Here is a 72,089-nt window from a genome sequence, read left to right as displayed (position 1 = left end):
TGTTTTTTAGGAAATTGATTAACCAACAGTGACACCTGGGAGTTCAAGAGCCTACCACGGGCAGCCTGCCAGCCGGCACGACCATGGCCGAAATTTGTACAAAATCTGAAAACCCATAGAGCCATGGTGGTCATGCTAGTAGGCACGATCGTGGCAAGGGAGTCTACTTAGCATAGAGCCTGCCAAAGGCAACCATGCCAATGGGCATGACCATGTGGAACGAACCTTATATTGAGAATCGACCGCCACAACTCTAAACCCTAGCCATGTCACCAGCCACCATGCCTGTGTGTGTAGAAGAGCACCCAAATGACTGTCTACCACCTCCAAATCGTGTATTTGAGCCTCTTCTTTCCCTAAACCTCTATATCTCCTTCCTTCCCATGAGTGAAACTTTAAAAAAAAAAAAACTCTTCTTGGAATCCTAATTTCATCTTTTGAGGGCTTTCCAATTCTTCCATCAATTGAAGCAAGGATGAAAAGGGTAAAGTGAGGAGAAGCATCTACTTCCAACGGAAAGGAAAAGGCACACGATAAGGGTAACAATCCTGTTGGAATTATTTTCCTTGTAAAAATCATAAAGCATGTTTTGATCTTCTTTCGAAGCGTAAGATTATACCTACAAGATATTTAGATGAACAAGTTTTGGAAGTCTTAGTGATTAAGGATGATATATCTTGGTTAATTAGTAAGGTGAGTTGGAACAAATTGTTGAGTATTTGTTGTTCCACTTATGCTAGGACAACCATTGAGTTCTTAAGTTCCTTGGAAGCTAAAATCTTGACAGGGAAAAATTATAAGGAGAAGAGGATCACTTTTCGAATGTTCAATGATAACTATGAATGGAGTTTGAAACAATTCAATTATTGTTTCAGAGCTCTTTCTAGAGGGGAGAGAAGATTGCATAGGGATTTTGAAGCCACGACTGTTTGAAGGGAAATGACCGGATTGAGTCATTATGATCCTTCAACAGCTAAGGCTTTCCAACTTCAAAATCCCATATTTTGTTATCTCCATAGGGTCATGGAAAACATAATTTTTGAAAGAGAAGATAGTGAAAGGGTTGTAAGACTTAATGAACTTTTATACTTTTGGTGCATATTGCATGGAGGGAGTATTAATTTTGGCTCCCACTTTGTTAGGCACCTTATCAAGACCAGGAAAGCCTCTTTTGGGATAATAATGGATTGGTAGGTTGATTATCCACGTTGCTAAACACCTTCGGTATTATTTGAGTGGGTTGGAGATCATAAGAGAAATTCGAGAATTGATATAGGGATGTGTTTAGCCACTAAGATGCTTATTCACGATGAAGATTCATTTACTTTTGTGATGAAAGATCACTCACCCTTTAGATTGCCAAAAGTCAAATACACCATTATCACGAACCCTAAGAACTGGAGGTTAGAGCAGTCCCACCAATCCCTCAATATAATGAGCCATATTTGCCTCCCTTGGAGATATCCCATGCGCCAGTAGTCTATCATGACAAGGAGAGATCTCTTATAGATATAGAGAAGAGCCATTAGTAATTATGGATGAGCTACCCCCCTTGAACACCGAATCGACTGGACCATCTTTTACTTAATTTGAACTCCCTATAGGATCCTCTATATATGATTTTTTTTTATTTCCATTGTACTCCTAACAGTATACATGCATAGAAGGTTGTTATAAGGCAGTATCTGAAGCAATAAGAAGGGCAATGGAGTAGTGAATTAGATGGCCTAACGAGACACTTCCAAAGGGTCGAGATGCAGTGTGATAAGGCAGAACTATACTTTCAAACTACGGCAGGATGAAGACAAGAAGAGACAACCTTTAGGCAAGATCAGAGATACATTTGGGATGAGATGAGGCCATTCATATATGAACAATGGTCACAATGGGAAAGGAAAGTGTTAGTGCAGTTTGCACTAATTATTAAATTTAGATTTTGGTGTATGACAAAGGTTAAAGTTAGCCTTGTGATTTAACCTTTTTACCAAGTATGTAGGACTGAAAGACTTGATGAGATCTGACACTAGGATGAAGTATAGTTAGAAACTAGCAAGAAGATCAGATCGGTTGATATCTGGCAAGAAGTCAAGTTAGGTCAGTGGACTTAACAACTAGTTGAAGTCCAAATGGGGCATCTGGTAAGAATACCTGGTGGGTCAAGAGTTGAGTAAGTCGGTAAATGATAAGTGAGGTAAGCACTGGAGGTGAGTGATCCAATGAGGATGAGCCCTAATGAAGCTGTAGGCAGGTCCAACTTATCCATTTTGAAAGTCTAAATTGAGATCATGACTAAATCATGGTATTGATAAGATAGGATCTAAGTCATAAATTGATCTTATTTTTAATGTGCTGACTTTATTTACAAAATATTTTTTATTCTTTGGACTAACGTGTTGTGTAGGAAATTGAAGCTATAAGTTGGCTGGAAAAAGGATTTCCAAGCGCCCAGGAAGGGTCTAGGCGCTCGGAGGTCTGGGCACTTGGAGTGGGTCAAGGCATCTGGATTGGGCCATACCCAACCATGCCTGTAGTTTAGTGTTGGGGTTATAAGGTTACAAACATAGTCCCATATTAAAAATACATAAGAAAGATCATGGGTTTATAAGAGAAAAGATATCTCAATTGGAATGAGGCCTTTTCGATAGAGCCCAAGAGAAAAATCATGAGGACTTAGACCCAAAGTGGACAATATTATACCATTGTGAAGATATCTAAATTTTTTTCGATCTAACAATTGGTATCAGAGCCTGGACTGCCAGAAGGTTTAACCGTCGACTGTGCACAAGAATTATGATATGATTTAGCCATGTGGGTACAATATTGACCTCAAAAAAGAAAGTGAGGGCTCCTATGTTCATATCAAGAGGACCAGACACCGGGCAGGAAGTCCTAGTTGTGACTAGGCAAAGAAGTCCTAGTAGGTCAGGTGGACCGAGGGCCAGGAAGACCTGGTGGGTCGAGGATCATACGTGGAAAGCATGTGGTCCTTTGTTTGAGGGGGGATTGTTGGGGTTACAAGGTTGCAAACATAGTCCCACATTGAAAATATATGGGAAAGATCATGAGTTTATAAGAGAAAAAATATCTCCATTGGAATGAGGTCTTTTGGATAGAGCCCAAGAGAAAAACCATGAGGGCTTAGGCCCAAAATGGACAATATCATACCATTGTGGAGATATCTAAATTCTTTTTGATCCAACATTTAGTTAGTGCACTTTGATTAGTCAACATACATCATAGTCCAAATTCCCAAGGTTGGTCCAAGCGCCCAGGATTGGATAGAGGCAAGACGTCGAGGTACAGCCATGTCAGCATTCCAGGTGACTAGGAGTGGTCCAGGCGCTTAGAGTTAGATAACTTAGCATCAAAACATGATCGGATAGGCTCCAATAGAGGTGTCCGAGGATGGTCCAGGCGATTTAAAAGGCCTATAAAAAGAAGCTTTGACGAGCAGTATCAGGATTACATTTGCTCTGACTTTCTTACTCAATCATTGCTCCAAGAGGATCTCTATGACGCCAAAAAGATGTTCTGACAACCAATGCTCAAGCTACTACTCTTCTTGTTGTCAGTATATTTTACTTACTTGCACTTTAATTTTCTATATCATTGTAATTATTCAAGCTTATAGTGGATTACCCAATGAAAATAATTAGTAAGTGCGAGCCTTGGAGTAAGAGTTGTCAAAGGCTCTTAACCAAGTAAAAAAAAACTTGTGTTAGCCGTGTTTTTTTTGTGTAATTATTTTTCGCTGCTTTCTCTCATATTTTTATGAAAAAAAAATAACTTGTACTATTCATCCCCTTTAGCAATTTACGATCCTACAGGAAGAAGAACATTAGGGAGTAGAGGAGGTTATAGCCTCTCATATGGAGCATATGCATCTATGGCATCGTCATCTCAACTCCCGAGTTTTCGATAATGACAAGATGCCTCTCGTTCCTCATTTCCCTTCTCAACCTCCACTTTAATTGGCTATATTAGAGGAATACCTCATTTTCAGGATTAGTTTCTCTTTCTTTTGTAAGTATTGTTGGTTGAGCCTACTTTTAATGTTTTTGTTATATCTCGTTAGTTTGATAGTTGATGTTAGCATGCACCATTTTATGTTCTAGTCATGTTTTTTTCTTTTCTAATTTTAATTTGAAGCACACATGCATAGCTCTATCCTCTAACACAAATTATAATGTGTTTAGTCTTGATAATACCATGTGAATACACTCCCTTACTTTTAGTAATTCATAATCTCCTATCCTGTAGTAAGATTATAAAAGTGTTGTTGAATTGATAATGATTCACCAAATACCTACTTGATAGTTTGATCATTTCACTTCACTTATAGTTTGTTTCTAAAAAGCTGATTTAGTACGACATAGTCATGATTCATCATGTTGGACTAGTACCTTGATGATTGCAGGTGATTCTCTCTTGATATTTTAGTTATTGGATTATGCTCGAATTTGTGACAACCCATTTGAAAAAATCAAAATCCCAAAAGAGAGAGAGAGAGAGAGAGAGAGAGAGAGAGAGAGAGAGGAAAAAAAGAGTTTGTTCAAGTGTTATAAAAAAACTTGATGTGGTCTAATCGTTGAGTAATAAAAGATCGAATCCATAGGGATTGATGGTTAAGTACTAGTTTACTAAACAAATGTAATTGTCTAGACTAATCATGAGGTTGGGTTGTATAAAAGTAAGAAATATAAGGAGAAAGGGTCAGAGAATATGGTTAAAAAAAGGGTATTGAGTGAGATGAGAGATGAGGAAGGAGAATGATATGAGAGAATTCAAGGAGGAAAAGTGATCCTAGGATTTTGGTTTCACCACTATAATTATAAATACCTAATATATATTTGATTTCCTATCCTCAATGGTTGTTTATGTTGGTAGACTATCGTATTGTATTCGATGTGAACTTCTGGGACTACACCGATGTATTCATTCTAATTCTTCATCTACTTTTAAGAGTGACAGAACAGAGGGGTTTCTTTCTTTAGGAGATCCTTGTCAAGTGATCCCACAACTCCTGAGTTACATTCTCTTATTGTGTGCGATTAATTGGAACTGATCTATTAAGATTTATGATAGTCTATTACTCCTTATGGTATACCAGTCTACTTTTGTGGTTGACTCTCCCCGTCCAAGATTTCTACAGGTCAGAGGATTGGGTTCTCTTTTTGGTTCATCCATGCATATCATGAGATACAAATCTTATGATTTTGACAGCAAAATCATGTATACATAGTAAGCCCAGACCACAAACACACACAATATTATATAAGAAATATTCAAACCCAATAGATTCAACAAGTAGTGTATACATATCAAAAGAGCTAATTCCTAACCTTATAATCAAGAGTCTGCTCTATAAAAATCAGAGTTATAACTAGAGATCATCATTAAAACAAGTTCAATCAAGAAAAATTCAGAAAAGAGAAGAAAATCTAAGTCTCAATGTGTCGGATTGTCTCTCGATGCTCTCCAAACTAAATTATAGGCTTAAAGGGGTCAAAACCACTCGTATCCACTCTTTGAAGTCTTCTTGGGGCTCATGGGTAGATCCCAATTGAGATCCCCTCCTATGGATCTAAATCAAGATTTTATAGGTAGTTTTCATACACCTGACACAGTTGTACCCACTAGCACGACTTATCATGGTAGGCGCTGCAAATGTTATCTGGGAATCCGCCATGGTTGTGTCTGCTGGCACAACCTACCGTGGTAGGCATTGTGGCAGAAATCTAGAACTCCGACACTACCGTACCTATCGACACACCTATCCGTGGTAGGTTCTGTGGATAATCTGGAATGGTGCATAGTTGTGCTAGATGGTCACGACCATGCCCATGGTTGTGGTAGTTGGGATGCCCTCAAGAATGATTCTTTGAACTCCATATTTGTAAATCCTTGCTCCCTATCAAATAAAATAGAAAAGAGCGGCTCTCTGAACTTGGAAAGTATCAAAATGAAGCATGAATAGATGAAAACATGAGATATATGCACATAAAATAAGATAAGATGTATGTCAAACTACAATAAAAATCCTATATGAAATGCACACATCAAAATCCCCTCGACCAATCTATGCTTGTCCTCAAGCAAACATCAATATCAAGAATGTATATGAAAAATTATCTCCCAACTTTAATAAGTTCATCTAGTCCTATCAAGTAGTATTATCATTAAGCAAAGATATTCGATTAATTTCACCAAACCTAGTAAGAAAGTTTAAGTTCTCAATACATAATTTGCTCCTAAAGTTTTCAAGTTCACTCTAAGTCAAGTCGTCATTCTATTGTATTCCCAAGGTTTTCAATGTTAGGCACTTACCTGCCATATGCGAGGTTCATCCCCTCTTCTCAGTATAAAATCTCAAAGGTATATTCAGTATTGAGAGAAATTGATAAGTGTTCCCTAATAATCTAACTTAGTCTCAAAGGGTCATCTTATCACTTCCACGATGACTAATTTTTATCTCTCTTTTTCTTGTTTTTCGCAAAGTGATTACAAAATACAACACTTGAATAAACTATTTTTTTCTTTCTTTTGGGATTCTCATTTTTCCAAATGATTTGACACAAATTTGAGCATAATCCAGTAACTAAAATGTTAGAAGAGAATCCCCTATGATTACCAAGGTACTAGTTTAACAGGATGAATCATGACTATGTCGTACTAAATCGACTCTTTGGAAAAAAAAATCATAAGTGAAGTGAAATGGTCACACTATCAAGTAGACATTTGGTGAACCATTATTAATTCAACAACGATTTTATAATCTTACTACAAGATAGGAGATTATGAATTATCAAAAGTAAGAGAGTGTATTCACATGGTATTATGAAAACTTAACACATCAAAATTTTACTTTGAGGGCATAGTTATGCATGTGTGTGTCAAATTAAAATTAGAAAAGAAAAACATAAACAGAACATAAAATAGTGCATGCTAACATCAACTATCAAACTAACGTGATAAAACAAAAACACTAAAAATAGGCTCAACCAACAATATTTACAAAAGAAAGAGAAACTAATTTTGAAAATGAGGCGCTCCTCCAATATAGCCAATTAACATGGAGGTCGAGGAGGGGAATGAGAAAGGGGAGGCATCTTGTCATTGTCGAAAACTTGGGAGCTGAGGTGACGATGCCATAAATACATATGATCCATTTGAGAGGTTAATCTCCTCTACTTCTCGGTGGTCTCCTCCCCTTTCCCATTGTTGTCATTGTCCATACATGAATTGTCTCATCTCATCCAAAATCTACCTTTGATCTTGCCTAAAGGCTGTCTCTTCTTGTCTTCATCTTGCCTTAGCTTGAAAGTACAATTATGCCTCATCATAATGCATCTCGGCCCTTGGAAGTATCTCATTAGGTCATCTAATCCACTACTCCAGTGTCCTCCTTGTTGCTCCAAATAATGTCTTATGGCAACCTGCTCTGCATGTATAATATTAAGACTAGAATGGAAGTCAAATAAATTATATACAGAAGATTCAAATAAATTATATACAGAAGATCCTATAGTGTATTCAAATTGAGTAAAAGATAGTCCAACCGATTCTGTATTAAAGGGGGGGTAGCTCATCCCTAATTAACGATGACTCTTCTCTATCTATAGGAGATCTCTCTCTGTCAGAATGGACTATTGGTGCATGGGGCATCTTAGAGGGAGGCAAATGTGGCTCATTAGATTGAGGCATTGGTGGGACTAGCTCTAACCTCCAGTTCTCGAGTTGGTGATAGTGGTGCATTCGACAATCTAAAGGGTGTGTGATCTTTCATCACAAAAGTAAATGAATCTCCAGCATGAATAAACATCTTAGTGGCTAAACACACCCCTATATTAATACTTGAACTTCTCTCTATGCTTTTCAACCCAAACAAATCATACTCGAGGCATTAAGAAGTTCATATTTGCATATACAAATTATAGTTAAGCCCATAATCTAACAAAAAATAGAGGATCATACTTTCTTCAACTTTATTACCATGCAACTTTATATGATGTTGATTAAAGTAATTAATATTTAAAGGAGTAATAAAATGAATCACTCTAATTTGGAAAGATTTATTTATTTTGGTTTTTAAATGTTTCTTTTATAAGTATGATAGCAAACATGGGAAAATGGTTCGTGTGACAGCAAGCACACTGAGCAAGTATTGGTAAGAAGATTGTTACACCTTACATACCTGCTCTTTGAGTTATCAATGCTAACAAAGTTGTTACACTTTACTTAGCCGCTCTTCTAAATAAATTATAGACACTCTCATTATAGCACATAGCCTCTCTCCTGGCGAAACATATTCGTTACCCAGGAAATATCCAATCTCCCAGTGGCACACAACCATTATTTAGGAGATATTCATGTCTTGCTATTTACCCAGATTAAATAATCTTCATTTACAACAATATAAACATCTTTAATCCCTCATAATGACTATTATGTCAAGAGCATGTTCTATATTCAATATTCACAATCATTTCTTTACATAACAAAAATGGGGCGACCAGTGAATAACATTAAAAGATGCAAATATATTTAATCTTCCTTTCTAGCTTGAATTTATTCATTTTAATCAGTTGCTTTCCTAGTTATGCTCCATAGACCAAATCATCCATAGCCAATAGGAAATATGGTAAAGTAGCAGACACTGATTATAACTTTAAATAGACAGCTAAATAGTCACTGAGGGTAAATTAAGATTAACTTATAATCTCAAGGGTCTCACATAGTAGAGAAGTAGAGATCCATTCTCCTACTACCCTTCTTGTCACTATAGCGCATGTGGTATGAATCACATGTTACGATGTTATTCTCTTTACTAAAAAAAGCGCATGTTTTTCTTAAATTTTAACATCGTACATATTTCGATCTAGACATACCTAATGTCTAATCATGAATTCAACATATGAATTCCAATCTGGCCTTTAAACAAATTCAGTAAATGGTGGGTACATTTACTCCGATCATTACATAAATGATCTCATCATAATACAATTATCAAGGAAACCTTAACTTATAGGTATGTCTCTATTCACAGCTACATAAGTTGTCCTATAAGTAATGGTCTTACCTCTATTTATGCTTACAAATAGAGATGATTGTCCATGTGAGTGGACTAATCTCAATATACCGATATGTTTATCGAGACTTTAATCCAAAATGTAATAATATATACACTGAATAGATCATGACATTTTACAACGTGTTATATTTTACGAAGTCACAAAGACTTCCCATATCCTTGAAATAACTCTTTAGTCAATGGCTTAGTAAAATGATTTGCAAGCATAGTACGTATAGGGATATACTCAAGAATTATCATTTTCTTGTTCACAATATCTCTTACAAAATTATGCTTAATTCTATATGCTTGCCTTTGTTGTGATATTTGGGATCCTCAACTTGACCGTTACAGTACACTGTAATAGGACTCTCACTGTCCTCAGCAATCTTCAAATACTTTAGGAACCTTTTCAACCAGATAGATTATTGCACAACTGATGCGCAAGCCACACAGCTTCCATTGTTGACAAGGCTACATAAGCCTAGCCAATAGTTTCTATTGTCGACAAGGCTACACAAGCCAAGCCACACAACTTCCATTGTCAACACGACTACATAAACCTGCTTCTTGCTATTTCATGAGATGACGCCACCATTCAGCAAGAAGATATAGCCAGATGTGGATTTTCTATCATTAAAGTCTTCTGTCCAATCTACATCTGTGTAACCACTTAGACTCACCTTAGATCCTTAAAAACATATACATATTCTATTGTATTTCTGAGGTATTTTAATATCCTCTTCACCATTTTTCAGTGTCTCGATCTTGGGTTTAACTGGAAACGACTAACTAAGCCAACACCATAGCTTATATTAAGATGAGTACACAACATAGTGTACATCAAACTACCAATAGAACTGGCATATGGTATTACCTTCATTTTGGCTATTTCTTTAGGAGTCTTGGGATATAATGTTGTAATCTGACATATTGAAGTGTTGTAGCATCTTATCGATATAAACCTCTTGAGACAATACCAAAAGTCTTTTTGATCAATCTTTCATGATCTTCATTCCTAAGATGTACTCAACTTCTCTTCAAAAATAATACTTTTCATTTGGATATATCCTTTTGCAACTAGTCAAGTTTTGTATTGATTAATTGATCGATCTGCTTTCCTCTTAATTTTGAGAATCAACTTATTCCCAATAGCCCTTCGGCCCAGATGAAGATCAACTATAATCCTAAATTGATTCTTTCTCATCGACTCCATCTCTTTAACCATTGCAACTTTTCATTTTTTTCTCTAATTCTACATCCCAATGCTTCCTATTGAGGTTCATCATCGTCAATTGGAAGTGTTATCAATGCCTCATTCTTAATATTAAACCTCTTCTTAGGTTTGATTTTATGAACACTTCTTCGTAAGTTAAACTATTGAGAAGTCAACTCATGACTCTGCATATCATCCCACTCGGTTGACTAGACTCAGACATCCCTTTTGACACCTCTCTTATTGATAATATCTCATCCTCCTCAAATAGAGGAACTTTTTTATCAATATCACCTCTGATTAGGAACTCTATTTCGAGAAAAGTCGCATCTCTTGAATTTATTTTGGAGATGGTTTCATCTAATTACTCACCTATGAAAACAGAACCTTTGGAGATCTCATGATATCTAATAAAGATACATTTTTTACCCTTAGGTCCTAGTTTTTCATACTTGTGAGAACTCTCATAAACATAAGCAGCTGACCCCTAGAGTCTTAGATTACTTAAATCCAATTTTCTGCCTGTCCAACGTTCATATGGATAGATGGAACTGACTTTGAAAGCACTTTGTTAAGTATATAGGCTGCAGTTAATAATGCATCTCCACAATAAGAGATTGGAAAATTAGCCTACGTCATCATAGACCTAACTATTTTAAGAAGAGTCATATTTCTTCTTTTAGCTATCCCATTTTGCTGTGGAGTTTCAAGGATTGTTAGCTGTCTAATAATCCCTCTATCATTACATATTGTCTTGAACATATCAGACAAATATTCTCCTCCATGGTCAGTGCATAAAGTCTTAACTTTACATCCCGTTTGATTTTCAACTTCGTTCATATAACGAATGAAGTAATCCAATGCTTCAAATTTGTGAAAATCAAATGCACATGACCGAACCAAGAGAAATCATCAATAAATGCAATGAAATAGGAAGTTCCATGTCTAGCCTTCACATTCATTGGACCACAAATATTCAAATGAATTATTTGCAATGGTGATTCAGATCTAATTGCCTTACCAAATAGTTTTCTAGTTGCTTTTCCAGCAAGACAATGCTTACATATAGACAAGTGAATCTTAGCCTGAGTGCCCAATAGACCCTCTCTAGCCAAATCGATTCATACATTCTTATTCTATATGTCCTAATCTAGCATGTCAAACATCATCAGTTATATCTGCATTACTAGTTAGGTCAATGTTCGAAAAACAACCTTCAATTGCACAATTGACATCTGATTCTACTTCAAGAATCATAAAATCATTTGTTAAAAAATCATATCTGATTAACATTGAGTCAATCTTAAGTTCAACACATTGGCTGTAAAAATTAATACAGTACTCTAAATCAAGAAGACATGTAATGCAAACAAGATTTTGTCGAATTTCAGGAGCATACAGGACATCATGTAGAAATAAAATACTACCACCACGAAAGTTAAGTTTGCAAGTGTTGATTCCTTTAACTTCAACTCTTGCATTGTTTCTTACATAAATCCATTTGTTTCCAGCTGGTACCCAATGGTATTCAACAAATGTAACTCATTCCCAAGTTCCATGGTTGGTTTCTCCTAAATTTATAATTCACAAAGGATAAGAATCAACTAGCAACACTGAACTAGCAACAAAATGCTCAGGAAAAGAAGACACACATAGATTTACCTTTTTTGGCTCAGTACACTCTTGAGAGAAATGATCTTTCTTTCCATAATTAAAAAAAATCAACTTATTTTTAGATTTCTTTCCAATCTTCTTTCCAATCTTCTTGATTGGGCTCTGTTCCATAGTAGCAACTTCTTTCTTCTTTCCCTTCCCTTTCTTATACCATTTCTTTTTCATGGATCCAGATGATCCAATAGAATCGACAGCCACATAGGCTTGTCCAGAAATTCTTACGGATTCAACTCTCTTCGCCTCCAATTCTACATGTCATGAAATGCCAATGAAAGTCTTAATACTCTCATTGTGAGTTAGGGTATGCTTTATGGTCTCCCAAAAGTCTGGAAGAGAATGAATAACCACTTGAACCTATTGTCCATCGGTCAACTCATGATCAGCAGTTTTAAGCTCCCGAATCATATTCGACATCTCCCTAAGGTGTTGAACCATTGAAACATTCAGACGCTTCTTGTAGCTATCAAACCTAATTGTCATCTGTTGAAGCTTCCTCAGACTTACTCCACTGTATTTTTCTTTAAGGGTTATCCAAACTTCATGAGCTGAAAGATAGGACTCATACTCAAAAGCTAGATCATCTACCATTGAACTAATCAATATGCTCTTTGTAGTGGAGTATTTTTTTTCTTCCATGCCTTATAGACATCAAGATCTTGTCTGTGCTACGCAGTGGGACCATTTATAGGTTCTACCATAACATGATTTATAGACTCTAGAACTTCTTGTTCCTCAAGTATATTTTGTAGCTTGAGCTGCCAGATTTTGTAGTTATCCTCATATAATTTCTCTGTTATTGAGTTTAGCTATAATGTTCTTATTTGCCATGATCTAACATAAATAAATATATTATTTAGTATTCAGTGTAATTCACATGCATGCAATTTATGATTGACTTATTGTTAATTTGAGTTGATTTACAAAACAAGTGATAATTACGTTTCCACTCATTATTTTTATGGTCCAAGCAAATCAACATTGATCAATACTATTACACACATCCCAATTAATGAACTTAATCATAATTCTATCATGATTTTTTTAATTAAATAAACTAATTATTTAATAAAATAAACTAATCATTTTTCATGACATCGTGTAGAGCAATCAGCATATGACTGAACATATCATTAACATAAATATGTTGTAGTTTGTTAACATATAACAAACTGACATGAACTAAATGGACTAATACTATTCATATATAATGACAGTAACAATAACAGAACTCTAATTAACTAGATAGGCTACTATCACTCCCATTAGGGCAGACACTAGTGCAGTGGCCAACATTATCCCTTTCAACCTGGACTCATTTGGGGTAATCTCAGGTGGGACAACTTTAGGATTCTCCATCATATCCCTAATTGGATCCTCTTCTGGATCCTTCTCAATCATTTATGGGTCCTCTTCGAACTCTTTAGGATCCTCTTTAGTCATATGGTGAAACAGTTCTTCACATAATTCTAAATATGTGGCATGTCCTTGATGATGCCCCCAAATATAGTCTGCTATCATCCTAAGATTCTTTGACAATAAACGTATCAAAGCCCAGATCCTATAACTGTCTAGGACTAGAAACTCTTCTCGCTCAAGTTTCCAAAATGGATCATCAAGTTGTCCAATGTGTTCGTCAACTTCATAAGTAGAGTTATACTCTATCTCCTGAATTTCCTCCCTGAGCTGATTTCGTTGCACTTCCGATGAGTCAATGTGGTAATCATCCGTGTCATCTGAAAAATTGAAATTAAATAAATCAGTACAAAACTGACTTAATTCAATTTATACAGGCATAGAATCAACATAATAAATCAAGAAAGAACAAATCTTCTCGATTTTCAAGAGTCTAAGTTGACTGGCCCATTGGATCGGTTGATGGAGAATCCAGATCCTAAGCTTGGTCCTTTGTCCTTGTTAGAATTAATCTAATTTGACAAGGATTTGTTGGAGTGTATAATAAAAGCCTAGCTTTTATAAACATTTATTTTTGAAATAAAAGAATCACATTGGTCAATATGAGTATTTATTTGTTAAATATAATTGTTCAATTAATTTATATAGTAGATAACATGGAGTGTGGTGTCACACTCAGAAGATCATATTGTCAGTTCTCTATAAATTATAAATAGTTGCTCACGACTAAGATGGAAAGGAACAAACCATCAGAATAGTCGTAGTGTAATTAAGTATTAGTTTATCTTGACTAATAAATTACACTGATACACTTTAAGTGTATTGAGTAGGACCATTTAGGTAAGTTCTTTTTGTACTGACTTAGTAAAAGAACTAGACCTTAGTTATTATGGAAGTGTGTGCTCTTAATCCTAATATAATAACAAACACATATATTTAATGTTTATTTCTTTGACTTATCAAAGGGTGAGGTTTAGCTTGATAAATCAATATGCCCGATAAGTTGGGAAATGATATTACTTGTAGTGTGTATTGTTGATTATAGAAGGAATCTGTGTCCTAGTTATCTAGGTTGAGAATGTCCCCAAGAGGAGCTCATAAGGATTGTCATGTTAAACCCTGCAGGTGGACTTAGTCCGACATGACAATAAAGTTGAGTGGTACTACTCTTGGAGCTAGATATTAATTAAATAAGTTGTCAGTAACTTACTTAATTAGTGGGCATTCGTAATCTTAAACACAGGGAGACTAACACACTCATAATAAGAAGGAGCCCATAATGTAATTTGGGATTGGTGCGATAGTGCGGTGATAACTCTCTAGTGGAATGAGTTATTATCGATGAACTTGAGTCGTGTGTTCAGGGCGAGCACGGGATACTCAAGCTCATCGGAAGGCCAAAACCAATTTCTTCTCTAGGTCCCTGTCGTAGCCTCATTATAGCCTCAAGTTCATCCAAATGTAAGGCTCTTCTTGGTGTCCAAGAAGTGGGTCGGTCCAATGCTTGGTGACCAAGCAAGGGCCGACCACATCCTCTTTATAGGGGTCGGCCCTTTGCTTGGTGACCAAGCATGAAGGGGCCGACCACAATATTCAAACAAGGAGAGTTGTTTTTTAATTTTTAAAATCTTTTCTTTGTAGAAACTATAAGTTTTAAAAGAGAAATTTAATTTTAAAAACTTTCCTTATTTGAATTTAGCCACATGTTTTAATAGAGAGTTTTAAAAGTTTTAAAACTTTCCTTTTTTAACCATCCTCATGGTTTAAGAAAAAAAAGGAAGATAAGTTTTAAAATTAAAATTTTCTATCATCATGTTAAAAAAGAAAATTTTATAAGAGAAATTTTAAATTTTAAAACATGGTTTTAATTTTTAGAACTTTTCTTTTTTAACTCCTACTTTAGGAAAGAGAGCTTGTAAATTTTATAAGAGGTTTTCTTCTTGTAAAATTTTAAAAATATATTTCCTTATTCCTCTTGATGAGGTGGTCGGCCACCTTGCTTGGTGCCCAAGCAAGTGGTCGGCCATAATAAAATAATTAAAACCATCACAAAATCAAAATTGGTAATTGATTCAATCAAGAGGAAAGAAAAGGAAAAATAAAAAGGGAAAAAGAAAAACTCTTGGATGATTTTATTTTTTGTAAAAAGTTTTTCCTTATTTACCTTGGGCAAGTAATATAAAAGAAGGGGTGAGGGGGCTTCATGAGATACAATTCTTATTCTCTTGCTTGGAGATCATCAAGTGGTCGGCCCTCCCTTTCTTCTCTCTTTTCCATTTTGCTCTCTTCTCCTTGGTGGTGTTGGTGGCCGGATTTTAGAAGAAGAGGAGGAAGCTTTTGGGTGGTGTTCATCTTGGAGGATCGTCGCCCACACGACGTCCAAGGCGAGGCGAGGAATACGGCAGAAGATCTCGAGGTCATTAGCTTACAAAGAGAAGGTATAACTAGTAGTTTTCTTCCGCATTACACTAGTTATTTTCTTTTTAAGAATTCTAAATACAAGAGGCAATTAGATCTAGTTTTTCGAATTTATTTTTTGAGTTTGTGTTTTTCTTCTTTTTCGAATTTGTGATTCGATTGTTCTTTTTGGTTAACCTAGAGTTATTTAAGGAAATTAAATATTAACTTTCCCTAAAAGGCTTTGCCTAGGTGGTGGTGGTTGCTCCCATATCCAAGAAGGCCATGTGCCTCGCCATGCAATCCTGGAAGCCAATTTTGGAAATTAATATTTAATGAAATTAATAACTTAGGTAGATTTGAATCAATAGTGTTAAGTTCCGCTTGCGATTCAAATCTAAACCATTAAGAACAGATAAGTTAAATTTGGAATCAATGATTTTAAGTTCCGTCTGCGATTCCTAATTTAACTTCTAAAGAATACAATAGGTTATTTAAGGAAAGGTTCGACACTTGTACAAAATTTTTTTGTACAGTGGATCCAGTACGTTTTCCTAGGACTAACCAATAATTGGTATCAGAGCTAGGGTTCGCCTCTGTGTGTTTAGAATTCAAATAGGTTATTCACGTCATACATAATTTAGGCAGGATAATAGTAGGATGTGCTAACTCTTTGGTTGCAGGCTCCAACTATTATGGCTTATTTATGTTGTGTGTGATTGGACCCTTGGACATGTCAAGGGCAATATTTTGTGTGTGCATGATTGTATGTAACTAATATAGCAGGAGCTGTATTAGCCCTAGGATTTTAGAATTTTATTTTCGATCTAGATTACATGTACATTCCCTCGAGGAATATATGATCGATATATGTAAAATTCTATTTTTGTCGCGAATTGGATTCTTGCGAGGCGTGGTACTTTTGGAGCACCAGAGGCGCAGCGGAATAAGAAGTAAGATGGATGCAACGACTCGACCTGATAGCGGTGGCTAAAGATGGCAGCAGCTAGGGATGGAGCACATGGAGGACAGTAACAGAAAAAGGCCGTAATAGTTGAAAAATAATTTTCATATTTATTGCTTTTATTTACTGTGATGTGTGTGTATGCATTTGATGTATGCTAGGATAGTTTAAAATTCCTCACTTTAAATAACTAAGTTGGAGAGAGATTTATTTTAGTAAATTCCACGGTCTCCATTATTGGTTTGTAAGTGATGCAAATAAACTTGCGCGTTGGCTCTGAGTGCCTTCCTCCATATTGGATGAGTTTGTTTGCGGATCACTAGATCAAACTTTCATTTTGGATGACTATAGGAAATTAATTAAGAGCGTGGGATCTTCCCCATCGGAAGGGACATAATCTTATTAATGGACTTAGTGTCAAGTAATGGTATACACTTAGGCACGTCTAATAGTATCCTCCCCATCGGAGTCACTGCTATTATTTGTGTGATCGAAGGAAACCAACTATTAATTTTATTTGTTAAAAAGATAGGTTGACAAGATAATAAAATTAATGGGTTACACCCTCCTTTTACAAATGTTGAATTTGTATACGTCCACACTATCGTAGCATACAAATTTCACGGTCTTTTGAGGTGTTGGTTAATTTAAAATAGTATTGTTTGAGGAATCTATATTATTCTAAATTTAAAGTCCTGACCAAAGTTATTTTTGTGATTCTTATGATGACTTTCAACTCACTGGCCATTATACTGAAAGAGAACAAACTTACTGGATCCAACTACATAGATTGGAAAAGAAACCTGGACATTGTCCTGGAAAAGAAACCTGGAAAGCTATAAGTTTATACTAACTGAGGCTTGCCCTGATGCACCTGACGGTGACTCTACCCCAGAGGAGATAGAGTATTATAAGAAATGGGTAAAAGTTGATGAGATGGTGCGGTGTTACATTTTGGCATCAATGTCAAAGTATTGCAACATCAGCATCAAGATTTACCAACAGCTTATGATATAATGAACAATCTCAAAGAACTCTTTGGGCACCAGAGTCGGACTGCTAGGCAAGAGGTAATGAGAAAATTAATGATAGCCACCATGTCTAAGGGAACACCCGTAAGTGATCATATCCTCAAAATGATGGCTTATTTGAATGAAATACAAGTCCTTGGAGGAGAAATCGATGGGGAAACCCAGGTCGATATAATTCTCCAAACGCTACCCAGAAGTTTTGAGCAGTTCCACCTGAACTATAACATGAATAAAAGAGAGTATACGTTGGCGGAACTTTTGACAGAACTACAAGCAGCAGAATGAATATTTCGTCAAAGTTCTCAGATTCACTATGCTGAAAATGGTTCTACTTCTAAGCTGAAAGGCAAGAAGAAGAAGAAGAAATAGGTCTTTTCAGCAAAGAGAGTGAATAAACCTCAGGGACAAAAGGCTAGAATGAAGAAGCCGAAGGGCAAGTGCTTCATCTGCAAGCAGAGAGGGCATTGGAAGGCGGACTGTCCTCGTAGTAATCAGAACAATAAAGGTATATCTCATGCTCTAGTAGTTGAAACATGTTTAGCGGTGTTATCTACCAGCACCTGGTGTATAGATACGGGAGCCACTGATCATGTCTACAATTATTTGCAGGGGTTCTAGGAAACCCGGTAACTATTTGATGGAGAGATAACTGTCTACATGGGCAATGCTACTAAAGTGGCGGCTATTGCAGTGGGAGATATCTACTTATCATTTGATAGGAATAGAAAATTGGTTTTAAGAAATTGTCTTTATGTACCCAGTTTTAGAAAGAATTTAATTTCAGTTTCTAAACTGTATTTGGATGGATATTCAATTTCCTTTAGTAACAATGTAGTTATAAAGAGAAATAAAGTGATTATCTATTCTGGTGCATTGGTTGGCAATTTATATACTTTAAATCTAATTTCTCCCACAAAGTAAAATATGAAAATTAATAACACATCTACTAACTCTAATAAGAGAAAAGAACCTTCGGAAATGAACCAAACACATCTTTGGCATCTAAGGCTTGGTCATATTAACTTAAGTAGGATTCAAAGGCTTATAGCCGATGGACTCATGGGTCCATTAGAGTTGGAAAACTTTCCAACATGTGAATCCTGCTTGGAAGGTAAAATGACCAAGAGACCTTTTAAGGCCAAGGGGTATAGAGCCAAAGAAGCATTAGAATTGGTTCATTCTGATTTGTGTGGTCCTGTGTCTATCCAGGCTAGAGGTGATTTTGAATATTTTGTCTCTTTTATAGACGATTATTCAAGATATGGATACATTTACCTCATGCGCCGCATGTCTGAGTGCTTTGATAAGTTCAAAGAGTACAAGGCTGATGTGGAGAAACGTCTAGATAAAAGTATTAAGACACTACGGTCTGATCATGGTGGCGAATACCTCTTAGGAGAGTTTAGGAATTACTTATCAGAGGTCGGGATTCAATCTCAATTGTCCGCACCTGGTACACCCCAACAGAATGGTGTGGCAGAATGAAGGAATATGACTCTTATGGAGATGGTTAGATCGATGATGAGTTATTCAGAATTACCAAATTCGTTTTGGGGGTATGCTCTGGAAACAGCAACGCACATTCTGAACTTAGTACCTTCTAAATCAGTATCTTCTACTCCCACAGAATTATGGAATGGGCAAAAGCCCAGTCTAAGACATATTCGGATTTGGGGTAGTCTAGCACATGTGCTGAAACCAGATGCTGATAAGTTAGAATCTCGTACAGAAGTTCGTGTGTTTGTGGGTTATCCTAAAGGAATGAAAGGTGGTTTATTTTATAGTTCTAAAGACCAGAATGTCATTATTAGCACCAATGCCCAGTTTTTAGAAGAAGACTATATAATGGATTACAAGCCCAGTAGCAAAATTATTCTAGAAGAACTTAGAGAGGACACATCTACTTCAGTACCAACAGTACAAGATGAAGTACCACAAGAGACTGCAACATGTGTCACACATGATACACAACCACAAACGGTGCGTCGTCGTAGTGGGAGGGTTGTAAGGCAGCCTAAGAGATTCATGTTTTTGGGAGAGTCTTCGGACTTAATCCCGGGTAAACATGAACCTGATCCCCGGACATATGATGAAGCACTCCAAGATATAGATGCAGTATCTTGGCAAAAGGCAATGAATTCTGAAATAGAGTCTATGTACTCTAATAAGGTCTGGGAGCTAGTAGAACCACCTGATGGTGTAAAAGCCATTGGATGCAAGTGGATCTACAAAAGGAAAAGAGGGATAGATGGGAAAGTAGAAACCTTCAAAGCAAGGCTTGTTGCGAAAGGGTACACTCAGAAAGACGGAATCGATTATGAGGAGACTTTTTCGCTGGTAGCTATGCTTAAGTCTATCCGGATACTCTAATCCATTGCCGCTCATATGGATTATGAGATTTGGCAAATGGATATCAAGAGAGCTTTTCTTAACGGAAGTCTTGAAGAAAACATCCATATGAAGCAACCAGAAGGGTTCATTGAAAAGGGTAAAGAGCATCTAGTGTGTAAGCTCAATCGGTCCATTTATGGACTGAAGCAAGCTTCAAGATCTTGGAACATCCGGTTTAATGAAGTAATCCAGTCATATGGATTTATTCAGTGTCCGCATGAGTCTTGTGTATAAAAAAAGTGTAATGAAAACATGGTGGTATTTCTTGTACTATACATAGATGATATTTTGTTAATTGGCAACAATGTCAAGGTATTATCGGACGCAAGGGTATGGTTGTCCAAATAATTTGATATGAAATACTTAGGAGAATGTGCACATATTCTTGGGATCAAAGTTATAAGGGATCGCAAGAAAAGAATGTTGTGCATATCCCAAGCTTTATATATAGATACAATCCTTGCTCGTTTTAGCATGCAAAACTCCAAAAAAGGTTTCTTACCTTTTAGGCATGGAGTAGCTTTATCTAAAGAGATGTCTCCGAAGACATCAAAGGAGATAGAGGACATGAAAGCAGTTCCTTATGCTTCGACTGTAGGAAGCCTTATGTATGCAATGTTGTGTACGAGACCTGATATCTGTTTTACCATGAGCATGGTTAGCAGATATCAGAGTAACCCTGGACAAGAACATTGGACTGCGGTAAAGCATATATTAAAGTACCTGAGAATGACTAGAGACAATATGCTAGTTTACCAGGCAGATGATTTGCTCCCTGTGGGTTACACGAATTCGAACTTCCAATCAGATAGGGACAACAGTAAGTCTACATCAGGCTATGTATTTACTCTAGGAGGTGGAGCCATTGCATGAAGAAGTGTTAAGCAGAAATGCATCTCGGACTCAACCATGGAAGCTGAGTATGTGGCAGCTTCTGAGGCAGCCAAAGAAGTTGTGTGGCTCAGGAACTTTCTAATGGACTTAGATGTGATTCCTGGTTTGCCCAAGATCATCACAATTTATTGTGATAATAGCGGTGCAATTGCAAACTCGAAGGAACCACGAGCCCATAAGGTAAGTAAACATATAGAGCGCAAGTACCACCTGATACGAGACATCGTCAAGCAAGGAGAAGTTGTCGTCGCCAAGATTGCATCAGCAGATCCTTTCACTAAGGCCCTTCCGGCGAAAGCTTTTGATCGGCATGTGGAGGGGATGGGAATCAGATCTATGACAACAGATATGGCAGCTTAGTCTTTTAGTATAAGTGGGAGATTGTTGGAGTGTATACTAAAAGCCTAGCTTTTGTAAATATTTATTTTTGAAATAAAAAAATCACATTGGTCAATATGAGCATTTATTTGTTAAATGTAATTATTCAATTAATTTATATAGTAAATAACATGGAGTGTGGTGTCATACTCAGAAGATCATGTTATCAGTTCTCTATAAATTATAAACAGTTGCTCACGACTAAGATGGAAAGGAACAAACCATCAGAATAGTCGTAGTGTAATTAAGTATTAGTTTATCTTGACTAATAAATTACACTGATACACTTTAAGTGTATTGAGTAGGACCATTTAGGTAAGTTCTTTTTGTACTGACTTAGTAAAAGAACTAGACCTTAGTTATTATGGAAGTGTGTGTTCTTAATCCTAATATAATAACAAACACATATATTTAATGTTTATTTCTTTGACTTATCAAAGGGAGAGCTTTAGCTCGATAAATCAATATGCCCGATAAGTTGGGAAATGATATTACTTGTAGTGTGTATTGTTGATTATAGAAGGAATCTATGTCCTAGTTATCTAGGTTGAGAATGTCCCCAAGAGGAGCTCATAAGGATTGCTATGTTAAACTCTGCAGGTGGACTTAGTCCGACATGACAATAAAGTTGAGTGGTACTACTCTTGGAGCTAGATATTAATTAAATAAGTTGTCAGTAACTTACTTAATTAGTGAGCATTCGTAATCTTAAACACAGGGAGACTAACACACTCATAATAAAAAGGAGTCCATAATGTAATTTGGGATTGGTGCGGTAGTGCGGTGATAACTCTCTAGTGGAATGAGTTATTATCGATGAACTTGAGTTGTGTGTTCGGGCCGAGCACGGGATACTCAAGCTCATCGGAAGACCAAAACTAATTTCTCCTATAGGTCCCTGTCGTAACCTCATTATAACCTCAAGTCCATCCAAATGTAAGGCTCTTCTTGGTGTCCAAGAAGTGGGCCGGTCCAATGCTTGGTGACCAAGCAAGGGCCGGCCACATCCTCTTTATAGGGGCCGACCCTTTGCTTGGTGACCAAACATGAAGGGGCCGACCACAATATTCAAATAAGGAGGGTTGTTTTTGAATTCTTAAAATCTTTTCTTTGTAGAAAACTATAAGTTTTAAAAGAGAGATTTTAATTTTAAAAACTTTCCTTATTTGAATTTAGCCACATGTTTTAATAGAAAGTTTTAAAACTTTCCTTTTTAACCATCCTCATGGTTTAAGAAAAAAAAGGAAGATAAGTTTTAAAATTAAAATTTTCTATCATCATGTTAAAAAAGGAAATTTTATAAGAGAAGTTTTAAATTTTAAAACATGGTTTTAATTTTTAGAACTTTCTTTTTTTAACTACTACTTTAGGAAAGAGAAATTGTAAATTTTATAAGAGGTTTTTTTCTTGTAAAATTTTAAAAATATATTTCCTTATTCCTCTTGATGAGGTGGTCGGCCACCTTGCTTGGTGCCCAAGCAAGTGACCGGCCATAATAAAATAATTAAAATCATCACAAAATCAAAATTGGTGATTGTTTCAATCAAGAGGAAAGAAAATAAAAAATAAAAAGGGAAAAGGAAAAACTCTTGGATGATTTTATTTTTTGTAAAAAGTTTTTCCTTATTTGCCTTGGGTAAGTAATATAAAAGAAAGGGTGAGGGGGCTTCATGAGATACAATTCTTATTCTCTTTCTTGGAGATCATCAAGTGGTCGACCCTCCCTTTCTTCTCTCTTTTCCCTTTTGCTCTCTTCTCCTTGGTGGTGTTGGTGGCTGGATTTTAGAAGAAGAAGAGGAAGCTTTTGGGTGGTGTTTATCTTGGAGGATTGTCGCCCACACGACATCCAAGGTGAGGCGATGAATACGGCAGAAGATCTCGAGGTCATTAGCTTACAAAGAGAAGGTATAACTAATAGTTTTCTTCCGCATCATACTAGTTATTTTCTTTGTAAGAATTCTATATACAAGAGGCAATTAGATCTAGTTTTTCGAATTTATTTTTCGAGTTTGTGTTTTTCTTCTTTTTCGAATTTGTGATTCGATTGTTCTTTTTGGTTAACCTAGAGTTATTTAAGGAAATTAAATATTAGCTTTCCTTAAAAGGCTTTGCCTAGGCGGTGGTGGTTGCTCCCATATCCAAGAAGGTCATGTGCCTCGTCATGCAGTCCTGGAAGCCAATTTTGGAAATTAATATTTAATGAAATTAATAACTTAGATAGATTTGAATCAATAGTGGTAAGTTCCGCTTGCGATTCAAATCTAAACCATTAAGAACAGATAAGTTAAATTTGGAATCAATGATGTTAAGTTCCGTCTGTGATTCCTAATTTAATTTCTAAAGAACACAATAGGTTATTTAAGGAAAGGTTTGACACTTGTACAAAAAATTTTTGTACAGTGGAACTGGTACGTTTTCCTAGGACTAACCAACAGGATTTATAGTACCTATGTTCTGTTATTGTTTAATCTAAGTCTATTTCATCCAAACTCAGACTTATTGATCAAACTTAGGCTCGTTTGATCAAACCAAGGTTTATTGGTTTAAGTCTGACCAATTAGAATAAATCTAATAATTTTGATCAAAGTTGACTCAATAGAACAAATCTGGTCATTTAATTATATTTGGTCCAAACCCAATTAATTAACTCAAATCATTTCCAGTTCTGATCAAACTGATTCAATTAAATTAAATAATGATTTAATCTAAACCGAGTCTAGGTGGACCAAGCTAATCTAGCCCAATAATTGAACCAATTTTCTAATTAATTACCGCATGCAAAAATTAATGCTACAGTATGCATGCATTGGCAAAAAAAAACATGCATTGATTAATTGAGACAAAAAAACATAAAGTTTAACTTTATAAACCTACTATGTTTCTTGATTTCAAGATGCATGCAGTAACGAAACATTTATTATTATTATTATTTATTTTCTAAAAATAAACATTTTCTCATGAAGCATTGTGCTTCGTGTTTATCCTTCGTCTGTTTTCTTCGCCACACGATATCCACACCGCCTCAACTGTTGCCTCCACGAAATCATAATAAACACAGTCGCCGGCCACGAAGGCCAATCTCCGGCCTACTGGGGCAGTCGCCGGTCCTATCCTGCACCGGAATCCAGTCACTTTTTGCCCGATGAGGTCGTTGTTGGTTGTTCTGCCCATCCTAGTCACCATCACATCGTCGGCCATCCGGGACGCCATCACTGGCCAGGGAAAGCCTTCGCTGGCATATCCCTGTGGTCTGAGCCCGACCTTGATGGAAATAGTGTTGGGATGTATACTATAAGTCTAGCTTTTGTATGAACATCTGTTTTGAAATATTTTGAAATGAAAATCACTTTGGTCAAATGTCTACATTTTATATTTCTATATATATCAATGCAGTTGTCCATTTAATTTATATTGTAGATAACATGGTGTGTGGTGTCACACAGAAGAATATGTTATCAGTTCCTTATAAATTATAAATAGTAGCTCACAATCAAGATGGATTAGGACAAACCATTGGAATGGTTGTAGTATAATTTGGTATTAGTCTGTCTTGACTATAAAATTACACTAGTACACTATGTGTGTATTGAGCAGGACCATTTGAGGTTGTTCGATTTATACTGACTACATAAAAGAACAGAACTTCTGTTATTATGGATCTGCGCCCTCTTAATCCCTATATAATAACAAGCACGTATACTTAGTATTTATTTCTTTGAATTATCAATGGGTGAGATTTATCCGTTAAATCAATAGGCCCGATGAGTTGGGAGATAGTATTATTTATATGGTGTATTGTTGATAATAGAATGAAATTGTGTCCTAGTAATCTAGGTTGATGATGTCCCCTTGAGGAGCTCATAAGGATTGTCATGTAAACCTTACAGGTGGACTTAGTCCGACATGACAATAAGGTTGAGTGGTACTACTGTTGGAGCTAGATATTAATTAAGTGAGTTGTTAGTAACTCATTTAATTAACAGACATACGATATCTTAAACACGGGGAGATTAACACACTCATAATAAGAAGGAGTCCATATTGTAATATGGGATTGGTGCGGTAGTTCAATGATAACCCTTTAGTGGTATGTATTATTATTGATGGACTTGAGTTGGGTGTTCGGGGTGAACACGGGAAACCCAAGCCCATCGGGAGACCTAAATTAATTCCTCCTCTAGGTCCCTATTGTAGCCTCTATATATAAAGCCTCGCATCCACCCATCCATAACCGGGTTTGGTTTAACTTGGTTTGATTTAACTTAACTTGGTTTGGTTTAACTTAACTTGGTTTAGTTTAACTTAACTTGGTTTGGTTTAACATAGTTTGTTTAGATTTTTCTAAATAAAATTTTGTTAATTTTTCTTTCCTTATAACTGACAGTAAGTCTATAAAAAGGTGTAGGATGTGGCCCCTAAAACATAGCTTTCTAATTCTCCACAACTCCCTTCTCTCCTTGTGGTTGTCGCCCCCTCTTCCCTTGCTAGGGCCGGTGGCACAACCAATTCTCTTCTCCCCTTGTAGCCGGCGCCACCTTCTTCCCCACCTAGGGTCGGCGCCAACCTCTCCCTTGCAAAGGGTCGGCGGTTTCCTCCTCCACCTTGGCTAGGGTCGGCGGTTCCCCTTCTCCCTTGGTGACCGGTGCCTCTTCCCATCCATTGGTGGCCGGCAGCTTGAAGAAGAGGAGGAAGAGAAGAAGAAGAGGAAGAGAAGGAAGAAGATTAGAAGGTGCCTCATCCTAGAGACTCCTTTTGTGGCCGGCGGTTTGGAAGAGAAGAAAAGAAGAGTGGTGCTGTCTTGGTAGATCATCGCTCATACGACGTCTAAGAAGAAAAGAGAAATACGGCAGAAGATCAAGAGGTCTTTAGCTACGAAGAAAGGTACAACTAGTTCTTTAATTTCGCTGCGTAATTATTTTTGTTTTCTTCGTGTCGATTTTGGATATCGATTTTGAATACCAATATAAGATGTCAGCGAACTTGTACTTCACTCAAGGTGTGCTTTGATCATTCAAGAACTTGCTTGATTAATCAAACACATGTCTGATCAAATGTGCGGGTTGCTAGGAATAGTTTTGTATTTGTAGAATTTTATTTGTACGAGAAATTTAAACAGAACGGAATTCCAGTGCCCTTCAAATAGTGACCTTGTCGTGATTTTGGCCCAGTGCGCTGTCGAGCAGCTGTGTTAACGCCGGCAAGCGACACTTACTAGCGACCCTATCGCCGGTGAGTGACGCTTAAGAGCGACCCTGTCACTGGTGTCCCTGAGACCCTATTGTCGGCATCATACAACTGTGATGCAGTCACCAGCGCTTGTCTGCTATGACACATTAGTCGTGCAAACGGCAACGAGAAATTTTAACTAGGTATAATTCCTAATGCTCTGATATCATTGTAGGAATTATATAATAATTGAACAAAATAATTAAACACTTATAGTGATCTCCCATAGATCTGCAATCGGTGACGGTAGGACTTACTGTCGGAAGAACGATTACAAAATCAGAAAGCTCTTTATGGTTCACAAACCAAATCCCTCTCTAATGGATGTTCTCCTTCTCTGCAAGACACATAGTCTCGGTAGAATTCTGACAGCACTTCTGTTGTGCTTCAATCTCATCTGCATACACAATGCAACAACCTTTTCCTGATGCATGCACTCCTTTCTCGTCATCCACCAATTGTCTTGGACGCTCTTTTATATAGAGGAAGATGATCATCCTCTACCTCCATTAATAAAGGAAGGTGAAAGGATTGGAAGATGAAGGGAAAGAGACATCCTTTCACCTTCTTAACACCAACACTCAGAGCAATCAGGGTCCATAAAACTAATTAAAATAAATATTCATACATTTTTTATTAGTATAATTTAATACACACAACATTATATAAAATCATAATGTTTTAACTATCAAAATAAAAATAAATAAATCGCTTAGAAAAGAGACATCTAAAAAAAATAAAATAAATCAGTCTTTCAAAATTAGGGTGAAATGAATCTTTGTTTTTTTTTAAAAAATATATTAATTATTTTAATCAACTTTTTATATATAAAGTTGCATGGTAATAAATGAACTTGGAGGATGCATATATAGCACCCAACGTCCATCTGAACCATTTAATAAAGAGCATTACTCTCACATATGGGCACCTTTGCTAGCTCTAAAGCAATAGAGCTCACACCATTCTCCTCATTCTTCTTCTTCTTTTTTTCTCAATATAAACTCTCCCATATGTTCACCCATATCTTCAAATCAAAGGCCCCATGGAATTTGGAGCTCACTCCTCGCTCCGCTTAGTCATCTTCGCCTTTGGTTGCATCTTGTTGTGCTCTTCCTCCTCGACTCACCATGAAGTGAGGAAGGGTGCAGTGCTGGTGACCGGCACTGTCTATTGCGATACTTGCTTTCGACAAACCGACTCTAAGTCCACTCAGGTCATCTCAGGTTATGTCATCTTCAACCTCCCTCTTGTAGTATATTATGATTGAAAAAAGAGCATCCTGTTGTGAAAATTAATTAGTTAATTAATTATATATATATATATATATTTATTTATTTATTTATTTATTTGATCCATAATTTTTTTTTTCTATAATACCTATAATTTGAAGCGAGTCTTAATGTAACATGAAAATTATATAATATAATTTTAGGGTCATGAATTCTAATCACAAAAATAGCCTGGTAAAATTGTATATAATACATTCAATATAGTTTGACCCTTCTTCGAAATTCAATATATTGACGGGAGCTTCATTCTGGTATACCCTTTTTATCCAAGATATAATTTATTCTTAGTTGATATAACTAAAGAATCATTAGCATGATTACCTTAGAGTAGCTTTGAAAAACAGCTTCAAGGTGGAATAGTTCTAATCAAATTAACTTCCAGGCGAGTATTCAAATTATATCTTGGATATGGAAAATTATAAATGCAATGCCATTTAAAAAAATGTTTAAAATTACTTCGACTTAAAGTTAAGATTTGAAACTCAAACCCACATAAGATACATGGTATTCAAATCACTCGTGATGTTGAGTCGTTCGTTAAGATCTATATGCACTTTTCGAATTTATCTTAATAATTGATAGAAATTTATGTGAGACTAGATTGATCATCTTTAAAATTAGCCGATTCAAATAATTGAATACATATATTAAAAAAAAACTAAGAATGATTAATATTTTCGATAGAAAATTATAAATAAAATTCTATTTTAATATTTTTTATAAAAATGTTTTTTTTGTATGATAATAATTGTTACATCACTTCCTATAATTTGTATGTCACAAGATTATGCCAGTGCAGGTGGTTGGGTGGCAGTGGAGTGTGGAAGTTCAGGTTCAAACAGTCCGAGCTACCGGACGGTGGTCAGGACTAACCGACAAGGAGTGTTTCGAGCTCACCTTCCGGCCAACATCGGCGGCGATCGCCTCCACTACCTCGAGTCCTGCGCGGTGGAGCTCATTAAAACCAACCACCCCTTCTGTGCGGTGGCGTCCTCCGCCACGGTTCCCCGCCAGCTCCGACTCAAGTCCAGGCGGCACGGAGTCCACGTCTACTCCGCCGGATTCTTCAGCTTCAAGCCGCTGAACCAGCCGGAGATGTGCTCCCAGAAGCCGGTACCGTTCGGAGACCAGAAGGCGCCAGCGGAGGAGCAGGCCGGAACCGGCGGGTTCTTCCCTCCACTTCCGCCCTTCAACTTACTGACGCCGCTACTGCCGAGCTCGCCGCCGGCCTCGTCGGCTCTCCTGCCGCCATTCCCTCTGCATCCACCTTCCGCGCCGGTTAACTTTCCTCCGCCAGCTGATACGGCGATCGCACCGCCCCGAGCGGGATGGGGCCTGTTATTCCCTCCGGCGACGCCGCTAGTCCTGCCTTTTCCTAGGCTCCCCGGTCTTCCGCCGGCGTTTCCTTGAGAGAAGCAGACATCGCCATGACTGTGGAGTTGTTTTGAATGTTGTTGCCGTGCAATTAAATAAATCCTCTGACTAGTTTCTCTTATCTTATCCCTGTTTACATGGAAGAAAAATAAAAATTACAAAAAAGTTTTCCGCGTGGAAATTTTTTTTAAGGTTCATGTTTATTTCGTAAGAAAGAATGAATTTCTCATCCTTTTTATTATTAAATTCATCTGTGCATCATTTTTATTTTTTTTTAACCATCCAAATCGAATGGGATGAACCTTTTCTTTCTTCCCGCATTTTTTATTGTTCTCGTGCTCATGGAGGGGCTTGTTTTTTCCATCTTCCTTCGTCGAATTCTTTTACAGTTTACTCTCTCTCTTTTCGTTTTTTTTTTCTCTTCCTTTTCCTAAAAAGTTTTTTTGTTTTACTTTGTATCCCATTCCTTTTTCAATCCATGCCTCAAATAAACACAGAATTAATAATATTTATGCTAGAGGTAATGTAAAAAAAACCTAATTATTTGAATTGTCAAAAATAATAATAATAATAATAATAATAATAATAATAATAATAATAATAATAAATATTGTTATTTATAGGACAGATGTATTTAAATCATATGAAATTACGGTCAGATCGTGGTCACGATCTAGCTACATTGATTACGATTTTTTTTTGGGTTCACTGTCCCCCTAGTTATAATTTGAATTAGAACGGGTGGTCAGAAGTCTCCGAAAATCGCCCCCACTTAAGGCCAACAACCTGACTACTTACTACCATCAGCAGCCTCCAGCCACATAATATCTTTTCACGGGCAATTGTTATATGAATTTAATTAGGGGTGTCAAAAATGAATCAGACCCGACAATCCAACCTGAGTTGACTTGAAAAAAATCAAGTTCGGTTTGGATATTTTCGGGTGCGGGTCGGGTTCAGATTGGAGGGTCTTCAAGTTAAAAATTTTCGAGTTAGGTTGGGTCGAATTCGAGTTGACCCGGGTTGATCCAAATATAGGGTTTATTCGATTTTTTAGGATTAAATCAAATTTTATTTTGAAAATTAAGATGTGTTTATATATATTAATATCGTATGATAATGCCGGAGTATTGGGATGAAATTGAAGAATTATATGAAAAATAACTAAAAAATCATTTTGAATTGGATTTTCGAATTGTCCGGGTTGGGTTCGGGTACAAAACCCCACTCCTTTCCCACAAGATCTCATCACCAAACTCCAAAACCTATCTCTTTCACCTTCCAAGCCTAAGGAAAAACTCGGAAAACTCCGTGTTTTCAAAGATCCCTATAAAATTCTGAAGGAAGAACAGGAGAAATTAAAAGGATTATGACCACTACAAGAATAGAGCAACAGCAAGTAACCACAACACCATTATTTGAGGACCAAATAAGAGGTTACAGAAGAAATCAACGAAGACTGTATAATGCACAGCAGGCAGTAAGGCGTGTTGGACAAGCACTTACTGGTGGTACTTCTACAAGACATACCCTTGAGCAACAAATAGAACCAGAGGCACAATTACAGTTATCCATGCAGGAACGAGCCTCTATAGTACCTGCTGAGGTACTCTACCACTCATGAAGAGATGATGCTCATCACAAGGTATATGTGCATAGATCAGAAGAAGCCATGCTTGTTACCGACAATCACCAAGCAGACAGAAGCTTTATTCAAGAAGAAAGCTTTCATCAATTACAGCGTAGCGGAATGCAATATATCCACCTGGGAGTTCTTCAAGTACGAATACAAATATTGCATCGACAACGAGAAGGAACAATGACACTTATTGTCTTTCGAGACAATAGATGATAAGGTGATCAAGCAATTCTGGCAACAATGGAGGTAGACTTAACTCATGGAAGTCAAATGATTTATGTTATTCCAGAAATTATGATGACAATTGGTGATTTCTATCGAAATATCCAAATATCCATTCTTACAAGGAGATATGAAGCCTGGCAGAATAGTGAAGCTAATCTGCTAATTACCAGCGGACTAGTAGGTAGGCTTTCAAACACACCTAATGTTGGTTTTGCTTATGAAATTCAAGGTGTTGTAGATTATTTAACATCTCATGGAGTCAAACCCCTACCCGGAAGGAGCTTTTCAACAAGCAGATTACAAGGTTTAAATTAGACTATCAACCCAACTCAAATAGCAATTCCTATGCAGCCAGCTGAGGTAAACATCCAAACTATGATGGATGGGCGGATATCGCTGAGCTTTAGTAACTATGCAGTAGCTCAACCAGCAAAGGAGCCAAAATATAACAATAATGATGAAGAAATTTTGGCAGTATTAATTGAAACTCATCCAGGCATTTTTACTCATTATGAAGGCATAGAAGAAGAATATTTCAAAAATTATGGGGATTATGATGAATATATGTTAAAAGGAAAGCAAATAGCAGAACAAGAAGAAGAAAGGTACTCATCTGAACCTCATATTTTAGTTAATCGAATGTTCCCGCAGGCAGTATTGCCTAAACGGCAAACAGAAGGATCTACTGGACTGGATATAGCAGCTAGCCATGCCGCTATTATTTAACCATATGGAAGGGATCTTATACATACTGGACTCCGGATGGAAATTCCATACGGATATTATGGACAGATAGCATCACGATACGAATTAGCATGGAAAAGCGGGATTGAGGTCGGAGCTGGAGTAATAGACTCTGATTTTCGAGGAGAGGTACAAGTTCTTTTATTTAATAGAACTAACCTTCCAATAATGATATCATCACAACAAATCATTGCTCAGCTAATCTTAGAAAAGATAGCTATGCCAGAAGTTTATGAGGTTCCACACCTCAGTTATACTGATAGAGGCGACAAGGGTTTCGGATCTACTGATCACCATGTTTTCCTACCAGTAGATGAAGCCTCATCTTCCCATGAACCATAGAAGCTTACAACCCAGGACATCTTTTCTCTCTTATTACCCCAAGTAAAGATAGCAGTCTTAGTATAAGGAGACTATTTCCAAAATAGTTCTGAGCAAGACCATGCAGCGACTACAAGCCCAGGGGTCTCTGTACCGCATTCCATGGAAACTACTCTTAGCTATGAGGAAGATACTGACTCCTACTTAGACTACATTCAATACTTGGCATCACTTTCAAATACTGAACCAATATGGGATACATATTCCACATCTGATACCGAATGGACTAATCCATTTGCAAGCGAAGGTGGTGGGAGGGAGAATTTTATAGAAATAATTTCAGCACACTGTGAAGAATTTGTTCAAATTATTGCAGCAAATTGTGAGATAGAATACCCAAGTATTCAAAGGCTGACAAAAAATACTGTATCAGGAGAACAGATATATTCAACCAGTACTGTTATTTCTCCGTATAGACCACCTACGGATACATCAATGGGTCCACCCGGTTATCCACCAGCAAATAACTCTTCAGGACCCCCCCAATTTCCAGCCGATATATGAACAACAACCCCCAAAGGCTAGATTTAAAGGAGGAATGAATAATGAGTTGTGGACTCTGTCCTCTGCACAGTAACAAAGTGGGGCCCTTTTTGTTATTCCTGAGCAGTTAAACTTATTTGATGATGCCTTTTCAAGGTGGGAATCAATTACAAAAAATTTTGTGGCATCACAAGCTTTCTCAGACTCAAAAGAAAAAATAGAATTTATTGAAAATTTACTAGGGGAACGAGTTCGGATTCGATTTTAGGGGTTTTGAGTTAAATTTGGATTCGAATCAGGTTTGAGTTGGGTTAAAAAAAAAATTAATCCGACCTAATTCAACCAGAACTATCCAAATTGACATCCTTAAATTTAATAGAGTATCATTATATTGTAATTAATTCTGAAATGATTCATCTGATTCCACGTAAATTTTTCATTAACCATCATTAACCATCAAACAGATGACCAAACATTCTTGATATCTGATAAATGAAAAGATATTCTGTATCGTTACCCGCTTTCATTAAAATCTCTTAAAGACTATTATACCTGGTATTACATTGTTGTTGCACTGTTATAACAGTTATTATATAATTGATACAATAGCTAACAATAGTTGTTATAATAATTTTAATTAAATTTAAATAATTTTGATAAAGTTAATAAGGACTATTTTTAGTTTTGACTAAGTTGAACTTAAAAAAAAATTCTAATATACTATACCAAAGAGACAGAATTACTATAACAATACTAAAATAAAAATATTTTTTAATAAAAAAATTATAAAAGGACTTTTAAATTCCAACTAACTCAAATTTAAATCATTTTAAATTTTAATTCAATTCTACTATTATTATTATTATTATTTTAATAATACAAGTTTCTAATTCTTCAAACCAACTAATCTTAAAAATGATCGATCTAGTCCCATAAAAAATTTCTACTAACCATCAGAATAAATCAAGAAGTGCTCACGGAAACTCATCTAAGAGACCAACGCTCTTATAGTTATCGCCCAATTGAAGAAAAATTTCTACAATACACCACAATTAAAATTCAACTATTAGATATCCAGTTAACTATTTGAATGAGTTAATCGCTATACTATAATCATATAATCATAGTTCATAAGATCATGATCCTCTCGATAAAATTGAGAGAAAAAAATCTTCATCTGTATTAATCAACTATAGTTTTCTGATTTATCATAGATGATTACTGCTACGATAACAGATTCCACCTTTTTACTACCATAAGATTATGATCCTATGTAAGATCGATTAGGAATTAAGATCCAATCGATAAGGACCATAAAATTATATGATCTTATCAAAAAGCGTTTAAATGTTATGGTATATAATTAATAATTATAAAAAATATCTTCATTTATATATAAATAGATTAAAAATATATTTTACCGTATAGAATATCAATTATTTTGAAAGCTAGTTCTAAGAGAGAATTTTTTTTTTAGAGAGGATAAAAATCACCAAACACAGAATTTTTCAATATTAACTCAATATAAATAATATCTAACAATAATTAAATAATTATTTAAACAATCTTAAAATTTTAACCATGAATAGACCAATAAAAGAACTAAAAATTTTTAAACTTCAAAACAGATTTTAAACAATATTTTTTTAACTAAAATTGTATCTTTAAACAAATTTCAATTTGAAATCTTAAATATCCTGTAATTCAATCCAAATTAAAAATTATAATTTCTCAAAACTTAATCGATCATGCTCCAATCCCACTACAGAAATCGATCATACACAATTCAAGTTATGTTCCAGATCAGATCATAGGATTATGTGATCCTTCGATCCAAGATAACAATTTTACAGACTATGCCCGTAGCCCCAAGGACTACTTAAATTATTTTAAACAACCTAAACTTGAACTCAAATTTCATTTTGAACTAAATTTAAAATAAAATTATTTATATTTTTAAACTTTAAATCAAATTCAAATATCACATTTTTTTCAAACTCAACTCAAATATCAATATTTTTATATATTTAAAAATCAAATTCAAATTTCAATAAAAATAAACATTCTAAACATCAACTTCGATAAACTATACTTTAAATTGTATTCAATAGACGAATAAGAATGAAGATCATTTATATGCATGCACACCCCACAAAAAATCAATTTAAAATTTTTGTTATACTTAATACTATAACTCAAATCATAAATTTTTATTGACAGAACCAAAAGTTTTTTAAAAAAAACTCATCAAGATGCCTCGGATCAACTGAGACGCCTCAAACATGTGAGGGGTGCCCATGATGGACACCGATGTGAGTGAGTGTGCAGGTATAAAAAAAAACTTATATACACACGGAATCAGTCTAAAAAACATCTGATTGCAACTGATTAAGTAGCAGCTCTAAGAAATTTTAATTTTGCATTCCACCCTGCATAAATTTACAAAGTTGGAGCCACGAGACATTCATAATATCTAGTAACACGGCACCTCAAAACCTATCATGAAGCAGTAGCTACCGATTTCTGCCAATGACAGAAACCATGGGAACTACATTCAGAAGAAATATAAATTCATTTAACTTAGAGTAAGTAAAAAGTGCAACCGAACAATTCATGGTAACAATTTCCTTAGTACTGAAAAACGAAGCTTGAAAATTTAGAGAATCATTTTATAGCAGGATGATACAAACCTGAAGTAAAATTAGACTTGGAGTGTTACGGAAAATAAACGCCAGTTTCACATTTCCACTGAGAACCCAATAATTTATGCATTATAGACAAACTAGCGAAAAAGAAACCAAAAGTGCAATCAGATGACGAAGTTGCACAAGATTCAAACAGTGGACTGACATTGATTTTTAAAGTAATAAACCGAACGACAACATAGGAAGAAAGAGCATTAGGTAAGATGTAATTGGGCTAGAAATACCTAGGAGGTTGGTCTGCAAATGGTGCACCACCAGAAGGCCTTGGATGCATACCGTACTGAGGCGTCTGCTGTGGAGCTTGAAGGTAACCAGCAGATGAAGTGGGGAGAGCACCTGACGTTTGGTACGGAGCAACAGTGGTTGGAACAAATGACTGGCTGGGGAATGTCCTTGAAGCCGATGCATAGTTGGCTTTGCTTGGATCCCAAGTAGGCATTTGCCCATTAGGTATCGGTTGTTGCATGGCAACACCAGCTGCAAGTGGATTGCTCAGCAAACTACAAGAAGCATTAGGAGCATGTGATGTTGCGAGTATCCCTGCATCAGGAATGGTGTAATCCCTGCTCTTGTCACTGTATGCCTGGTGAAATGTACACACATGGAAAGAGAAACACTTTACTAAAACCAGAAAATACCCAAGGAAACAGAGAAATAAGATGGTGACATCGAGGTATATGTACGTGTAATTATAAAGGTAGATACATCCTCTAGCTTTATTCCAGACTTTCTAAAATGAAAGATACATGTTTAACTAAAATTCTGCATCTTGCTTATTATAAAAGAATGAAGAGAGAACCGACTGTTTCTCGGCATTCTATACTCCTCCATAACAAAAGAAATTACATTTGTACCTTTACATTGAGATCAGTATGACGAGAGTATGACAGATGAAGCTTACAGTAGCCACCATCATAAATGCAGTGTCCCTCCAAAGCCTCTTTGGCAACTGTTGCAGTAGTCACGTCTGGTGGGAAACGAGAAAAATAAGTCCTCATTTCATTTTTTTTTTTCAAATTAAAAAAAAAAACAAAAAAACTAATCCTTCAACTGGAGATTAAGTTCAACAGATTGGCTGACACTGAAGCAAACATATTTGATTCTATCAAAGGTTTAAAATCTTGAGTGCCGATTTTTAATTGGAATGATATAGTTTTGGTAACCTATGGCACTATGCCGGTAAAATTTTGAGACTTATAATATAAATTTATAAAAATAAATTAATATCAAGTATCTATGCATGTGCTAATTAGTGTGTGTATCTATATGTTGTTAATAAATGTAAATATATGGTATAAATGTTAGTTAACTAATATATACAAGTTATATATAAATTAGATTATGTTAAGATATATATATTATAAAAAATATAACCATATGTTGTTAATTAATGTAAATATATGGTATAAATATTAGTTAATGAATATATATAAGTTATATATAAGTTTGATTCCCAGCTACGACGCATTTGCAGATATTTTTCCTTCAAATGAGACTCGCAACCAAAAAATGCTAGGCTTTTGGACCGCGAGCGTTTCCCGATTTACCTGACGGTTAATCATTAGATTATGTTAAGATATATTATTTAATACTATATATAATATGTTGATATATATAGTTATTATGTATCAATTAATTTATTAATATATAGATGTTGTAATTTGATTTACAAAATAACTAATTGGGGAAGAAGTTGCAAAGTTGATTTTGCCATGCTAGGCATGTCGATTGCAACCCCGCCATGTGACACAAGTCGCAATCATGGTCCCCTCGGGGCGGTGCGATGGTTAAGGCATGGGGTGTTACCACATGAGGTCTTGGGGTCAAAACTCGGTGTGACCGAGCATGACCTCCCCCATGTCTTGGCCATTTGTACTAATGGTTAGTATCCACTCGTGATTTACCTCCTCCGTATTTGCCTAGGGACGGGTTGGCGGGGGCGCTGGGGGGCGAGCGAATCGCCTTTTGCCACACAAGTCGCAATCATGGCTCAATGACTTCATCACATAACGCATAGCGGCCACGACTCTAAACTACCATCCTCTATCCATTGTCACATCACTCTCGACTAGTATATCTTCTCATCTATAGCACGATTTATTTCTTCCTCATCCTCTCCCTCCGTCTCCCTAATTTCTTGCCCAGTTAGTGTGCAAAACTTGTACACTAAAAATATTTTTGCAAGATGTAAATAAATTAATAATTGAAATATTAACCTAGATAATGCATAAGACATAAGAGGATAAAAATAATATAAACAAGTGTTGATTGTAATGCACATTAAGGATATAATATTATGCGGTACAATAGTCTTGAAGGAACTAGAATCCCAGCAGACTTAATAAAAACTAATTTACTTATTAATCTGAAAAAAAATCAAAAGCGAGGAATAAAAAAATAACAAATTAATAATAAATAATTTATAAACATTATTAATATAAGTCAACATGTACATAGCAAATACTTAGAAAATCATAAAAATAAAATTTAAAAATTAGATCAAATTATTAGTTTATTTCAGATTTAATTGAATTTGATAATATCGTATATCTATTATTCAACAAGGGGATATTATTTAAAATAGTGTCTTATGTGATCATCATCCCTTTCCGTTAAATTGTTATAAGATTGTAGTATGATTCGTTATTCTATAGATATTCTATAGATCAAACTATTGGGCTATGAGAAAATCCACATTAATAAGTTCATATGGAAAAGAAGAGAATGCCAAGCGAGAGATGTGGATTTAGTAGGAAAAAAAACTAAAAAGAATTAGATATAGTTGATAAAATGGGAAAAAAAGTAAGATGGCATGATCATACTCAAAGATGATTGATTATGTTCGAAAGTCGAGACAGAAAGCTAAAGATGTGACGCTCACGCTGACTTCCTGTGGACTCCGCTCGGTCCTGCAACACAAATTACGTCAGTGTCGAGCCAAGAAAGAGGTCCTGGCGTTGACCCTCCGACGCTCAAGTCAGTCACCAACGATAAAATGTAAAGCGGAGCAACAAGAAGACTGTAACATAAACAGTGAATATCGCATACCTCCACCGATGCTTGGACCCCCCCCTTTATATAGAGTTATGGTAGCACGCGTGCACATTTCCCAAGGCGAGCGGCACGCTTCTCAAAATTTTTCCTTAAAAGACTTGTTAGTAAAGTGTCCCTGACACAGTACCTTAACAGGCCAAGCATATCTCGATAGTGGAAGCTTCCGCCGTACGATCTTCTGGCTATTCATGTCCGATGTCGACGACACTAACTCCCAAAAGGATGTCACTGGATATTAGAGGGAGTGTACTGCTTCGGCCGAGTGGGATGGTCGCTCGGCCGATGAGTCGCCGCTCTGGTGCCCCATCCAATCGGACATGACCTCAATACTCCTTAGCGTGTCTGCTCGACCGAAGTTCCACTCTGCTACTGTTGAGACCTGCTGCCAGGCCGAGCGGGCTAGCCGCTTGGCCAAAGTTGAAATATGTTGATGTCAGGCTCGGCTGTCTAGCTGAGTGGGGTAGCCGCTCGGCCAAAGTTCCGCCAGCCAATGCCAAATATTGGTGCCTTGTCGAGCAGGGAAGTCGCTCGGGCGGATTCTGAACATTGTCTTCATTAAGCGTCGGTCGTTTCACTTCTCCCCCGGTCGGGTCATGCGCCCGATCGGACGATGTCATCTATGCGTTGACTGCCTTGACTTTGACCTCCACCATGGACGCGGGAGTGGGCCTCTCATTATCACTGCATCACATGTCTCCCCCTCAAGTCTAGTCGAAGGAGACTGTAAATCCGACTGACTGAACAATTTGTCTGAGCAGTCTTCCACCCGATCGGCCTTCGACACTATGTGGTTTCTGATCGGGATGCGACCTCTCCTTGTCGTTCGGTCGTAGGTATGCTCCCTCAATCCGATCGGGCACAACGAAGGTTTGAACTTGTGAAATCTTTTCTTGGCCTGTCTTTGGCGAGCGCGAGTCAGGCTTACGTCACCCAGATTTATGAGAAACCGTGCAAATCTCTTCGTATTAAAGCTAAGCACGCACCCATGCCCTCATTAAATGTCGACCCGTAGCGATGCGCCACGTGTCCTGCTCACTGCCGCTGCACGCCTGATGTGACAAGCAGATATCCGTTGTGATGTGACGTTTGACGGTTCAAATTCAACAGTCAGATCTCGGCCTGAGTTTCTGGGACCTAGATCGGACGACTCCAGTCGGTCGGCCCTCAGGCTTATAAGCCCGTGCGCATCGCCGCATTTGCGCACTTTGCAGCGAGTTCTTTGACGACACTCCTGTGCTCTGGCGAAGTCCTTCTTTTCGCTCCTCCGGCGCACTTTCCAGTAAGCTTTCTCCCCTTTGCCCTTTACTTTCTCGTCTTCGGGCATCCGTCCTTCCCCATCCTCTAAGTTTTTCGACTTCTCAGTGCTCCAGCGATAATTCTGCCAGTAGGTTTTCTTTCCTTCGCCTCTTCACCTTTCCTTGTTTTGCGATGGCAAGTTCCTCACAGCCTCCCGACGGCATCCCAGGGCCCTAGTACACCTTTACCGAGTCTCGGTTTGACGCCGGCGACGCTGGGAGTTTGACAGCCGCATTCGAGTTTCCTTCTGATTATCAAGTCTTCCTTCCCTCTTCTTCCGATCGGTCAAATTCTCCGCCGCCCGGCTGTGTCACATTCTTTAAAGATCAATTCACCGTCGGTCTGCGGTTTCCTATTCATCCCTTTTTCCCCGCTGTTTGTAAATATTTTCGCATCTCCCTTCGCCAGTTAGTGCCGAACTCCTTTCGGCTGCTGTGCAGGGGGTCGCCGTTCTTTTCTGCCTGCACGTCATTCCTCTTACCTCCAGATCTTCCATTATTTCTATTACCCAAAATTGTCCGAATCGGGGACTTTCCTTTTCCAAGCCCGAGTGGGCTTCATTTTATTCGACAAAATGTCGACCTCCAACAAGCATTGAAGGAAATATTTCTTTTTTGTACGCCTTCCCGAGCGGCCAGACTTCTTGACCCACTGGCAACTTGAAGTGACGCCTCAGCCTCCCTTGAAACAGTATAAGAGTCGATCGGACTATCTCAATGTCGCTTCCATACTGGCCGGTGACATCCACAAATTGCTGCTGGAGGGTGTCCTCTACATCTTCGGCCTGAGTTCGATCCGCACCCGACTGCCGACCAGCCTAGGTATGAAACTTCTTTCAATCATTCTTTTGATTCTAACTTATTTTTCTTCCTCTTTTGCAGCCGAAGTCATGTCACGCGCCCGTCTGGCCGGCAAGGCGAAGCTTGCTGATGCCACAATCAATGCGGCCGATGTAGAAGAACTGGAGAGTCGCGGCCTGTAGCCGATCGGCTCACAAGAAGAGCCACGGGATGAGAGCGAAGCGGCTCCCGCCCTGGCAAGTGGTGGAGCGACCGATGGCTCCCAACCTCCTTCTGAACGGCAATCGATCGTCAAAGTTGAGGGGGTTTCTGGCTCAACCTCCACAGCCGAGCCGCTCATAAGGCGCAAGAGGCGCCGGGCGGATCCTTCGTCACGCTCCGCCACTTGGGGTTGCGGTCTGCCGAACGGGTCGGGACGTCGACTCCCGCTCCTATCTAAGAATTCATTGCCCCTGAATTGTCAGATCGGACCCCCCTACCTATCCGGTCTGCCCCAGGAGACTGTCTGCGCGCCATCGGTGGCCTTCTTGCCACCAAAATCGAAGACCAAGAAGTCGGGCATCCGGTCGACCTCTTCATCACGGTCATCCGAGCGGGCAACTTCTGCACAGTTAGCCCCGAGCGGGCAGCGCCACATTACGGAGATTCTGCACCTGTCGATCGAGGAGTGGCGCGAATCCAGCACCGAGTCCCGAACTCCGGAGCACCAAATTATCATCCAAGGGTCGCTCGCCCAAATATGGGTCGATGCCCGGGCCCGTGCGGCGATGATGCCTCCGGGGGCGCTCGCAGATAGCCATACCCAGATGTCTACTTGGGTAAGTGTTAATGTTCTTTTTAATCCATTTCCGCTCGGCGCTTATATTCTCTTTGTTGCAATACTGGATGGAGAGTCTGGCCATGTACCAAAGGCTCGTATTTTTACAGGAGAAAATGAAAAAGATTACGGTCGCTGCTCGACCGTTGACGAAGACGAGAGTTTAAAGTCGTCGTTGGTGGTGACAAGAGTTTAAGGTCACCGCTCGACCGTTGATGGAGACAAGCGTTTAAGGTCGTCGCTCGACCGTTGATGGAGACAAGCGTTTAAGGTCGTCGCTCGACCGTTGACGTATACCCGAGCTTAAGGTCGCCGCTCGACCATTGAGGAAGACTCATTTTAAGAGGCCTTTGTTTTTTATTCATATTTTGCCTTGCGTTCGGGAGACATACAAAAAATACATAGTATTCACTCGCGCACCTCTCATCCAGCCCTGTAGGGTTGAAGATGATTTGCGCTCCATGGCCTCTCGAGCTGCCACCCCTCTTCATCTTCCAGATAGTAGGCACCCGAACGGAGCTTCTGTACGATCTTGAAAGGTCCTGCCCATGGGGCCTCGAGCTTGATGACATCGCCGACCGACTTCACTTTCTTCCAGACGAGATCGCCGACTTGGAAGGACATCGGGATTACCCTCCGGTTGCAGTTCTGTTTCATCCGTTGCCGGTACATCGTAAGCCGAACCGCTACTTTCGCCCTTGTTTCGTCCACCAAGTCGAGCTCCATGAGCCTCCATTCGTGCTGCACCCGATCGGATTTTACTCCGATCTCCACGAGCACAACTGCTTCGCCGCCGTATACCAAATGGAAGAGAGTTACGCCGATCGCCTCCTTCGAGGTCGTGCGAAGGGCCCACAACACGCTGGGGAGCTCATCAACCCAGCTGCCTCCGATGTGGTCGAGCCGAGCGCGTAAAACTCTGAGGATCTCCCGATTGACGACTTCGGCTTGTTTGTTGCCCTGGGGATAGGCCACCAATGTGAAGACATGTTGGATGGCATAACCCTCGCACCATTCTCTGAGCTTCTGACCGGCGAACTGTCTTCCATTGTCAGATACGGGAATGTCGAACCGGCAAATGATGTTCTGCCAAACAAACTTAATGACCATTTGCTCGGTTATTCTTGCAAGTGACTCAACTACCACCCACTTAGAGAAGTAGTCGATCGCGACGAGCAGAAACTTCTGCTGACTGGTCACCATTGGGAATGGCCCAACGATATCCATGCTACATTGGTCGAACGGGCAAGATACTGTGGATGCCTTCATTTCCTTGGTCGGTCGGTGCGACAAGTTGTGATACTTCTGGTAGGATAAGCAGGTGGCCACCGTCCAAACGACATCCTCTTGGAGGGTCGGCTAAAAATATTCGGCCAGGAGTATCTTTCGAGCTAATTCACGACCGTCTGGATGGCCTCCGCAGGACCCTTGGTGCACCTCCCGCAAAATGTACTCGACGTCTTCCGATCCGATGCATTTGAGTAAGGGTCTTGTGAATGCTCTCTTATAAAGTTGGTCCTCCACTAAGGTGAACCGTCCGACCCACTTCTTCAGCAAGCGAGCTTCTTCTGGATCGACAGGTATAGCTCCCGACCGTAAGAACTCTGTTAGGACCGTCCTCCAGTCGTTTGGTAAGCTTATTCCTTCTGATGATATAGCATTCTGATGAAATCCACTTTTAAGATCAAATTTTGAAAATATGCAACTATTGCTTACCTTCTTTAAAATGGTATTGATGTCTGGGAAGCTGTACTGGTCTTTGTGAGTAATATCATTAAGACGCTTATAGTTGAATACCAGCTTTTCCTTTCCTTTCTTTTCTTTTCCAGATTCTGGATCAATAGTGGTTCCTGAGTTAACTATGATAACAATTGTTTCATATGCATGTATGGGTGCATATCATTTTAGAAGTTGATGGATGCATGGGTGGGTGGGGAGGTATATGTAAATGGAAAAAGAGCAAATTTGACTCAATATCCTCAGAAAAAATTTGTACATATGCAAGTGGGAAATTTAACCCTCCCAAATCAACCATTGATGCTGAAATTCATGCGGTGCAAAACACAATGGAAGCTTTAAAGATTTATTTTCTTAACAAAACTGAACTTCTAATCAGAACAGATTATCAAGCTATTATAAGTTTCTTTGGGAAAACAGCTAATCACAAACCATCCAGAGTACGATGGCTCTCATTTACTAATTATATCACAGGAGCTGGACCATTAGTGAAATTTGAACACATTGATGGCAAGAATAACCAGGTAGCAAACTCTCTATCTCGCCTAATTTCAGTGTTAATTTTTTCAGAATGGTCGGAGCAAGACCTAGGCAAGTTAGCCTTAGTACCACTAACACTCAAGGAGCTCGAGAGGAAGCCCAACCAGAAGGTCCAGGAGATGTTGATCAAGGCCCTGAAAGCCCTCTCAATTTCATTGAACAGTAGCAACGGGAGTCTAATAAACGCCATGGTCGTCCGGTCCCACTCGACGAGTTCCATCAAATCTCAGAAGATCTGCATCAACTCGAGCAACGAACAGCAATACAAGCTATTAACGCACTACAACAATTACGACTCATCCACTCACTAAAGCGTCAGGAATGCAATAAATGTAGAGGAAAAGACAACTAGTGGAATGACTGGTACTCAGCTGTCAAACAGTGTGATGATCAGCTTTCACAAGCAGCATACCTACTACAAGATTACGTATCTCGGATGAGAAACTTTAAGATCTGATGCAGCGACATGGTGGACCCAATGATTTACGACCACTCAACTTTACTTTACATAAAAGAGAATTATTGCAAGCTACCCAAACTACTTTAAGTAAATTTACTTCTTCAAAGTAGCTTTAGTAGATGTATCATAATAATTGTCTAGATTCCTTCTTATCTTCTTACTGATGAACGTGATGATGGGCCCAATGAGCACCTAGCGTTATCTATAAGAACTCTTGTAAGGAATTCAGGCATAACCTGAACCTTACTTGAGTGTTCTGCTTGCTTCGTAATCTTGTATCTTGTAAGCTCCCTACTTCTCTAAGATTTTAAGTGTGTTCTTGAAATATTCTGCGCACTCTCTTTTGGTATCACTCCCGCAGAATGTACTCGACGTCTTTCGATCCGACGCATTTGAGTAAGGGCCTTGCGAAGGCTCTCTTATGTAGTTGGTCCCCCACCAAGGTGAAACATCCGGCCCTCTTCTTCAACAAGCGAGCTTCTTCTGGATCGGCAGGATAGCTCCTGGTCGTAAAAACTCTGTTAGGACCGTCCTCCAGTCGTTTGGTAAGGTTATTCCTTCCATCCGATCGATGTGCGCCACGAGCGAGACTTGTTCGATCGGCTGCCCTATGACGATCGACGATAGTGAACTGACTAATTTTGCCAACTCGTCCGCCACCTGGTTCTCCGATCGGGGGATTTTTGGTATGATGGCCTCTTGAAAGTTGGTCTTCAGCTTCTCGAATGCCTCCACATAGAGCCTGAGACAGGCATTGCTTATTTCGAACGTCCTGGATAGCTGAGCAGCCAACTGAACGTCCGAATGGATGAGGACTTTAGCGGCTCCCACATGTCGAGCTGCCTACAGGTCGGCTATCAATGTCTCATACTCTGTCTGCTTCATTATTGGTGGCTCTGTAGTCCAGCCGAATGGAGAGCTGCATCCGATCTTCCTGTGGTGAGATAAGCAGTATGCCGACTTCGTTGCCTTGCCGAGTGGACGTATACCTCCATATTAATATGTCGTCGACGTATACCTCCATATTACGGCCGATCTGCCGTCGAAACACCTTGTTCATCAACCTCTGGTAGGTAACTCCGGCGTTCTTGAGTCCGAACGGCATGAAGCTGACCTTCTCCTGGTCCTCGCGGGCGAGCGGCACTTGGTGATACCCTTAATATGCGTCGAGCATGCAGATTAGCTCGTAGTCTGTCGTTGAGTCCACCATTTGGTCTATCCTGGGCAGCGGATAGAAGTCCCTCAAGCATGCCTTGTTCAAATCGAGGAAGTCGATGCAAACCCACTATTTATTGTCCGGCTTGGAAACTAATACGACATTGGCTAGCCAGCTCGGGAATTGAACTTCTCTAATATGGTCGGCCTCCAGCAGCTTTTCTATCTCTGCCCGGATGATCACATTTTACTCCGCGCTGAAGTCCCTCTTTCTTTGCTTTACCAACCGAGCGTTCGGTCAGACATGAAGCTCATGCTGAGCTACACTCGGGGAGATACCGGGAAGCTCGTGTATCAACCAGGCGAACACATCGTGATTTTGTCTAAGACAGGCGACCAACTCTGCCTTCTTCTCCACCTCCAGATCGGCGACAATAAAGGTGGTTGCTTCCGCTCGACTAGGGTGGATTTGAACCTCCTCCTTTTCTTCATATACCAATATAGGAGGCTTTTCAGTGATTGCGTTCACCTCCAAGGATTATTTCGAGCGCTCCTCGCCTCGGTCTTGACCATCTCGACATAGCATCACCGAGCGGCCAGCTGATCACCTTTGACCTCTCCCACCCGGTCATCTACCGGGAACTTGATTTTTTGGCAATAAATAAATACTACCGCTCGGAACTCGTTGAGGACCGGTCGGCCCAGGATGACGTTGTAGGCCGACGGTACGTCTACCACGATGAAGTTCGTGGTTCTGATTCTCCACAACGGTTCTTCCCCAAGCGAGATGGCCAGGCGGGCCTGTCCGAGTGGCAGCACTTCATTGCGCGTGAAACCGTAGAGGGGTCGTCATGGGCAGCAACTCGCTCCAATCAATTTATAATTGATCGAACATCTTCTTGAAGATGATATTCACCGAACTCCTTGTGTCAACAAAAATACGGTGAATAGTGTAATTAGCGATTACTTCCCGGATGATCAGCGCGTCGTCGTGAGGGATCTCCACTCCCTCCAAGTTGTTGGGATCGAAGCGGATCTTGGGCCCTTCGGCCTTCTCCCTACTACATCCCACTGCATGGATCTCCAACCGTCGAGCGTACGACTTTTTGGCTCTGTTGGAGTCGTCGCCGGTCGACCCTCTAGCGTTCATGCCTATCTCTCCTCGAGATGTGTTGTTCCTGTTTTCTTCTTCTCGAGCGGATAGTCTATTTCGCTCGGCCGGTACTCGAAAAGGGCCAGTATCATCCCTCCGTTGAAGCTGGTGGTGCCGCTCGGGCGCCCTTCTGTCTTCCTCCCGCCGCTTAGCAGATCGATGTCTTTGTCGCCGATCGAGAGAAGAAGATCGGTGGCGGTATCCGCGTGGAGCCGGTCGGCTGACGATTGGTGTTAGACCGCGGCAATCACGCGTGTTGTGGATCGTCGACTGGTGGAAAGAACAAAATATCGGCGCCCATACTTTGCCCTTTGACGCCTTCTGTTGACCGGCCGCCACATGCTGCACGGCATGTGTTCTACTCTTCTAGTGCGGTCGCATTCCTTCAGCCCTTGGCCCTTTAGGCGGCTGATGGCTGCTTGACGGTCGGCGCCTCTTTTCTTCTGGCCACTTGGGCTTCTTCCACATTGATATATTCATTAGCCTTCTTGAGCATGTAGTCGAAGTCCCTGGACGGCTTCCTGATCAGCGATCGGAAGAAATCTCCCTCGACAAGCCCCTGAGTGAAGGCGCTCATCATTGTCTCGGATGAGACCGAGGGGATATCCATGACTACCTGATTGAAACGCTGTATGTAGGCTCGGAGCGTTTCTTTCGATCCTTGCTTCAAGGAGAAGAGGCTGACACTTGTCTTTTATAGCGTCGACTGCTGGCGCAGTGATGTAAGAAGGTAGCTCGGAAGTCCTTGAGCTGCGTATTGAGTCGTTTGGCAATCTCCTGAACCAACGTTGCGCCAATCCGACGAGGATAGTGAGAAAGACTCGGCACTTCACTCTGTATATATACTGGTGCAGCGTGGCTTCATTATCGAACCGATCTAGATGATCATCTAGATTGGTTGACCCGTTGTATGTCTCGATCGCTAATGGGGTATAGTGTCTAGGCAAAGGGTCTTGTAAGATCTCCTTGGAGAACTGTCAATTGATCCGTTCGGGCAACGCATTGCTTCAGGGCGCCTTGCCTTTCCGTGAATCTCGAACGGGGGCATCATCCGAAGATGATCCCCGCTCTTGATTCACATGGGTTATCTCTAAGGGGGTTTGGAACAAGGCACGATGAAAGGGGATCGGCGCGAGCGACGCTTCCCACTGTGTGTCGATCGACCTTCTGTTCTACCCCCATACGGAGATTTGCTTCGATCGGTCTTCTTGCCCCGCTCGTCTCCCTGCTGCCGATGTTGCAGGTTGCGGCGCTTGTCGATCGACTAACGCCTGTTGTTGCTGTTACTCGATCATCTTCTCCACTCGGGCTTGAACGAGTATCTCGAGCTCTTCCTGGGTGAACGTCACGGTGGTGAATCGTCCAGCGTCCTCCATCTTCTCGGCTCGAATGCAAGTGATGTTCTCACAGATGCCGCCAAATATCATCCTGTCCGAAAGTCGAAGAGATAAAAAGATGGGGATGTTACACTCAAGCTGACCACCTGTAGACTCCGCTCGGTCCTGCAACACAAACTACGTCAATGCCGAGCAAGGGAAGGGGTCCCGACGTTGGTCCTCTGACGCTCAAGTCAATCACCGGCGATGAAATGTAAAGCCAGCAACAAGAAGACTATAGCACAAACAGTGAATATCGCATACCTCCGCCGATGCTTGGACTCCTTTTATATAGAGCTCCGGTAGCACGCATGCACGCTTCCAAGGCGAGCACGCTTCTTAAAGTTTTCCCTAAAAAGACTTGTCAGTAAAGTGCCCCTAACACAGTACCCCTGACACAGTACCTTAATGGGCCAAGCATATCTCTGAAGTGATAGTGGAAGCTTCCGTCGTACGATCTTCTGGCTATCCATACCCGATGCCAACGACACCAACTCCCAAAAGGATGTCGCTGGATATGAGAGGGAGTGTACTGCTTCGGCCAAGCGGGTTGGCCGCTCAACCAGTGAGTCGTTGCTCTGGTGCCCCGTCCGGTCGGACATGACCTTGATACTCCTTAACGTGTCTGCTCGACTGAAGTTCCACTCTGCTACTGTTGAGACCTATTGTCAGGCCGAGAGGGGTAGCCGCTCGGCCAAAGTTGAACTCTGTCGATGTCAAGCTCAGCTGTCTGGCTGAGCGGGATAGCCGCTCAGCCGAAGTTCCGTCCGCCAATACCGAATATTGGTGCCTTGCCGAGTGGGGAAGCCGCTCGGGCGACTTCTGCACATTATCTTCATTGAGCGTTGGTCGCTCGCCCGACCGAATGATGTCATCTACACGTTGACCGCCTTGATTTTGACCTTCACCATGGCCGCGGGGTGAGCCCCCCTCATTATCAATGATCAATGGATTTTTATAATTAGAATGGTTGAATCTAATAAAGTGGAAGGCTTACAAGATATGAGACGAAATACAACTCTAACCAATGAGGTAAATTGTATTTTTATAAGATTAGCAATTATTTAGTTATTTCATTAAAACGTTATTTCACTATTTTCTAGCTATGTTCTTAGACCAATTGCTTGCCCACCCATAGTCGCCTCGGCCCGCACAACCACCACCTGCATCAGCTCACTGTTTGCCGTCTTGCCAACTGCCTGCAACAGCGGCAGCACTCGCTAGGCCCACCCACATCTCACACGTAGCATCCATCGCACATTGTGTCCCTTGTCTAGTAATTGCTTCCTCTCCTCTCCCTTGTTCTTTCTTTACTTCTCTTCCTCTAACTCAACTTTTGTGTCATGTCAATGCTAAGCGTTTCACTTGCTGACCAATAGGCGGAACAATAAATTCCACATGTACAGACCGGCACAGCTTGATACTTCAAACCTTGTATTATTGTGTATCTAGGTTTTGCACATAATAGAAGGGTGGTTTTACCAAATTTTATTTAGAAAACCTAGAGGATATTTTATTTAAAGATAAAAATTAGTTACGCAGCCAAAGGAGATTCTCCCTTTGTGAGGGAATCACCTTGGAGTGTGGCTATGGGGCTATGTTGGCTGTAGCTAAAGAAAATTTTGATTTTTTTTCCCACCCAACCATGAACAAGGTTCAACATTGAGGAGGTCGAAAGCTCTACAAGCAAGATTCATAGCTTAAAAGATGATTTTGATGCATATGCCACAAAGATTTGAAATATTGAAAGCAAACATGACAAAATGACTTTCAAATTAAATAATATAATTCAGCTGGACAGTCATACCTGGATACTGGATCAAAGCTTGAGTTCCTCCGTTCTTCTCAAATATTGCAATTTTCTGGACTGTACCAAAAGCTGCAAACACCTGATGAAAAAAGATGTAATTCTTCTAGCTATACACATGACAGAGGGGGAGATGAAATATCTCACTGTGTGAAGAACATCAACAGTCACAGCATATTGCATGTTCTCGATGGACGCAAGAAGCACATTGCTCTCAGGTTCCTTCACCTTCCCATCAGGTCCAAGGACAGGCTGAAGAAAATAAACAGTAGCCACTATAATGATCAAGAACATAAAGTAGTACTTCTGCAATATAGCTACTAACCTGTATGGTACCCTCAATTGCTGAAGGATTTACAGGAAGGTAAGGATTAGTGTAATCCCTACAGGAGATTATTTGACATCAGATCAAATTTTTTACATTTATAATTCATTAAATCTGACGTTAAAACTATAAAGGTCTCTAAGAATTCAAATCAACCATATAACAGGATAGGCGTCATTAAGATGTATGTATGTAAGATCACAGATTAAACCCACACACACTTACAAAAAATAGGTTCCCAACTATTTGAGGTAGGGTACAGAATCTTATTCAGCCATAAGCCACAATATTAGATCAAGTATCATCAAAAGACAAACAATCTAAAGAAAAATTATGGAATAGCTAGAAAAAGTATAAAACTCAAATATACAGAAGAAAGAAAATTGCAAATGTTGTGATTTATAGTAGGCAAAAAACTTTAATTGAATAACACTACCAAAGAAACATAAAAAAGCAAACATAGTCAACCATAGTAGCTAAAAACAGTAGTAATACTTCAAAGGTGTAAGAATGATGATATAAACAACTAGAAGGAGACACCAAATTAAATTAAAAATTAAATCAAACTTTAATGTTTTACAAGAATCTGGACTTCTACATTGAAACTAACATATATGCAAAGCTGCAAGTATGAGATCATTCCTATAAAAAGTTTTTGGATTGATTTCACCACATTCTTTAAACATCACACCATAACCAAAACATTAAAATTTTGTTAGCAACTATAACAATCAAGCTTGTATCCCACTAAGTGTATCAGTTATTTGAATCCTCCTACACCATTAAATTTTATCCCCTAATATATCCTCATCTATATTTAAATAAAAATTATTTTATTTTATCGTTAACCAAAGTCTTCTTTAATCAACCTCTTCTGCGATTAATGTGTGTAATTATCATGGTCTCACATCGTTTAACTGAGGTATTAATTGGTCTACTAAGTACACGTCCATATTATCTTTGTGTTTCTCGAAGTTTTCTCTTAATAGGTACAACCCGACTTTCTCTCTAATATTCTTATTTCTTATCATATTCATCTTTGTATGTCTACACATCAACCTTAACAATCTCATCTCTGCCCACATGTTCGATTCATAGTCCAACATTCAACTTCATATAGCACAGTAGGTCTAAGCGTCGTTTTTGTAAAACATCTCTTTAAACTTTAGAAGTATCTTACAATCACAAATATGTTAATTGCTAATATATATAAATTTAGGTCAGGCACTCTTGCTCCAATCTCAGTAAGCATGGACTTAGTTGCTTCATAGTTCATATACTCTCTAAACTCATTAGGCATATACTTTAGTTACTTTTATGGAATACATCTAAGAAACATTTCGTATAAAAAAAATAAGTCCATTTCACAGTTGACATTGATAGTTCTACTAAATATAAATAACCTTGTAGATTAAGGTTCTTTAGATGAATAGAATAAATATTCTCTTCCATTTAAAGAATAAGAAAAAAACCTTGCAATCTATTGAGACTAAATTGAATTGGAGAATCACGTTCTATGTAAAGCACATGTTTTCATGATGAAGATCAAGAAGCAAAATATGTACATAGACAATGTAAAAAAGAAAAATCCAAAACTGACATGCTAGTAGGTGGTATAACCATCAGAGAGCAGATGACTGTACCCTGTAGGAATACATTAAAAGCAATCAGAGACATGCACAGCCACCATCCTATTTTGTGAATATCTTGACATGATCAATCATAGTGTGCATACAAGATCAAAAGGGTACTCTATTGTTCTTAAATACATCCAATGCATACAAAAGAAACTCATTGGTTAAAATCCCCGCAGTTTTATATCGGTTGTCAAGGATCTAGAAAACTGACTTTATTATCACTAATTTATACATACTGTAGCATTTGCTAGTGGTTTAATGGATAGGAGAAATGATTGTCACAAAATACAAAATAAATAGCCATAGAAATTAATGTTGACTTCTGTTAAGGTTACATGGATTTAGAGACCTGCTACGATGAGACTGGAATTTGATATTCAAATCTGTGTGAGCAGAAAAAGTAATTCGTAAGTGGCATGTTTCAACATGCTCCGGAAGCAAGTACCTAAAACACACAAACAATTATTTAGCTACAAAGCGAGTACAGGTTCTTAATACATAGTTCAAGAGAGAAATAGTTATTGGACCTTGGGATACTTCTTCCATCCAAGGCATTTCTAGCTTCTGCAGCAGTTGCTACATCAGTGTATTGAATCAACGCCTATAAATTCAGAACATGAGACCAAGTAGAGTAGAAGTACAAAAGTTAAAACTGAGAAGATTACAAATACAAATAAACAAACCTGGAAACCAGCAGTCTTTTCAAAAGTAGCAATTTTGTGAACAAATCCAAATGCAGAAAATACCTAACCAAGAGAGAAAAAAAATATCAATTATTAATGAGATTTAGATAAAGGATATAGCTGGTCTAATTTGAAAGTGCAAAAGTGCAGGAGGGCACCTGGAAGAGAATGGTAATCATCACAACTCCAGTAACAGAATATTCGAGTGACATTTTTTATTTAATAAGTTGAAAATTATGCATAGGCCACAATTATCAACTACTTCCAACAATAAAATCAAGTGTGAAAAGTCAATGTAAAGAATGAGGACACATGTACAACAAACCTTTTTAAACAATAATTAACCAAATTACAGCACTTGCAGAAGATTTACATATCAGTCAAAACATGATGCACCATGCATCTCAACAAATAGAAAAAAAAAATCCTGTTGAATTAAAATCATAGACATGGAAATTTAAAGTCCACAAGAACATCACACAAAAATTGAATGACTCGCAACTTAAAGATGATAGGAAAAGAAAAACATAGTGATCCCCATTTATTCAGCAGTACAAGAAAGCAAAAGCAACCTGGTATATCTCCAAAAGCAGATGTTGATAATAAGTTGTATTCTAACTTAACATGTTGAATATTTGTCACTAACAATCAAGGGCAAAACCTATGAAATTTTATATACAAAGGCTAAAGATTATATATAAGAAGGTGATATTTTCACAGAACTCACCAAATGAATAACATCTATGCTGACATCACCAGCTTCCACACCCTCTATTGTAACAAGTAAGACGTTTCCAACAACCTCTCCAGAAGTCTTGTTGTTCACAATCTCTTGCCTGTTTGAATATTGGATATAAACAGTTTTGCCACGAACTTGTGCAGGTTCAGAGGAAGAGGCATAATATGAGATCATTGAGATTGCCTGATTAAGGTCTACCTGAAATGAAAGGTGAGCAACAAGGTTGGACAATTCTCTCTAAATCATTTGTAAAATAACAAGCATGACTTGAAGGAAATTAGAATGTATTTCACATCAAAGGCATTTGTGTAGAAACTAAATAAAGAAAAGAAACAATGACAAAAAAAACTTAATGCACATATTGCCATAACTACTCAAGGAAAGAAGCATAATGACCAAAAGAACAATGTCCAAACTAGGCACTGTATTTGCCACATGTAGGCCATTAGTCTCACCACAAGACCCTTATGAACTATTCATGAACAACCAATGTTTGCATCATTAGTGTTGGGGTCATGGTTTGAAATCTCATTTTGTATTCATCGGCTTGTGTAAACATATTCTTCTGTTATGAACCGAAATTGAACCTAATTGGCAGAAGCAAAATTTCCACGTTCAGCCAAGCCCATCCCACCAGATATCAACTATATATTGCTGATATCAGATGATGTTCAGTCCATGCCACGAGATACCAACCATATATTGCTTGCATCAGATGAATACAACGCTTCATTTAGGATAGCATTGAGGAAACTAAGGGAAAATGTCCAAGTATCTTTCCTCTTCCTTTATCACTCAATGTTACTCATTACATCTCACTCTCATGCTCATTGCAGAATTTCAACTTTGTATGCTCATTGTCTATGTAATCCGATAAGCATACCCTGTACACTTTTTTAGACATCATGTAATTGCTTTCTTTCATTTACTCGACTTTGCCAGAATTGAAGATGTATTACTATATAACATCCGGATGTAATTTCATAATTTCTTAAGTTGCTTCTGTGAAATAACAACATAATTGATTTTGTCATTCATAATCCATGATCCATGTGGTCAATCATGCAAGCCAAAAAAAAAAAAAAATTGCACCCGCAGGTTCATGCAAGGGTGATGACGCCAATAGGCCTGGGTTGACTCTCAACAGGTACGGAATGTCCTCAATCCTTCCTTGCATGTGCTGCCTCATGATTTACCTCCCTTCCCAACAGTGGAGGGCCACCCTAGAGGGGATGCCCAGGTGACGGTTTCACTTTTGCTTCCAATCATACAAGCAAAAAAGTAGAGCCAGTACTAGTACCATAATCTTTAATTTGCTCAGCATGTACTATCCATAGTCCACGAATAAACAGAGAAAAGAGGGTGCTATATGCACCATTAAGGTGCAAAGTGAAAGCAAAAAATTAGCTTGCACTTTCATAATGAAAAAACTTTGCATATCAGAGAACTAAACATAACAAAAGAAGTCCTTTTCAATTTATAAAGTTACATAGGTTAGAACAAGTTGTAAAATTGATGTATTACTATATTAAGTAATCCCTGATGTCTAAGACTTGGCAAGCTTATAAATAGGGATAAAATATGTCCCCATGAATGTCTCTTGGAAAAAATAAAAATCTATCAATTCCAAAATGGATTGTCATGGAGATGGCAGCAAGTTATCCTCCCATTTTCTCATGCCTTAACGCTTTAGTTGTCCCCTTCGTGCCCATGTCAGTTACCAACTCTAACACTGTGTGCTGGCATTCAACACCCCTACAAATCATGTGATAATTTGTTTATAAATAGACAAGCTAGCCACTTGGATCACACGAGTGGCATAGCTTGCAGTACAATAATAACAACAACAATCAAAACTTATCCCACTAAATAGGGTCGGCTATATAGATCATTTTACGTCATTGAGCTCTATCTTCTACTATATTATAATCTATACTTAAATAAATTTTATTTTATTTTATTTTATTGTTCCTAACCAAGTCTTTTTTGGACTTGGTCTTCCACTTTCTCGTTTGATATGCGTGTTTGTCATAGTTTTACATCGATTAACTGGAGTATTTATTGGTCATCTAAGTACATATCTATGTCATCTTAAACGTGTCTTTCGGAGTTTTCCCTCAATAGATGCAACTCCGACTTTCTCTCTAATGCTCTCATTTCTTATTCTGTCCATTCTCGTATCTCCACACATCCACTTTAACATCCTCATATTTGCAACTCCCGTCTTTTGCTCATGTGCTCAATACATGCCCAGCATTCAGTTCCATATAGCATAGCAGATCTAAATGCAGTTTTGTAGAATTTTCCTTTAAATTTTAGAGGTGACTTCACTCTAACGCTTTCTTCCATTTCAACCATCCGACTTGTATTTTATGTAAGACATCTCTTTAATCCCTCCATCATTTTGCAAAATTGATCCTAAATATCTAAAGCTCTTGATTCTGGACAACTCATGATCTCCTATCTTAACAATTATTTCATTGTGTAATATTGTTAAACTTAAATTTATATATTCTCTTTATTCTACTAAACCTAAAACCTTTCCCTTCTAGTGTTTCCTGCCAAAATTTTAATTTAGTATTTATTCCTTTACGTATTTCATCTACCAAAACAATATCATCTACAAACAACATGCACCACGGTACTGTCTTAAATGTGTGTAGTGAGTTCGTCCATAATTAATGTAAAAAGATAAAGATTTAGAGTTGATCCTTGATGTAACCCTATCTTTATTAGAAATACTTTAGTTACTCCGCCTAAAGTCTTTACTCTAGTTGTTACATCCTCGAATATATCCTTAATTAGTTCAATATATGTTACACTTACACCTCTCTTTTCTAGAATTCTCCATATAATTTCTCTTGGGACTCTATCATAAGTTTTTTATAAGTCAATGAATACCATGTCCAGATCTTATTTTTGCTTTTGATATTTTTCAATTAATTGTCTAAGAAGATGTATAACTTCTATTGTCGATCTTCTAGACATAAACGCAAATTGATTTTCGGTCACCGTGGTCTCCTTCCTTAATTTTTTTTTATTACTTTTTTTTTCAAAATTTCATGGTATGACTTATTACTTTAATACGTTTATAACTTGTGCAATTTTGTACATCTCCCTTGTTCTTATATAAGAAAATTAGAGTACTTATCCTTCATTGATCAAACATTTTTTTTATTTTCAATATCATATTAAATAATTTTATAAATCATTCAATACTTTGTTTCCCTAGATACTTTCATACCTCTATCGGAATATCATCTGGTCCAACGACTTTTCCATTGTGCATCCCATTTAAAGCTTATTCTACTTCTCTAAAAGCTGAATTCTACAATAAAAATTTAAATTTTTATACTCATTTGACCTATTTAAATTACCTAAGTTAGGTTGGTCTCCTAAACCTTCACTAAAAAGTTGATAAAAATATATCATTCACCGCTTTTTTATTTCTCTATTGTTTACTAGTATCCTATTACATTCATCTTTAATACATTTTATTTGGATAAGATAGTTATTCTATAAATGTTTCTTTCCCCTTCTTTTGTATCCAATTTTTGATATAATCATTCAAAAGTTTCATTCTTTGCTTCATTCACTACTTTCTTATCTTCTTTCTAGGATATTGTATATATTTTTCAATTTTTCTCATTTTACAAATATATAATTCCTTATAAATTATTCGTTTTTCCTTCATTTTCTCTTGTACTTTCTCATTCCATCACTAAGATTCCTTATTTAGTGGTGCATATCCCTTTGACTAACCGAATATACTCTTAGCTACTATTTTCAACTTTGATATAATCTTATCCAATGTCGTATTAGAATCGCCGTATATTTCACATAATGCTTGTACTTCTACTTTCTTCTTAAACATATTTTGTTTCCCATCCTTTAACATCCACCACTTAATTCTAGAAGTCGTGTATATTTTTCTTTCTATTGAAACTATGTTTAAGGCGTATATCTAACACTACTAACCTATGCTGGGTAGTTAAGCTATCTCCAGGATAACTTTGCAATCTTTACAAATCTTTCTATCATTCTTTCTTTCTAACTATAAGAAAGTTAATTTACAATTACTATTCACTTTTGAACGTGATTAAGTGTTTTTCTTTTTTCTTAAAAAACATATTAGTTAATATAAGATTATATACTATCGCAAAATCTAATATAGTTTCTCTTTCTCATTTTTTGTTCCAAACCCATAACCCCGATATACTCTCTCATATTCCTCAATTTTCACTCTGCATGCCCAATTAGATCACCTCCTATTAAAATCATTTCATTTGGCAAAATATTTTGTAATATTTTATCTATGTCGTCTTAAAACCTTAATTTGATAACTTCATCTAATCCTACTTGCGGTGCATATATGTTAATTATATTCATAGTTTCTTTCGTCACTATTATCTTAAGGGCTATAATTCTATCCCCTTTTCTAATTACTTCTACAACTTCATCCTTTAACAAACTATCTACAACAATACTCATTCCATTTCTTGCTTACTTTTTCCTATGTACTATAACTTAAAACCTGAGTTCTCTATCAGTTTTGCCTTCTCGTCTATCCATTTTATTTATTATAAACACAAAATATTAATTCATCTCCTAATCATCGTATCAACTACCTCGATTGATTTACCGGTGAGGTTCCTATGTTCCATATTCCAAATTTTAGATTATTAGTTTTTCTATATATTTGTTCTTAACCAACTTATGGTGTGAGAACTCCTGCCTATTTAACACTACACCCAAGTTCTCAGGGAAATGTATCAGTACTTGTCGATACGTTACAGTCGGAACCTGCAACGCGAACTCTTGCATATTTAACGTTATACCGAATTCTGCAAATATAGCGGTTATTGCCGAGACGTTATAGTCAGACTCTACAACGCGTTCCTTCCAGGAAACAACCTAGCATTAACACAATAGTTTAATTGATCCATTTATTGAATATTTGTCATAGTTTTAACGTTGGCTAGCAACCTAATACAATCCTCCTCCTTTATTCGGACTTGGGACCGGTCATGACGAGTTCGTCATAAATGAAGTTTTGAGTGACATAGCTTGCAGTCATGTTCAAAATTGAGTAAAAGAAAAACTAACCCTCCAAGTTAAGTGATATTATGCAATCTGAAGAATGATAATTTCCATGGCCTGTGCTTTAAGCAGTACCTTTATATTCCTAAACCGTGACAAAGTGGCATGCACTTGGCCCTAGCACCTCATTAATTGCCTTGTATTAGACAATCACCAACTCCATTCTCTTGAGAAACACATACCAATTTTTAATGTATGATATTCACAAAGTCTACTGACAGAACAATAAATAAAAATCGACAAAATTAGCCCAAGGTGCTTACGAACTCAACGAAAGCCTGGTTGCGATTGGCCCCGACGTTGCATTTGGTGTTGACGATCTTACCGAAAGGCTTGCCTAGCTCGATGAGCTCCTCTTCCGTGCACTCCCATGGCAGGTTGCGCAGGTGAAGCACCTTCGATGGCGTCTGCGTGTAGCGAAACTGTGGCTGCCCCGAGGAGGAAGACATGTTTGATGATCGGACCACCCGAAAGCGATTTCCGATCTGAGAGACAATGAGACGGGCGGAATCGGAGGCGAAGTGGAGGTGCGGCAGTGGATTTCGCGTGCGTTAGGGCAGGAATGCGGTTTAGGGATCGGGAGGCGTCGATGCGTCGTCGATTTGGAGCGGGGGCTTTTATTGGCAGGGTGCAGACGTGGTTTTGTTTGGATCCGGACCGGTTTAAATTAAAAGTGTCAAAGATAGATTTTTTTTCGGCAAATTATTTAACCAGTCAAATAACTAAACGATAAATTAGAGAAAAATTTCTAATCACAATCATAACTTTACATGCAGTCTTCAATCATAAAAAACTTTATTTCCACTCCCTGCATGTAAAGTATTATTTGTTTCAACTCTCTCATGTAAATTTTGTTACCTAAATTACCCCTTAGATGTTTTAAGTATAAAAAGTTTAAAAACGAATATAATTCTAGTTAAATTCAATACTTTATAACTAGAATTCAGTACTTTATACTAAAATTGAGTATATTTTCTATCAAAATTAACCCTGATATTTTTTCGGTACAAATAGTTTAAAAATGAGTATAATTCCTATTAAATTCAGCACATTAAACTAGAATTGATTATATTTTCTATTAAATTGAAAATTTAGCACCATTTACCATTTAAAGAAAATATAGTAGAATTTTCATCAAATTTAGTATCATTTAAAAAAAAATCTAGTATAGTTTTCATCTAATTAAGGTGAAAAAAGAATCGTACTCAATTTGATATAAAATATACTAGATTCTAATTTAATGTACTGAATTTAAGAGGAATAATACTGATTTTTGGACTTTTTATACCTAAAAGTATGATGGGCAATTAGGTAATGTGTTTTGACTAGGGAATGAAAATAAAAAATTTTACCACTAGGGACTGCATGTAAAGTTTTGTTTTCCAATAGGGAGTGCATGCAAAGTTACCCATAACTAAATCTCGATTCGTATTTCAAAAACTATATTCGTATTTAAAAAATTATTATTCTTAATATGGTATACTGAAAATAATGTTTAAAAATATAAATATAAATATAATTAAAAGAACTAAATAAATATATAGAATATAGTTTTATGTTATTCTAATCTTTTTAAGTCTGAATTAACTAATGAATTTAGAGAATTAGGAATGACATGGAACCGGATTTTATATATTGATCTAGTTCTTCTTATTTGTTATCATCTCTAAGTAGTGGATTTAATTATAAGTTATACATATAAATCCGTTATCTCTAATTAGTGGACTTAATTGGATGTGGATTTAATATGTAGAACCTTTTAACCTAATCTGTTATTATCTATGGAATGATAACAGAGAGGTCCCCGAGGGTTTATGGTATTAAATCTTGACATAGTTTCTTGTTCTTCATCAATAAAAAAATGTTTGGTGTCGTCGCCCGTAAGCCTTTTAGAAGATCTTTCTCATTTGCTTCCTCTTTTTTGTTTTCTTCAAGATCTTCCAGACGATGCTATAGTAATAACACTTCCACTGCAATCAGGTTCTCATTGTTTTACAATTTTTTATTCTTGTTATGCCATGATTCATAGAAACTAGATCCATGCTCTTGTTGTTGTATTTCCTTTTTGAATTCTTATTCGACTTTTAAAATCCATGCAGCATAAGGATTTCCAATATTCTTTCAATTAGTGTCAGAGTCACGGCTCTGTTTCTTCTAATTTCATGGTTTAAAGTTAGATTTTTTTGTCGATCTTTTGTTCTAACAAATTGATCGCCAAATTACTGTAAGAGAAACCCTAGGAAAGGCATGAGTTTTTTGAATTTTTTTCATTTTTGTAAAGGACATGAAGAATAGCGAGTGAATCATCACTTCGTCGAAACCCCTCATGATTTTAAATCAAATCATGATGGCTTAATCAATTGGCTTGGTTAACCAATTAATTGTCAAATCTAAAATAGCAAATAGAAACAATTGGAATTGATCGATCAATCGATTAAAGCTATCTTGATCGATTGAGAATTTTTTCCCAATCGATTAATAGTTTTAAAATCGAATACAGAAACGATTGAATTGATCAGTCAATCAATTAAAGTTTTCCTAATAGATTAAAATTTTTTACAATTGATTAAAAGCTTGAAGTGATAAAATCTTGCTATTAATTGATTGAAAATATTTCTTGATCAATTAACTAGCTAAATTATGACAGACTCGATTAGAATCAATCAACCAATCGATTGATGAACTCAATTGATTAGGAATAAAATCCAATTGATTAACAACCTTAGTTAGTGACTAGGTTAATTTTCAATCAATTAAGAATGATTTTAATTGATTAAAATAGATTCAACCGGTTAAACACATTTCCTAATCTATTAAAGAGTATTTCTACGTGAAATAATGTTTCATGTATAAAAGAAAAAAAACATACTGTTACAACGTGAAACAATAAAAAAAAACTATTTCCTTGTTTTAACGTGTAACCGTGAAAGTAAAAAATAAATAAATAAATTTTTAATATAATGATTAAGCAATTAAATATTATTATATAATACTATTTAATTATAGAATTGAAAGTAAGTTTTGTTGGATTTTTCGGGTCGCGAAAATCGCGTTTTCGCGTCGAGGAAACCCCGAAAGCCCCAGTCACCGGATCTGTGCAAAGAAAAATAAAATAAAATACGAGTACGAGTTTCTAAACCTTGATCTACAGTAGATCTACAAAGGAAACAAAGAATATACCTTTGATGCGCGCCCTACGCGAATCCCGCTCGTCCAATGGTGCCGGATCTCAAAGTTGTCAAAGTAGACAACCCTCTAGAAGTATCCACACGAACACAAGAAGAAGATCACCAAACTAAAGTGTGCTAACACCTTAGTTAGGTTCGGCAAGATGAGGAGAGGGAGAGAAGAAAATGGAGCAAGGAAGAAGATGATGGAATGAATGAGAATAATTCCCAAAATGAAACTTATTCCTCCCATTCATATGGCCGGCCACATTAAGAGCATGTGTAACTCCCATGGAATGCCAAGAGTCACAACTCTTGGTAACTCCCATGAGGTGGCATCCCACTTAAGCAACCATGATGATGTGGAGCATCAATATTGGCCCACTCAATGCCAACTCACCAATGAGGTGGCATAAAGTCAAGTCAAACTTGACTCTTCATCTTCCTCCCAAGTCAAGTCAAACTTGACTTAATCTCTCTCATGGTTGATCTAATCCAACCATTTAATTCAAACCAATTTAATATAATAAATCTAATTCATTTAATTAAATTGATTCAATGAGTCATAATCTAAATTAGACTCATTGAACACATGAATCAACTTGAGTCCAACTCAATTAGCCTAATTAGGATTACTCTTAATCCAATTTGATTCATCAAATGAATCTAATCCTCTTGATTCATCATATGAACCTAATCTCCATTTAATTGTCCTTAGTGTGTGACCCTACAGGTTCTTGTAACGTTGGCAATGCCCCTAAACCCATTTAGGAGCATAAGTAATGAGCGGTATCTAGCAACACATCACTACTACCCAATGTTACAAGAATGTTGAGATCCAACATCACCTTGTGACTCCTCACAATATATGACAAGTGTCCTTCTATCCTAGACATCTAGATTGATTAATGTGAGGCATAGACCGTGTCATCCTCTGACCAATCTAAATCTTGAACTCAGTAGACTCACTAATCAATGAGCTCAATATCTCATATCGACTCATTTGAGCATGTGGTCTCACTCTATCAAGAATATCGATGTCGCTCACATATATAGGAGGATAGATCACATCATCACATCCTCCGCATACCGTTACATACCAGCGCGCTTTAGTCCACCCGCCACGGGTGATGTTTGATGAAACCAAAGTACATAACTCCTGTAGGGATCCATGGTGACTTCACGTCTAAGAACTAGTAGTCATACTAATAGTCAATATGAGAGTATATGACACCATATCGATCCATGATACTTTCACGGCGGGTAATTCGATATCGTTCTCATGCGTACCCACGTAGTCAACTTGATATCTATATCCACGACTTGTGAGATCAGTCATCGAGTTGACCTACATGCTAGTCTTATTGCATTAACATTGTCCCTGAATGTTAATACTCGACTAGGAATGATTAAGAGTAGTGTTCCCTATATCTTCTCAGTATCGGTTCAACTAACCGATTGATATATGTGAGAACCTTCTACTCAAGGACGCTATTATACTTAGTTTATTTGGCACTAATACAAGTAAGTATAATAACCAAAAATAAATACCTTTATTTATATAAGAATATGATACAATAAGTCCATAATACAATCATCAAATGATTGGCTCTAGGGTTCTAACTAACAGTATTGGTGCCAAATAACTAAGTATAATAGCGTCCTTGAGTAGAAGGTTCTTATCTATATCAATCGATTGGTTGAATTGATAGTGAGATGGTATAGAGTACACTACTCTTAATCATTCCTAGTCAAGTATTAACATTCAGGGACAATGTTAATGCGACGAGACTAGTATGTAGGTCAACTCGATGACCTGATCTCACAAGTCATGGATATGGAGATATCAAGTTGACACATAGGTATGCATTGGAGAATGTATACTGAATGACCCGCCATGAGAAAGTATCATGGATCGCTATATGAGTGTCATATACTTTCTCATGTGGCTATTAGTATGACTTTTAGTCCTTGGACCTGAAGTCACCATGGTTCCCTACATAAGGAGTTACATACTTTGGGTTCGTCAAACGTCACCCATAACTGGGTGGACTATAAAGGCGATTACTGGGTATGTAACAAATTATGCGAAGGGATGTGAGTGATGTAGATGAGATCTATCCCTCCTATATGGCGGGAGTGATATCTTAGTTCTTGATAGAGTGATACCACTAAGTGCATGACTATGCCCAAATGAGTCGATATGAGATATTGAGCTCATTTGATTAGAGTGAGTCCACTTGGAATTCAAGACATAGATTGATTCGAGGATGACACGGTCTATACCTCATTTGATCAATCTAGATATTATGGATAGAAGGACATTGTCACATATTGTGAGAGTCACAATTAGTAGTCACGAAGGTAATGTTGGATCTCAACATTCTTGCAACTTGGGTAGCAATGATGTATTGCTAGATGCCGCTCATTTCTTATGTTTCTAAATAAGATTTAGAAACATTGCCAACTTTGCAAGAACCTATTGGGTCACACACAAAGAACAAGTGAATGGAGATTAGGTTCATATGATGAACCAATTGGATTAGGTTCATGTGATGAATCAAAAATTAGATTAAGAGTAATCTAATTTAGGCTTTTTAAGTTAGACTCAATTAGGTTGGATTTAACTCACCAAGGAAGATGAGTGATCAAGTTTGACTTGACCATATGGAAGTGGAAATATCAAGTTTGACTTGATGCCACCTCATGAAGGATAACTTATCCTACATGGCATGGCTAGCCAACACATCCTTGCCAAATCATCAAGGGAGAGCAAGATTCCTAGTGTGGTCGGCCATATGAATGGAACATTCATTGGCTGCCCAAATGAATGCATTAAGATTCATTGAATGTAATTAATTGCATTCCTAGTGTGGCTAGCCACATGAATGGAAGTTTCATTGGCCGCCCAAATGAATGCATTAAGATTCATTGAATGCAATTAATTGCATTCCTTGTGTGGTCGACCATATGAATGGAAGATTCATAGGCATTTAATTAATTCATTCATTTTGTATCATCTTACTTACTTCTTCCTTGCTCCTTTCTCCTCTCTTTGCTGAGAGCTCCAAGCAAGACAAGAAAGTTAGTGAGTTTATCCAAGAAGAAAGGTAGAGTGATAGTCACATAGAAAAATAAGAGGAGCGTTTGAGATTATATCTTTCTCTCTTCTCCTACCTTTCTTCCAATCCCACCCGAGAGCCCTAGGGAGTGCTAACACACTTGTGGTGCTCTCTTCTCCATCCTTGAGTGTTAGAGAACACTTCTTGTTCGTGTGGATACTACTAGAGGTGTGTACGCTTGAACACACTCGAGATACGAAGGACCTTGGACGAGCGGGATTTGCGAAGTGCTTCGCTTCAAAGGTATAACACTCACCATGTAGATCTAAAGTAGATCGATCTAGAGTAGGAAATAAGTACAAGAATTTTATTAATTTTTCGCACGGATCTGTGGCTAACATTCGGGGTTTTCGCAATGCAAAAAGCGATTTTTACGGCTCGAATTGCTAACAGTGGTATCAGAGCCACGTGCGAACTTGTACTTATTTCTGTTTTTGTTTTATGAAAAAGTTTCATTTCTGTAAGTCTCTGTGATTTTACTAATTTTATGGTTTTTATGAGTATTTTTCTCGTAGAAGCGAAGCAACAAGTGTTTGGTCACTTGTAGGCTTCGACGACCGAGAAAAACCTTCCGAAACGCCAAGGTCTCACCCAAACAAATTTATTTTGTTTGGGACAGCGACTTAAGGCGCTGTAGGATCGCTTAGGAACACTCGTGATGGTTATATCGCGAGTAGGGGTGCTGCCCCTAACCCCGCAAGGGGCTTTGTTCCGCGATTGCGCCCGAAAATCGCTAATCGGAATCGCCGGGAAGTTGTAACCCATAAAATAGATAAAATAGTAGTAAAATTATAGAAATTTATATAAAATACATAATTTAGAATTATGTGTGATGTTGTGGTGATCATGGCCCAAAAGACCCAATACGATTGGTTAATAATGTGTTGTAATTCATAATATGGCCTACGCGCCATCTTTGTGTTGTGCGTGTTGTATTTGTTATGCGACCTACGTGTCGTGCCCTCTCTTTTATATTCTGGTTGTAAAATAGTTTTAGACTCAAATGTAACAATAGTTTCACATTTATAATGTACAAAATTGAAACCGTGGAAGGTCCACTCAAGGAGGAGTGATCTCATCATAATTTAATTAAATAGTTAATTAATATATGTGTGTGTGTATATATATATATATATATATATATATATATATATATATCATTGCTCTTGTATGTGATGCATGCTAATTTATTGAAATTAGTGCCTTTATGCGTATTTGATACACATCCTCAATTAGATTAGATCATAATCGAATCAACTCGAAAAATGCCTAACAAGTTTTGATACCCATCACTACCTCGATCATATGTTGTTGTTGAATCTGCCAAACCAGAGCAACGCATTTTATCTTGGTAGGGTGCGGAGGGACAACCTTGGTCCCGCCTATCAAAGCTTGGGTGAGAACAAACTCAATTAGATTAAGTCAAACTAGTTAACTCAATTGGATCAAGTAAACTATAGGCATATTCCAACCGTTGGAAAGATAGGATAAAGTTTGCATTTATACTAAAACTTGGGCGATTTAGCCAAAGCTAACTCAAGTTTTATTATAAATGAGGGTCTTTATTCTATAAACAAGAGTTGCATAGAGATGTAATTGATAATTAGTTATCTACCGATCATACTAGGTCTTGGGCGATTTAGCCAAAGCTAACTCAAGGTGTAGTATGATGTGGATCTTGTCCCACGAGTATTATAGCTACTTGGTGGAATCTAGTAGTGTGGTTTGACCACATTCATGACTTGATTCTATAAAAACCCTATAATTCAGTGGGAGCATCATTTAGTTAAAGACCTAATTAAATGATAAAAGGAATATGATATTTACTTTCTGCTTTAATTTCTGTTGTAGATTGCCATGACGTCAAATACAAACTCTTTCTCCCTGCGTTCTGTCCTTGAGAAGAACAAGCTCAACGGAGCTAATTTCCTGGACTGGTACAGGAATCTGAGAATCGTTCTCACACAAGAACATAAACTATACGTTCTGGAGCAGCCCATTCCGGAGGCACCTCCTACCACTGCCACGCGAGCTGACTGAGATGCTTACAAGAAGCATCAAGATGATGCATTAGATGTGTCATGCCTCATGCTCGCAACCATGAACTCTGAGCTTCAGAAGCAACACGAGTTGATGACTGCTTATGACATGGTTGAACATCTTCATCAACTATATCAAGGACAAGCAGGGCACTGAAAGAGGAACTGCAAAGGATACCTGGAAGATCTTAAGAAGAAGAGAAATAAAATTTCTACTTCAGGTATACATGTTATAGAAGTCAATCTCTCTATTTCTTCATCATGGGTATTAGATACTGGATGTTCTTCTCACATTTGTACTAATGTACAGGCGTTGAGAAATAGCAGGACATTGACGAAGGGCGAGATAGACCTACGAGTAGGCAATGGAGCACGGGTTGCTGCTGTTGCTGTAGGGACTTACTATCTATCTCTGCCCTCTGGGCTTGTACTAGAATTAGATGAATGTTGTTATGTGCCTGCTCTTACTAAGAATATAATTTCAGTTTCTTGTTTGGACAAGAAAGGTTTTTCATTTATAATAAAGAATAAATGTTGTTCAGTTTATTTAAATGATATGTTCTATTATAGTGCACCTCTGATTAACGAACTCTATATTCTAGACTTAGAGAACTCCATCTATAACATAAATATCAAAAGGTTCAAATCAAATGAAATGAACCAAACCTATCTCTGCACTGTCGCTTAGGTCATATAAATGACAAACGCTTATCCCAGCTTCATAAAGATGGTTTGCTGGACTCATTTGATTTTGAATCATATGAGACATGCGAGTCATGCCTACTGGACAAGATGACTAAAACTCCCTTTAGTGGGCACAACGAAAGAGCGACAGACTTGTTAGGACTTATATATAGTGATGTATGTGTCCCTTTCAATGTCGCTGCCAGAGGTGGTTATAGGTACTTCATTACATTTACTGATGACCTCAGTAGATATGATTATGTGTATCTGATGACACATAAACCAGAATCCTTTGAAAAGTTCAAGGAATTCAAGAATGAAGTACAAAACCAGCTTGACAAGAGTATCAAGATACTTTGATCAGATCGAGGTGGTGAATACCTTAGCCATGAGTTTCGTGACTATCTAGCTGAGTGTGAGATTCTATCCCAACTCACTCCTCTTGGAACACCATAGTGGAATGGTGTATCCGAAAGGAGGAATCGTACACTATTAGATATAGTTCAATCTATGATGAGTCACACAGATCTTCCTATATCCTTTTGGGGATATGCTCTAGACACAGCAGTAGCCTTTACACTTAACCGTGTTTCATCTAAAGCTATGATAAAGACACTATATATGATATGGACTGGGAGAAATTCTAAGATGTCTTTTATGAGGATTTGGGGTTGTGAGGCTTACGTTCAACGTCAAGTCTCGGACAAATTGGGACCCAAATCCGATAAGTGCTATTTTATAGGATATCTCAAGGAAACGAAGGGATATTACTTCTATATTCCCAGTCAGCACAAAGTGTTTGTGGCTAAGACTGGGATTTTTCTAGAAAGGGATTTTGTTTCTAGAAAAACTAGTGGGAGTATGTTCAATCTTGAAGAAATTCAAGATATGGACCATAGCACTGAGGCCTTGATGGAAGTTAAACTGGAACCACAAAGAGTTGTGGATGATGAGATTGTTGCACAAGGAGTTGAGCAACAACCAGTTCAAGTAGAGATACCTCTTCACAGATCTAATAGGGTACGTCGTCAGCCTGAGAGATACTTATTTCTCTTGTCTGACCCTGATGACGCTATGCTCATTGAGAATGAGCCTACCACCTATCAGGAAGCTGTGATGTGACCATATTCTGAGAAATGGCTAGAGGCCATGAGATCTGAGATGGAATCCATGTACACCAACCAAGTATGGACTTTAGTTAATCCACCTGAGGGCGTCAAACCCATAAGGTGTAAGTGGGTCTTTAAGAGAAAGACTGACATGGATGGACTTATCTATAAGGGTCGCTTGGTAGCTAAAGGTTTCAAGCAAATTCATGGTATTGACTATGATGAAACCTTTTCTCCAGTAGTGATGTTTAAGTCCATTCGGATCTTGCTTACTATTGCAGCATATCACGATTATGAGATCTGGCAGATGAATGTCAAAACCGCATTTCTGAATGGAAACCTGTTCGAGGATGTGTACATGACACAACCTGAGGGTTTTGTAGATCCACAACATACTGGCAGAGTATGCAAGCTGCATAAGTCCATTTGTGGACTAAAGCAAGCTTCTCGGAGTTGGAATCTTTGATTCGATGATGCGATCAAACAGTTTTGTTTCATCAAGAATGAAGATGAACCTTGTGTCTACAAGAAGGTTGTTGGGAGCACAGTTGTCTTCCTTGTATTGTATGTGGATGACATACTACTCATTGGGAACGACATCCCTTTGCTACAGTCTGTAAAGACTTGGCTAGGGAATTATTTCTCAATGAAGGACTTAGGTGAAGCAGCTCGTATTCTAGGCATATAGATCTATAGAGATAGATTTAAGAGAGTGCTTGACCTAAGTTAGTGTACATATATTGACAAGGTACTACTACGGTTTGCCATGCAAAACTCTAAGAAGGAATTTCTGCCGATGTCATATGGTGTGAGTCTTTCGAAGACTCAAAGTCCCTCTTCTAGAGAGGAGAGAGATCGCATAGATCAGATCCCTTATGCTTCAGCCATAGGATCTATCATGTATGTCATGCTATGTACTCGTCCTGATGTCTCGTATGCTTTGAGCATGACGAGGAGATACCAGTCAGATCCAGGTGAAAGTCACTGGATAGCGGTCAAGAATATTCTTAAGTACTTGAGAAGGACTAAAGAATATTTCTTGATATATGGAGGCGATGATGAGCTAGCTGTAAAGGGTTACAGTGATGCTAGCTTCCAAACTGACCAGGATGATTATCGATCGCAGTCTGGGTTTGTGTTTTGCATAAATGGTGGTGCTGTGAGCTGGAAGAGTTCGAAGCAGGACACAGTCGTTGATTCTACAACAGAGGCCGAGTATATTGCTACATCAGAAGCAGCAAAGGAGGCAGTTTGGATCCGCAAGTTCATTACTGAGCTTGGGGTGGTTCCTAGCATAGAAGATCCTATTGAGCTCTATTGTGACAACAATGAAGCAATTGCGCAGGCTAATGAACCTCGCTCACACCAGCGGACCAAACACATACTACAGCGCTTTCATCTCATTCGAGAGATCATCGATAGAGGAGATGTGAAGATTTACAGAGTACCCACAGAAGCTAACGTCGCAGATCCCTTGACCAAGGGTTTAGCACAGAGAAAGCATGATGGTCACACTAGGTCATTGGGACTTAGAGCCTACACTGATTGGCACTAGTGCTAGTGGGAGATTGTTAGTTAGAGCCCTAGAGCCAATCATATGATGATTGTTGTATGAACTCATTGTATCATATTTTTATGTATATAAAGACATTTATTTTTGGTTATTATACTTACTTGTATTGGTGCCAAATAACTAAGTATAATAGCGTCCTTGAGTAGAAGGTTCTTATCTATATCAATCGATTGGTTGAATTGATAGTGAGATGATATAGAGTACACTACTCTTAATCATTCCTAGTCAAGTATTAACATTCAAGGACAATGTTAATGATGGATCGAAAGCGCTAGAGGGGGGGGGGTGAATAGTGCTCGTGGCTATTTTAACGTTTTTCGGAAATCGTAAAAGAGTTACGCAGCGGAAAGTAAAAGCAAACACAATAGAAGCAGATGTTTTACTTCGTTCGGAGCCTATGGCGACTCCTACTCGAAGGCCCGCGGTCCTTGACCGCTTTCGATGGGCAACAACTATAATATCGGAAAGATTACAATTTGAATTACAATTAATGCAATAAGTAAACTAATACCGACAACAAAAGATTGAAGAGTCTGAGCTTCGGGTTGTCGACGTCAAGTAGTAGCGCTTCAAGGTCGTCTCGTTGGCAGCACTTCACAGAAGAAAGCTTAGAATGTCTTGTTCCTTTCAGCTGCTCCCTCGACCCTCTTTTTATATGACCTTCCGGGCGCCTGGATCCCTTCCGGGCGCCTGGAGTGTAACGTGGCCAACCAACCAGGATGCTCCACGTGGCGAAGTCGTGGCAGGGGATAAAGTTTGGTCCCGGGCGCCCGGACCACCTTTTTCCAGCAGGTTCCTCTCCTGCAAAACAAGGTTAGTCCGAGCAAATACCCTGCAAGACAGTGTTAGAATCTGATAAAACATAGTAAAGAAGAACTGACAGTCTTCGGACAGTCCGAGTCTGACTTCGGATTCCCAACCGGAAACCCTAGGTCGACCCGACGCCTACTGTTCCCTCTACGGGGAACGCGTCCTCACCTACTCCCCTCAGGAGAGATTACCTGATGCCAGTCCGGTCCTCCAAACCGACTAGACTTTCCGCCTAGGGTTACCACCCCTAGGACCTAGGGTTACCGCCCCCTAGGGTTTTTCTCCACCTAGGGTTACCACCCCCTAGGACCTAAGGTTACCGCCCCTTAGGGTTTTCCTCCACCTAGGGTTACCGCCCCCTAGGACCTAAGGTTACCTCCCCTTAGGGTTTTCCTCCACCTAGGGTTACCACCCCCTAGGACCTAAGGTTACCACCCCTTAGGGTTTTTCACCTGCCTAACCGTAGCTAGGACTTTCCTGAAACACTTATTCAAACATGTTAGATCACACACTAACTTAACTTTGAATCCTTTGCCATTATCAAAACTAAGGTTCGATCGTCGGATGCTTTCCGCACCAACAATCTCCCCCTTTTTGATAATGGCAACCGAAATTCAATGTTAAGTAAAAAATATGCAGTTATGTATAAGCACAAGAAACACGATAAGCGTGATAGCAAGATAAGCATAAACATAGCTCCTCCTTAATATAAGTTATTCTCTTTGAATTTTTTACTAATAGCCATAGCTCCCCCTTAATACAAGCTCCCTTTAAAATATTTTCTTTTTGAATTTCTCTACTCTCCCCCTTTGCCATATATCAAAAATGAGCTAGTTTTGAAAAACTTAACTTTTCAAGATAGAATTTAGCAGAAAATATTTTACCTTAGGCAAGGAGCAAGTGAAAGGCAACACCTTAGAATTGATTTTGCTTGAATATATATAGCAAAAAGGAGCTCTTTTCAACTTTAGAAATTTTCAAACAAGATTTTCAACTTCAAAAATTTTCAAACAAAATTGTCAACTTCAGAAATTTTCAAACAAGATTTTCAACTTCAGAAATTTTCAAACAAAAATTTTCAACTTTAGAAATTTTCAAACAAGATTTTCAACTTCAAAAATTTTCAAACAAAATTTTCAATTTCAGAAATTTTCAAACAAAAATTTTCAACTTTAGAAATTTTCTGGAAAAATATTCAGGTTTAAAGAAAATTTCCAAGGAAAATTTTCAACTTAAAGAAGTTAATTGCAGCTTAACAAAATATTTCAAACTTTAAAGAATTTTAAATAATTTTTTTTTAACTTAACGAATTTTCGAAAAAGTTTCAGCTTAAATAATTTTCTAACAAAATTCCAAAAAGAATTTTCAAAATAGAGGACACTTGAAAGTTTTAAATTTGGAGAAGTTTTTTG

The 72,089-nt window shown here is 38.0% G+C and overlaps 2 protein-coding genes across 8 annotated transcripts; one reads left to right on the top strand and one right to left on the bottom strand.

Moving 5' to 3' along the window:
* Window positions 1-27,688: 27,688 nt before the first annotated feature.
* On the top strand, window positions 27,689-31,165 carry LOC122019246. Its single transcript, XM_042576735.1, has 3 exons — window positions 27,689-27,877; window positions 28,743-29,343; window positions 31,090-31,165. Exons 1-3 carry the CDS (start codon window positions 27,697-27,699, stop codon window positions 31,163-31,165), a joined length of 858 nt encoding a protein of 285 aa, XP_042432669.1. The 5' UTR covers window positions 27,689-27,696.
* A 4,407-nt stretch (window positions 31,166-35,572) lies between these two features.
* Window positions 35,573-58,785, bottom strand: LOC122020042 (polypyrimidine tract-binding protein homolog 1-like). Of its 7 annotated transcripts, none has more exons than XM_042577751.1 (11): window positions 58,437-58,785; window positions 53,257-53,267; window positions 53,062-53,170; window positions 52,335-52,397; window positions 52,179-52,252; window positions 52,001-52,096; window positions 50,015-50,072; window positions 49,837-49,941; window positions 49,690-49,771; window positions 36,349-36,461; window positions 35,573-36,077 (listed from the first exon to the last, which is right to left on the bottom strand). In XM_042577751.1, exons 1-11 carry the CDS (start codon window positions 58,620-58,622, stop codon window positions 35,709-35,711), a joined length of 1,266 nt encoding a protein of 421 aa, XP_042433685.1. In that variant the 5' UTR covers window positions 58,623-58,785; the 3' UTR covers window positions 35,573-35,708. The 7 variants fall into 7 exon arrangements, 6 of the variants coding, with proteins under 6 accessions (XP_042433685.1, XP_042433688.1, XP_042433684.1 ...); XM_042577754.1 differs by adding an exon at window positions 58,249-58,339 and having other exon boundaries at window positions 53,062-53,271; window positions 58,437-58,578; XM_042577750.1 differs by having other exon boundaries at window positions 53,062-53,271; window positions 58,437-58,784.
* Window positions 58,786-72,089: the final 13,304 nt, after the last annotated feature.

Source organism: Zingiber officinale, chromosome 9A, assembly GCF_018446385.1.
Source record: "Zingiber officinale cultivar Zhangliang chromosome 9A, Zo_v1.1, whole genome shotgun sequence".
Taxonomy (NCBI): Eukaryota; Viridiplantae; Streptophyta; class Magnoliopsida; order Zingiberales; family Zingiberaceae; genus Zingiber; species Zingiber officinale.
The sequence above is the reverse complement of the archived record's forward strand: the minus strand, read 5'-3'. Positions and strand labels throughout refer to the sequence as shown.

Coding starts and splice junctions, on each gene's coding strand:
- LOC122019246 (XM_042576735.1), top strand. CDS start 27,697: ATGGAATTTGGAGCTCACTCCTCGCTCCGCTTAGTCATCTTCGCCTTT. Junction 27,878..28,742: donor GTCCACTCAGGTCATCTCAG/GTTATGTCATCT, acceptor ATGCCAGTGCAG/GTGGTTGGGTGGCAGTGGAG. Junction 29,344..31,089: donor CTCCCCGGTCTTCCGCCGGC/GTTTCCTTGAGA, acceptor TCCACCTGGGAG/TTCTTCAAGTACGAATACAA.
- LOC122020042 (XM_042577750.1), bottom strand. CDS start 58,622: ATGTCTTCCTCCTCGGGGCAGCCACAGTTTCGCTACACGCAGACGCCA. Junction 52,097..52,178: donor GATGGAAGAAGTATCCCAAG/GTCCAATAACTA, acceptor TGTGTGTTTTAG/GTACTTGCTTCCGGAGCATG. Junction 36,078..36,348: donor ATACTGATCTCAATGTAAAG/GTACAAATGTAA, acceptor ACATTTCACCAG/GCATACAGTGACAAGAGCAG.